This window comes from Amblyomma mixtum, chromosome 2, assembly GCF_055824585.1.
Source record: "Amblyomma mixtum isolate Tamu chromosome 2, ASM5582458v1, whole genome shotgun sequence".
Lineage (NCBI taxonomy): Eukaryota > Metazoa > Arthropoda > Arachnida > Ixodida > Ixodidae > Amblyomma > Amblyomma mixtum.
This window is the reverse complement of record NC_143013.1, coordinates 44,702,204-44,763,151: the sequence shown is the minus strand read 5'-3', so window position 1 is coordinate 44,763,151 and position 60,948 is coordinate 44,702,204. Positions and strand designations below refer to the sequence as shown.

Here is a 60,948-nt window from a genome sequence, read left to right as displayed (position 1 = left end):
CCTGAAACCATTATGCCCTTTCCAAATACCTCTCAGTACTTCATACCTGTTTTAACCCCATAATGTCCTATATGCTTTATTATCGCGGCATCTCTTCACCCTTTCGCCCTAACAGTCTGCTTGTGCTTTTCAATATATTTCTGTCCTTCGCTTACCCGTACCCTGAGATATTTATTTATTTATTTGAGAACGTACAAATCGCTCCACTGGGCATTAGTGTACAGGGGGTACACAAAGTGAAAGGCAAAAACGCTGTGAACAGATGTAGGTTCATTCAAAAGACCCGGCAACAATGCAGCTAAAAACAGTAACAAACACTTAGCAAATGCTCTATAAGTCATGAAAAGGTTTAAATGCATATAAAGGGAAATAGTAGCACGCAAAAGCTCTCTGTGATAAGGAGAGCAGTCAATAGCTTAAGGTGCATGGCACAATGATGCATCAATTAGTCCCCGTAAATGTGTTTTAAGAGCAGCTAGAAAGCTGTTGTCATCTATTGGAACTATTGCGTTTGGGAGGCTGTTCCATTCGCTTATTGTGCGTGGGAAAAAAGCTGATTGAAATACGCATGCCCGACAGGCAATTTCGCGTGTTTTACGGCTATGGTCTCTTCTACGGGAAATGTATGTGGGAGGTGCAAGGTAAGCGTCAATGGCAATGCCAATTTTTTTAATTCATAATGCCGTTTAAGAAGACTATAATCTGAAAAAGTTACGACGTAGCTGTAGGCAATCCCATCCTAAATGCTTTTTTAACGCGCTGACACTGCAGTGATGATCATAAGCGTTTAAAATGAAACATGCTGCGTGATTCTGTATCGCTTCTAGTTTCTCGATAAGGACTTTAGTAGCTGGATCCCACACTACCGTTGCGTATTCTAAAATTGAGCGCACGTTGGAGATCTACAGAACTTCGCTCACGTCACTTGGTACATTACAAAAATTTATTTTAATGAAGTTAAGTGCGCGACCAGCCTTCATTGCTATATAATCGGCATGCTTTTTCCAGGTTAAATTATGGGAAAAATAAACGCCTAGGTACTTAATATCCTGATATATGGCTATTTGATGACTATTTAAAGTTCACTGTTTTTACTGTCTCGTCAAGCCACGATTCGGTGCCTATTACAATGCGAGGCTTGGAAGAAAGGATGAGGCTGGCGAGTTCATTTTTGTTTGCAATGCTGCGACAGTTCATCAATAGAATGTTTAGGTAAATTTGCCGAGAGGTGGAGCGATAAGCGGCACGACGTGTGGTTTCATCTTTTCGGACCACCTTGCCACCATATAGTTATCGTCTAGCATCAATGACGATGTCTTTGTAAGCGTCGTAGACATAATGTCACGTTGTAGCGACGGCAGTCCAGCGGTCAGGAAGACACCAGAAAGACTTGCAAACGAAGCTCTTTATTTGGGCTGACTTGCGCCCGCAAAAGAAGTGAATCACTCGGTGGCGGCGTAAGCAACAAGCGTGCTCGTCAATCGTCGAACTACGAATGCCCGCTGCTCGCGGCATCGTTCAATTTAAAGCCGGCAAGGAAACTTCGAGATAACAGGTCGAGATCATCTAGAGTAATCTGGAAACACGTAGATGCAGCTCGGCATGGCTGTGATCAATCGAGATTAGTCCGGTCGCTTCTCGCGTCACGAACACAAATGATAACACCCCTTTCCCGCGGCCTTGCGCGAACGAACGGACACTACAATGATACGTGGCAATAACATAGGCCATCCATTATGAGCTTGTCGAAGCGTACTTTGAATGACAAATTTTGTTGTCTTGCAAATTCCCCCAAGTTTCCGGCGTGCATATCGTACCGCGGCCGAAAAGTCTTCCCGGACCGCATACTCATCCGCTTCCAGCTTAGATCGCGCTGCAAGAACAGCCTCCTTGTCCTTAAATCGCAGGAACTTGACTATGTTGGGGCGCTTCTTGTCAGCTTCGAAGCGACCAATTCTATGCGCTTGTTGTATGTTAGGCCCATCTATTTCCACGCCCATAGTTTCAGTACACAGGGAGACAACAGCCTCCTCTGTCTGTGTCCAGGTTTCAGTCTGAGAATGAGGTAGTCCAAATAACGAAAGATTATTTCTTCGTACTCTATCTCTGAGCGTAGCGATGTCTTTAGAAATACCAGTCATGCTAGTGCTCTAATTTCGCGCTTGCGCAGGCGATAAATCAGGCAAAGGAGATTGATTGTCCCCGAGGCATACAACTTTTCCTTCCAGGCTTTCTAGTTGAGGATCAACGTGTACTTGCCGCCAAGGGAGTCCGCAGAACTTTTTTCAGAGCGGGGGGGGGGGGGGCACCCGATGTCCGGGGATGGGGGCGGCGGTAGGTTAGCACCAAAAAGGCACTATAAGGCACCATTGTTATTTTCTTTTTTTTATAGTGCATAAATAATATCCGTAATTCCAGGGGGGGGGGGGGGGGGGGGGGGGGCAACCGTTCCCTTCCGGACGCCGATGCTTGCCACTCACTGCGGGTAGCTTCTCAAATTTACTCAGTATCTGCATTTGGTCTTCTTCTATGCGCTTTATCGTTTCAAGAAGAGCAGAGAAGAGTTTGGCGCGGATCGGTACGAGCTGGCAGGGGTCTGTTATTTTTGCTCTCTATAGAAAGTAAGCACACTAATCAGTGGAATCGTTGAAAATCATCAGACAAAATGTGAAGTCTAGAGCATCTCCTTCGTCCACAAATATTAACCAGAGCTTGTAAATCTTCCTGGCTGTCAGCTAGCAGTACAATATCGTCAGAAAACATTAACCCCTGCAGCTACTGCTCTACGACCATACCGCCTAATTTGTACGAGAGATTATATCATAATAACTCTAGATTACTCCATTTAAATCACGCGCGCCGTCTGCCAGGTCACGTGGCAACTTCTTCACCCCTTACATGACATTCCTGCGTGAAGTCAAAGCCGTTATTGGGCTCTATAAAGCCGCCCCTATCATAAAGTTAATTAATGTTGAGTTTTTTTTTATGTTGCGACAGTAAGCCTGCTGGCATGAAGTGTTATTTACAAATATAGATACACACTACTCTCGAAGGAAGTCCAGTAACGGCCTGGCCTGTGGTGCGGCCCATAGAGTTAATATAACCAACTCCGGCCCAAAGAATCAATTCGTTTACATCCGAAACCATGAACCCCATAGCAAATCGGGCTGTGTTAGCTGATCGCGAGGGTCCGAAACATAGCAAAAGCTATCGGAGTCCTGGCCTGGGGAGGACGAATTTCCCAAGTCAACCTTATTAAAACAAAGTTTTTCACCGCCACCGCCACCATATGTGCAAAGGGGGCATTGATCTGTGCGTGCCCCCTGATCCAAAACCAGAACCAAAAGATGGTGCCATCAGCATCGGTTTCGCATCAGCATAAGCATCAGTATTCACGTGGGCTACGGTCACTGGCGGAGTCCATTTTGTCTTCTGTTGCGTGGTTGCAGTGGTACACGCGTTGCTGTTTGACAACTGTCCAGTATTAACAAAAGTCGGCAACTTGAGAGTTTTGTTCACCCGGCATCTCACTTATCTTTTTTACCTTCCCTCTCGTACAGGCCCGTCATGACATCTTATCGCGTGCGTATGGCTTTGACAATTTATGGCACCACGCTTGTATGAGTGACAGCGCGTTGTTTTGGAAACTTCGATATTCTTCGTATCATGGCGCCTCGGATAGTGACTCATTGATAAGCAGGCCATGATACCGTGCACTTCTAATGATAATTAGTTTTCGCTAGCAGCACAGTTGTACATTTCAGTTGACATTTTTACTGAAACGAAGGAAAGCGGCTGTGTTCCTGTGAAGCAGGCATACGGACAGACTAAATGTGTTTCGCGTTGTTGATATGGGAACGCCTTATATGTTTCAGATAGCGTGTTTGCAGTAGCGCATGTTTGTGTCAGCAATGCATTTCATAACTTTTGTAATGAGGTGCCGCAGTTTCAAAAGCGTTTCGCTCACGGAATGAAAAGTTGTGCCACGAAGTTGGGTTAAGCCATTGGCGCTAAAAAATAGCGCCAGTGTGTTCCCAAGCGCTGCCGTAAGCGTCTTTCTTTATTATCGATTGCAGACCTTTGCAGCGGCAGTTGACTCCAAGAAAGAGGAATTCCGGAAATACTTGGAAAGAACCGGAGTGCTTGAAAAACTGACGAGAGGTGAGGAGCATATAAGGTATCTCGGCGGCTTTTCGCTCGGTTTGCTTGAGCTGCAGCGCTCACTTAGACCGCTATGACCATGCTTTGATTGTTTATTAGACTCCCGCTTTGCAAATAAGCGACCGGCGATGGCAGAAGTTCACGAAAAATTTGCGTGAGCAGTGACGCACTCTATCAGGTCTCTTTAAAGGTTGCGTGCGTGCGGCACAATTTGTCATTACACACTGAACCTTCGTACTCTGCGCCAGTGTAATAAGTAAGCCCATTGTGCCACATCAATCTTGTGCACTGCTTTTATTTACTGCTATAGTCAAATGCATTTTAGTTTATGCATTTCATGTGCCATGGTTGCCTTTCTTTTTTTATTGCAGCACTTGTGAGCCTCTACGAAGAGCAGGAGAGACCAGAAGATGCCGTTACGTATCCTTTGTCTGCACGCTTGTGTGAATGTTTTGGGGGTGGAAGGGTGCTTGTTCTTTGCCTTGGTCCTTAACTTTCTTTCAAAACAGCTATGTGAAAGCACATCTAGATCCTGACCATTCAGAATCCAGCAGTGAAAGTTTGAAGCAAGAACTTGAGCAAGCGCAGAAGCGAATTGCGGAACTGCTGCTAGAGAACAATGAGTTGAAGTCACAGCAGGTACAGTCCTTTTTCACTGTACGAACTGATGGGCGGGTTGGTTATGCATGGTAAGATTGAAACAGCGAAAGGCCCAAAGACAAAGCAAAAGACAAAGCATTGCAGGTCATATCTGGGTGGGAATTTGTTTTGCCAAAAAACCTTGAGGTGGCTGCTTAGCAGTGGAGAGCATTTTCCGTTAGGCAGTAGGCAACATAGATATCCATAACAGCGATATGCAAGCCAGCTGCTGCTGTAGCCCGGTTGTTAGAGCACTTCATGGGCAATAGGAGGTCCTGCATTCAGCTTTCGCCAGCAGCATGTGGTTGTCTCTTGCACCATCTGTGAAATTACCTTTGGCGTGATTATTCAAGTAGTTTCCTCCTTTAATCAGTGCCACCGGAATAGGATTCTGAACTCGTCTTGTTGCCGCGGGAACTCGATCTACACGTTCCGAGCATTCTTAGAAACTTCGACTTATTGCCCTGTGCGGCCGATTTCCCTAATTAAATTGGTTTAACATCCGGCTCCTGCCTTTTTTTTAAATTCTCCCCGTACGGTGGGCGGAGTTGACCAACGCGTGGCGTGCCTTTCAGCCAGCTCCGTGGAGGCTTTGCTTTCGCTTTATTTTGTTTTTTAGGTTTCTGTGAATAAATAGTTTCATTCGCAGATATTATAGCTGCAAAATAAGCCTGCAGAAGTAAAAATACGCGTGGACTATTTGCTACTATGGATTACTACATATTACTCCGCCGATGGCAGAGCGGCAAGCCTCCACGGAGCTGGCTGAAAGGCACTCCACGCATTGGTCGACTCCGCCCACCGTACAGGAGAATTAAAAAAAAAAAGGCGGGAGCCAGATATTAATCCGATTTAATTAGGGAAATCGGCCACACAGGGCAATAAATCGAAGTTTCTAAAAATGTTCGGAACGTGTAGATTGAGTTCCCGCGGCAAAAAGACGAGTTAAGATTACTCTTCACTGCACCTTTAAGAATTTTCATGGTTTCTTGGTCTGTTGGCTTCTTTTTTGATGGTAGATGGGTTTTGCACATCCAGTGTGAAGGTTTGAAAGGTGTGTGTGCTTGCCGCTTATGTAACACTGTAAAAGTTAACGGTGGCTAAGGCCTTTACTTTCTGCATTGGAAAATTCCAAATTCAGCGGATGCAGAATAAAGAATCCACGAAATTCCGCAGGAAATTCCCTGGGAGTCCTCGTACCACTCCTGTCTCAGTGGTGCAGTGGTTACATGATGCGCCACTGCCCTGCGATGGCAGGTGTTGCTACCAGTGGGGCTTATGCGACCCAGGTTGGTCTTCCCTAGCGACCAATCATTAATTTAACTGCCGCCTACTCTTCGGTGGGCAGCTTTCCCAAAGGTCATGTTGCACACAGGACGATACCCAGCTTTACCTAGCAGAGTGAAGCTATCACTGCAAAATAGAACGCCAAGATGAGAGTCATCGCCATTGTTACTACCTCCACTCCTTGATAGTCGGCATGAGCAGTCGATGGCTGCTGGAAAGCTATGACAACTGAGCATGTCACTGGTTCTGAGGCACTCGGGTGCAAGAGGCGCAAATGGTTGATGACCACCGCGCTACCAGCTGTTTTCGCTATTACGTCTTTCGTGCCGCTGTTGGCAAAAGGGAGATAAAACGTGAACAGTGGCACTGATGCTTGTCGCACCACCACCCTGCATTTGTGTAGTGAGGGAAAGCCTGCCACCTGCCACCCGAGCAGGCACAGCTTGGTGCTCGGCAGTTCAGTTTATCCGTTTTGTGGCAAACTGCGTTCGATATATAAAATAAGAAATTCACGTGTTTGTTGAAAATGTTTGGGAACACTTTGATATAGTCAATAAATCATGATATTCGTGTTTGTTATGAGGAGGATTGACTGTAAGGCTTTGATTTTACAAGAAACTAGTACCAGTTTGAAGACTTCCACAACTTTCACTAACAGCTTTGGGCTATTATGAAGCACTAATTAGAGGTCGGTACCCTTATTTCTAGCGGGCCTGGGTCTATTTTGTGGGGGGAGGCAAGTGGAAGTAAATGTTGCCCGTATGTACTCGAGACACTAAAGAAACCACACATATCATTCATTACATCAGTGCGATCTGTAAACCGGCTCCACGAGTGAAAAAACAGAAAAGCGGAAAACGAAGCCTATGAGCAGACAGGTGCCCGCGTTTCATGCTGAGGTTGCGCATTTTATTCGTCGGAGTCAAATTCAGACGATTTGATGTCATCAGAGTCACTGCTGCTTGAAGCACCAAAAAAATCTGCTGCAGATGGAAGAGAATCGCATGAAACGGGATTTTTCTGAGCGCGTGCTGTCTCTGTGCCTGGCGCCGTCCCACGAGCGCACTACGCCGGAATCTCAATTTCAAAGGCGTTTCAAAAATCAGCACCTTGTGGGAAAAAATACAAACTGGTCAAGAAACTAAAGTAGTGTGTCTAAACAACAAACTAGGTACTGCTAAAAATCCTCAGTGTCCCCGGCAGCGCTGCAATCGCGCTTGAAATCAGTTGATCACCTGGTGATCGATGCATAGTGGCGTGGTAACGAAAGAGTTAAAGTGTGCTGGCATCATACAGCTCGTGGGTATCTTATACACCTCCATTGAAACAACCGCTGCAGCTAGGATTTGTTCCCATGTTTTTGGGCTTGGCAGCTGAACTTCTGAGCCGCTACGGTGGGTTGCTACGGTGGTATCCATAGTGGAAGAATAGGAAAGGTGGAGGAGCGGTGCGCCTCGGGTATTGAGGGGGTGTGTTGCGCCGGGTATGCATGTCTCAGCCGCTCGCTGACAGATGGCATGGAAGTAGCAGAGGCCTAGGATGGTGCTGCTTGCAGTTGTCACAAAGTATGCTCTTCAGCTTTTTTCTCATAAAATATTACAACATCTCTGTTGGTGTGACTTGAAATGGTAAGGAAGTGCTCCATGCCACTGTGCATGACGGGGCGCAGCTTTTCTGCCACGGAGCTTTCAGTCTGTCGCGTCAACCAGTCAGAGGCCAGGATGATGGAAGCAATGGCTGATTTATTGGCAGTAGTGCTCGGGAACGATCTTGAGCTGGCCAGAGCAGACTAGCTTGAGGCACCAGTGTGAGGCTGGAGCCCAACCCGATTGCTCCTTGGTATTGTCAGCAGCGGCAGCATCTGCATGCGATCGGTGCTGCTGCTATAAGTCTTTTCAGCTCGAAATGTGGCAAGTGAGTGAGCTCTGCATAGAGCTATCTCAAGGAAAAACTGCAAGTAATATATTTGTGAAAGGCATTTAAAAAGCAACTTTTGGGTGTAGATCAAGGTTAATTTGTTTGGTGCTCTACTGCAAGGTAATTGAAATAAGTCCGTGTTGGATTATGACAAAAAAGAAAGTCTTTCTTTGTCAGTGGACTTGTCGAATATACAAAAATATAGTTTTATGTTGTGTGACAAAAATCACTGGTAAGTTTATTAGAGGAGGCTGCTGAAATCCTTCTCTTGACAATTTTTTGTATTACAACTATTAAGGTACCCTCAGTCTTCTGAAAGGTTGCGAATTGAAACGTTTTCAACATACAGCAACTGTCGTCAAGTTTGCAAGTTTTTGTTTTCTTCCGTTCATGAGCGTACTCAAAGTCACCACTCCCGTGTGCCCAATATCTACAGCACCACACAATGAGTGTTACCTGTTCACAGCTTATTCAAGCCCATGGGATGTATTGAATCTGGAAAAGGCGCACCTATTCCTATGTTCTAAGACTTGAAACTTTCTTTTGTGGGCAGCTGCAGCTTCACAAAAAAACTGGATGGGCGTATACTTTGCTGCTGAGCCGGAAACTTGAACGCGTACATGTCTTACAGCAGTTTTAGACTGCAGGCGTGGTTACTTAGAACGTCTATGCTGCAAATGCTTGGGGAGTACACCGTGCCTAAAGTGCCGTGAACGCCTATTAAAAGATATTGTAAGCTCATCATCACTCTCATTTTCTGCAAAAACAAATTTCACCCAAATTGTACACTTTTCAGTTGCTCCATGCTGCCGAGGAAAAAACTTAAACGAACCCAACTCGCAGAAATGCTTATTAGCACGTATTGGTCTCAGCCAAAGGCTGGAACGGCCTTCCACACGAAGTCACTGCAACCACCTGTCCATCCTCATTTTTGAATTGTATAACTGCCTTATTTAACGAATAACATCTTTGTACGTAAAGTTTGATTCTATCTATACCCACCCCTTATGTAATACCCCTGAACTGGTGGTCTTTAAGGTAATAAGGTGAAGTGAAGTGGATATGCATGCTTGACCAGCCGTAGTTTGGTTCAGTAAAACGGTGAGTTGAGCGAATTAGTACATAGTTGAAGAACAAAAGCAGCGCAGCAGTGGGGACAAGAGAGAAGCACCTGTCCCGCCTTCTCTCTTGTCCCCACTGCTGCGCTGTTTTTGTTCAAGTAGTTTGGTTCTTTGTGCTGCGAGCACAAAATAGTTATTGCCTCATAGTTATACAGGTCGTGAGGATGAAGCAACTCGGCAGGAAGCAAAAACTAGGACAAAAAATAAGGCAGCAGCTGCAGAAGTTACGAAGTGCTACCATCTCTAATCCTTCTGATAAGAATGTCTTCCTTTCCTGTCTGACATAAGCACTGTTTTTTTTTTCTCTGGATCGTGGCTTGCAGTCGTAAATCTGACTTTGCGACCTGTTTCCGCTACCTTTGTTCCCAAAGGTGTGACATACTTCTGGTAGTTAATTCTAAACAGTTTCAGGTGTACACACAGTTTTTGTCTGAAGTTCAATTACTGAAATAAGCTGACTTTGGAAAGGCACACTGCATAATATGCCATAAAATCATTTTCTGCATGATTATAAAGTGTACCACTACATTAGAACAAGTTTTAATGCTGGTTCTTGCGATCGTATTCAGCAGATCCCCAGGTCAACATTTGGCTTGATTGCGCAAGCTAGGGACAGATACGTATCGTGTGAACTGAACAGTATTCATCTAGTATATGCTTCATTCGAGAGGTACGGGCAGACAAAAATGTTCACTGCGCATACATACTCCCACAAACACACAAGCTTATTTCATGCATGAAGCTTAGTACCTAACATGTGCTTCTAGTGTGCGGAGGAGCCAAATTCACGTTTTATTGAGCATACATGCTTGGGAACCACAGTACCAGTAGTGCCATCTACCGAGGGTGGCATGAAACATGCACAAATATTTTGCTGCCTGCACAACCTTCACCCAGCAGCCTAGCTTATTCGTCCACTGTGGTGGTATCATTCACACGTGTCTCTCTTTTTTGTTTTTCAGGCCATCAAGGGAGAAGTGGAAGAAGCAGTAGTTGCAGAACCCGAGTTGTAGTCATCATTCGTTTGTGATATTCCCGAGGGCAGTGTTATGAGTTGGTTTTTGGAGCCATACACTGTTTTGTTACAGGTATGAGTTATTTGTCCTGGGGCATACCTGGAAGTGTGCCACTTTCTAAAGGGATGTGCTCATAACACGGCCCTGGGGTTTTCGTCCACCACACGTGCCTCCTCCTCTGTTCCCGTTGTGGCAACAGTCTAAGGATGTGTCACATAGTCAAACCAGCGAGAATTCTAGCTGCTGCTAGCTTGTGGAACGATGCTATGATTCCAGACTGGCTTGCGTGCATTTTCTTTTATGTAGCTAAGAAGTGACTAGTATTTCACACAGGAGTTTTTTGCATTTGCCCCTCATAATTTAGAAAGGCATGTCGTGTGGCTGTATTCAACTTAGCATGATCTGAAAGGGTAAGCAAAATGCTTTAAAAATTTGGCTTATGAGTTGAGAGGCACACTTAGTGTATGAAAACGCCTCTTTGGATGTCATTTAAGTTTGCATCATAAAAATAATTGAACAAGCCTGCTAAACATTGTTTCTTTGCTAGCCTATTCTTTGTAATTTATGATTTCAGGGTGTTATTTTATGTGCTTACTTTGAGCAAGCTTGCCTGTCAGGAAGAAAAACAAGTATGAGCCCCAAGCCATTTTTTTTGTCTTGCCTGTGATGTTTGATCGAAGAGGCTGGGAGAATTGCTGCAAGTTTTCATGAAAAACTTGTGCACTAGTTCTTGTGCTGACTTTTGTTACATAACGTGCATTGCCAATTGATGGCTTTGCATTTTCTTTTTAAGCCAGCTATGCTAGTAGTTGAACTTGGCTTGGCCAAGTCCACTGCTGAAGCCGGTGTTTGGTTGCATGGAAAAGCCTCTCGTTATATTAAGATCTGTTGTATTTTCCTTATTTTTCTGCAGTGCTGAAGAACTGCAAGAATGTGCCATTGAGGCAGTTCTGGTTATAAATGTCCTTTAGTGTTACGTTTTGAAAGTGACAAGTATTAAACTGTTCCTGTTTTTAAGATCACAATAAAATAATTGTGATGAAGTTGTGTTTAGTTTTCTTCACAGCTGTGTTACTATCGCCGATCTGAGGTACAATAAGGTGCTAAGTGTGCCAGGGATTAGTTTCACCGGAACTGTGGATTGGCGAAGTGAGCAGTGCTGTAAACTTTTAATTGCATAGATATCCCATCACTATGTGCTGAACGTTCATTTTGCACTGTATTTTTACTGGTGCAGAGCTTGCTGTGTGTCTGCATATTAAGTAGTGGAGTTTGAGAATGACAGCACAGACTTTCTGCTGGTGTTTGTCATTGCCCAAAGAGCATGCAGTTTGAATGTGCAAGCAATGACCACGCTATATAGGTTGTGGCCTTGTAAATTTATTGCCAAGCCACCGTGGTGGCTATGGTGCTCATCTGCTGACCCTAAAGATGCGGGTTAAATCCTGGCTGTGGTAGTCGCATTTTGGTGGAGGCGAAATACTAGAGGCCCGTATACTATGTGATGTTAGTACAGTTAAAGAGCCCCAGGTGGTTGAAATTAAGCAGTGCCGTCCACTACGGTGCCCCTCGTAGCGTGAGCCACTTTGGGATGTTAAACCCCATAAAACAAAAGCAAAACCAAACTCTACTGCCGGTGTCACCTATGCAGTGCGAGATATGCATGAGCTTGTAAACGTGTAAACTGTGCACCATGATTCATTGTATCCTGCCTTTTCCATGAGGTATTCAAGTGCACTTTTTGCGTGTACAAAATAACTGTAATCTACAGCAGCCACATACTACCTGTGTAGCTGGTGTTTCCTTTGGTAAACAGTCATAATGTTGCTGTGGAATAGATCGACTGTGACCAGTCATAACGGCAACTGTGCATAGCATTTAAACTTCGTGTCTAAGACAAGCTGAGAAGAATCTAAATACTGGTTACTGTTACCGTGGTGAAAAAAAACAGGTTAAATGTGCATTGTTACTAATGAAGTCTGATAGCAGCTTCAGCCTGTGCAAAAGGTCTGAATAGCCTGTGAAATTTTCTGAGGAAAAAGCAATTTGTAGGTGGCATGACTTGTACACTGGTGCAAATTCCAAACCAGAAAATGTGTGTAGTCTGGCATGCTGGATACACAGGTATGATCATTGAGCTGTGTAACTTGACTGCAGGCAAGTATTACTGATTGCAGAGAATTCTTGTGCAGGAATGTAGCCTCGTGAATAGTGACAGCACCAAGGGCAGGGGAGGGTTGGCAGGCGAGTCGCCAAAAATTGGCCATGCAAACTCTTAAGTCCAAGTTTTTATTTGCTGAAAAATGCTTTAAATGTCCGGGCCTCTAGAATTTCGAAATTCTAGAGGCCCGTGTACTGTGGAATGTCGGTGCACGTTAAAGAACCCCAGGTGGTCTAAATTTCCGGAGCCCTTCACTACGGCGTCTCTCATAGCCTGAGTCACTTTGGGATGTTAAACCCCAACAAACCAAACCAAACCTCCTTTTTTTTTTTCCATTCCTGCTCGTAAGTGGTGAATCGCAAAAGATTACGGCAAGTGCCACAGGCCATGGCATGTTTGCAGGTCTAACAAACATTCGGTATATATGTTAAAAATATACAAGGCTCAATTACAGTGCGATTTTCATCAGTGTGTCTGCTGAACTAGATTTGGATGAGGAAGCTTGGAGCAGAGGAACGCTGTGTGCAAGTATTTACCGAGATTGGACCAGGAAAGGTAAATGCTGTAGGGTCTTGCAACATGCACAATAACATGCCAAGGCACTAGATGAACTTTCATTAATAAGCTTCTTGAAGACAATTTTTAACTGTGTGTGTGAAATATTTGTACATGCTTAGCTGCAAAGAGAGTGCCATTCCACTAGGCATTCACTGTTGCTAGGTCCTGCCATGTAACGAAAGTGAGCATGATCAGATGGTTACTCAGAGGAGTAGGCAGTCAGTACCCAGGCATAGCCTCCCTCCCAGAGGAACCGCATGAAGAGGCCAAAGTGCTTTCCAAAAGTGCATAGTGAATGGAAAGAACGGAACAGCAGCAGTTCCATGAAAATTCCACGACTGCCTGCAAATCTGCAACTATGGGCGGAAACATGGCAAAGCCACAACTCCTGTTGCATTAACAGCACACGAAAATGTACAGGTGCACTGACTGAAGATTTGATGGAAGGTGGCACCTCTTTATCAGAACAATTGTGCCACTGCAGGGTAACGTTGAACGCAACTAGTCGGAACTGGGTTCTGAAACCGAGATGTTGACACAAGCTTATTACGGTTGACCCCACACCAGCAAATGCTGCAGATAACTTCGGAATCCAGCGACACCTCTCAACAACACTCGACACCAGGAAGAGTTTGCGGCAAGTGCAGTGAACTCTTTGTTGCCAAGGGCACCCATGCTTTGCAGAGTGCCAGCAGACGTCACATTGATAACCTTGCTGCCGATTCAAATTTAAGGCACTGAATAAAAGTGCGATTGCCCTTTCAGAATTGTGCTTTGTTCTGCATTGTTCTGTTTTGCATATTCAGCAGTGCCTTCTGTAAAAGCACGTCTCTCGTTGGTATTAGCTGGAAACAAATTTGGGGAGGTGCAACACAAAGGACATATATAGGAAATGATGTTTGATGCATTGTGGGCACCCTTAAGGCTTCCTTACAAGCAGTGGTGTAAATCATGGGGGGGAATAGGGGGATCTGAACCCCCCTTCGCTTAGGGTGGAGGGGACACAACATGCGAGCGTCCTCCCGAGATTCGTCTCGGTGCTTCTCGATCGGCATCGAATGATACGAGCAGCACACACAACACTAGGAAGCTGCTGGAGTGAGGAGGCCTCCTCCCTTCACAGAATGGCTCAGCAGAATCGGATATTCAAAAACAGCGCTGTCATAATTACAGTCTGCCGACAATCAAAGGACATCCCACGACTATGTGTGATTGTGTTTAACTTCAAGCCTCTGCTTTTCTGGCATCGAATCAATCTGTGATTGAGACAGAGATGTTAAAGGGTCCGAGGGTCGGCACCGTTCAAACCCTTGAAGCTTTCTTTGGAGTCTTTCTCTTGTTCGGGCAGGGCGAATGTTTTAATAGTGTGCGAGACAGGCACTTACAGATGACTCTCGCCTTGGTGGCATGCATAAAACTACGTCATATCAGCTGGTCATCTTTATTTAAAAAAAAGGAAGTAAGCAAAACACTTTGTGCAGTGTCTACCGCCGTCACTTTCAGTTTGTTAAAACTGCCGCTCTGATTACAAAACAGAATATCCCTTCCATCATCTCGGTCCCATGCCTCATATGACCCAAAAATAAAGAAACATGGAAGCTGTGATAATAGATCAAGAAAGTGATGCTGGTGAAATGCTATAGACAAGCAAAACAGCTGAAATGGAATGCTTAAATGGCACAAAGCAGCCTTCAGATTTCAGGAAAGCTACAAAACATAACTTCATACTCTGCGTTAGAGGTCTGCACTGGACAGCATTCATAGACAGGGCCGCTACTTCGGTCCGGACTCCGAACTCGATCATATTCACTAATGACCAGCCCGGCCCGGTGCTCATTCGGTCGTGTCCATACAGGCCCGTTTGCTTTTCGTGACGAAACTTCGCTCTAAAAAAAAATAGATATAAACAAGAAGTAGACAGACATCTGCGTACCAGCGGAAGAAGTTGAAGAAAGAAGCGCAACTCTGGGTTTGTACCAGTGACGAGTGCCTACTCAAGCTGGGCACTACTGAAAAAAAAATCGATTATAAAAAGCACTGCACGCCATACTTCTCTGTGGCTTGTGAGACAACACTTTAGGAGAGAGACATCTAAAAATAACGGCTTCAGCGCAAGCGTAACTTGTTCCCCTTGTCAGAGGACTGGGATGCTTTGCGTCCTGCCGCACCACGAGCGCATTATTGTGGACTTTGCTTTACTTACCGGGCAAGACTTCGTACTGCAGTGCAGAATAGGGAATCATATCGTTTTCAAGTAAGGAGAGAGCTCCCCTTCAAGTAGGGCTGGTAGCTTTCTAAACCACAACCCCTCTCCGGATCCCAGAGGGATTCGCAACCCCAAGGACCACATCCGCATAGGTTATGCAAGAGTTGCCCGGATCCCAGAGGGATTCGCAACCCCAAGGACCACATCCGCATAGGTTATGCAAGAGCTGCCCGAAAATACAGTGTCCTCAATTACTCAGCTTTTCGTACGTTGAGAACACAGGCAAAGATACTAATCTACTTAACTTTAAAGTATCTGTCGTTAAATTTGTCACATTTAGCTGGGCACATGGGGCACTATGCAGTGTTTGTAGCTGGACGGTAAGCGCCCTTCACTAGGGGATGTTTTCTAGCCTTCTCCTCTCATAAACTGTCCAATTTGCTCTTTTGTATTGACCCCGGTCAGCTATAGGCTTCTGCTGATGGCGGCGGCTTTGTCAGCACTTCGAGCTATACCCACATCTGGGACTTGTTACACTGGGGGAGAGGGGTGGGGTAGGTGGAGACCCATGTAGACCCCTGAAATTTGCTTCGATTTACGCTACTCCTTACAAGACTGATCATGAAGATTCTGCAGACAGCAGCAGACCCTTATAATGGTGGAGAAAGGCAAGAATGCATTGTTGGAGTCTGCCTGGTGCATGCCAGAGGTGTAATGAGCACGAAATAATATGCATCACAGCTTCTTAGGTTGGAGAAACAGTTCTTTTATTCATGTCTTTTTGAACCTGCAGCAAAGCCTTATCAATGTCAAAATAACTTAGTCAAACCCACTGTTGCAAGTGGCAGCTTGTCTTCATGAGAAACACTCGGCCAGCCTTACAACAGCTCTCGAGGAAGTTCATGGCTCTGGTAATGCCATCAAGCAAGCAGTGCCGAGCCACCTTTCAACAGCCGCCAGTTCCATGTCATCAGTGCAGCTCACGACGACGCCTGAGCAATCAGCTTTTCTGCTTGCACCTTCTTCACGTTCCAATTGTGGAGCCTGGCCATGTCTGAGGAGTTGCTCAGTCAAGCGCCAACAACAGTGTAGGTACATCTCCACACGGCATCACTGACCAAAAAGGACAGGCTACAGCAGAACACTATAGCAAACTGAAACGAATTCCTGTGTGTTACAATGTGTAATGTTTGATGTGGATTCAGCAATATGGTTGTGACTCCAAGTAAACCTTGGGCTGCTGCATGACATGTTGCTAGTTTCATGCTGTTCCCGTATGTTACTGTATAATCTCATATAAGGGCCGCACCAGCGTATGGGCCACACCCAATTTTGGACTAGATAATTGAGAAAAAAATTACGGTTACACTGTTTTTTTTAAGTGTACAGGCCGTGCCTTTAATATTCACACCCGAATTTAAAAAAAAAAGGTGCGGCCCTTATACGCTACATTCATTTCTAACGGGGTGAAACAACTGATCCCGGGCTTTGTTTTGTTGTTAATGTAGCGTATGCCTACAATCCTAAGCGTGAGCAGTGCGGAGGAAACTAACAGTGAGATGATTAAGTGTCACTTTATGAATGCTTGCCACAAATTTTGGAACAAAGGGGTTCAGTATGAAAGGCTGATCCTCGTAACGACTGAGCAAGCTTCATGTATAAAACAAGCTCTCCAGACTTTCAAATCAATGTTTCCTAACCTGCATTGCTCATGCTCTGTATCATATGGTAGAGAAGATTTACAATACACCCTACGGTTAATACATGTGCGACAGAAATAAGAGTGCTCTCCAAATCTTCCCTTACCTCCGAAACAGTAGTGACCCACATTTCTAAGCAGCGAAGTATATTATGCAGAAAACCATGGCAAGGTAGCAAACTTCATGTAGAAATCAAATGTGCCTATTATGCTACATGCTGCTGCTCCTGTGATTGTACTAAGCTGCCATCAATCGCTTTCTGGCAGATCATCCTGCAACGCCGCGGTGAGTGTGTTGCATGGTCAAGATGACGACGAAGCAGCAGCAAGCCCTGCCATTTTCTGCCGAAGTGGAGATTATCTGCCACACTGAGCAAGGCGAAAAGCAATGCGCTGTTCCAGCGCACTTCAAGATTGCCAGGAGCATGTTCAGTGCAATTTTGAAAAAAAAAAAAAAAAAATGTTGGCCATCAGAGATAGCGCATGAGAACGACTGAATGCTGGTGGGCGTCACATCTGCAAGCTGGCCTTTTCACTCGACTGTTCATAATCCTGTGTACAATGAACTTGGCAGTGAAATTCGTTATAAGCGAGTTTGGTTATATCGAACTACTCCATATGTCAAATTCCGGTGAACAATGCTCTTCGTTACAACCGCGCTTAACTGCAGTGTCTTGGCAGACTGCAGTTTGCTAGCGAAAATGCCCAGTGGTAGCGATATTTGTATTTCAACTAAAAAACTCAGTTTTCAGTGGAAGTACGGTCTTTGCAATTCAGCACGCTAATTTAACAAGAGGCCACCTTCAATTTGTGCTCAGTGTGCCTTTAAATGCAAAACAAGAAAAAAAACAAGCATGTGCAACTTTTCCATTTGTTACTGATTTATGGCAAACTACTTCAAGCTACGAGCTACTATTTGTGTGTGTAAATAGTGGTAACAGAAAAGAAAAAAAAAATGCTTTCGCTCTCTTTCGAGGGGCAAGCGACAACAGCAGTGCCTACTACAGCATCAACGGTGGTGCCATCTACCTCAAAGAAAGTGCCCTACTCAAGTTACTGAGGCAATAACACAGAAAGAAAGCGTACCCAGTCAGAACTTTCCATGAGCACTCATACACCGAGGCAAGGATACTGACTTCAGTGGTGGTGATCTGGTCTCTGAGAAAGTCCAGGTCACTGTTCAGCTCTGTGAAATTCCTGGTCGCAGTCTGCAAGTTCTTGCAAAGCAGCTCCTCTGCTCCCTCCAGCGTGTACTCCAGCATCACGTTTGCCTGCAATGGAGCAAGAGATGATCAGGGGTGGTATTCTGCCGGTGTCGCCTTTTGCGACATGTCGCATATGGGCGGGGCCTAAAAAAGTGCTTACAGATGCTCGAAGAAACGGAAAAAGCCGCCCGCACTTTCGTCTGCGGTGCATTCATTCACTCCGAGAAGCGACAATTTACCACTGCTGATCCACTAGCAGCAGTAGTTTCGTATCTTTTATAGCAAGAATATTTGCCATCACATAACGTCTAATGTTCAAAAAAACATTTGCAAATTTAATATAAGCTCGCTTTACTTCATTTAAGTCTATAAACACCGCGAAAAAGCTCCAAATCTATTTATCTTTCGTTCCGGACGGTTGTGCCAGGTTTCGGCCATTTTGGCTGCGTTTCGGGCAGTTGCAGACGGTAGCAGTGTTGCTGGAGGTCCCATTAGGCTTGCGCGCTCCAGAATTGAGAGCGTATCTAAAAAACTAGGCTGAATTGCAGCTTAAACTATCGTCGAAGCAAGGTAAGTCATAGCAAAAAGTAACAACACCAGTAGTTGCCGGTAAACATGCCGACCGGAATCGCAAGGACTGCTGAATTGGCTGAAGCGGGCGGCTCTCGCTTGAAAGGACGTTGCCATGTTTTCACGCCAAGGGCGCGAAAGCCGCAACTGCCGATTGCGTTCGTATGCTAACGGTAGCCCGTCGCCCGCGCGAATCGCTTCAGCGCATTCCGTTGTTCGACTAAGCGTAGTAAATTGGGGCGACGTCACGATGACGTAGCAGGAAGGCGGGTCCGTGTCGTCACGCCGCTGTCACCGCGGCTCGAGCCAATCAGCGAAGAGCGAATGCGACATGTCGCAAAAGGCGACACCGGGAGAATACCACCCCAGATCAGACAACCTCTTCATATTTGTTTGTATAATCATCCTCCTTTTTGAGCCCCGAGGCAATAAACATTGCTTAAAAAAAAAAACTGTCAAATACGAAGGCTGCAAATGTCCATGCCCATGGTGAGCTGCAAACTGGTACCTGCACTCATCCGACAGGCAGGCACTGCAAGAGTGGGAATGAAGGAGGGTAGCTGAATAGAAGAAAAATCGTGACAGGGGACATTGAGCTCGCCCGCTTCGAGATTTAGAGCCAGGCGAAACTGTGTGGGTAAGAGACCAAAAGAAGACTGGCACTGTTGTGACTTCTGCAAGGTTTCCGAGGTCAGACATTGTGTAAACTGACACCGACAACGTGAGAAGGAACAGAATTCGTCTGGCGCCGCTGCCCGACATGGAACAAGAATGTCGTCTGTTGCAAAGGCCCAAACAAACGGAAGTTAGACTAAGATCTTGTCAGGACACCAAAAGCAAAGCACCGGGAAAAGAAACCACACACAACGGTGCATTATCCCAAGAGCTGCACAAGACACATAGCAGTCAAACAGTTAAGCCAGTTGAAAGAATTCAGCTTTAGAAGGGGGCAATGCGCTGTAGATGGCGAGAGAGGAGGCGACCCTCTGGCGGTCGCTGGGATAAACATTGCCACAAAAGGATACCACCAGAAACGGGGAATGCGCCAGAAACTTGGGAATGCAACAGCAAGAATAAAGAGCTTTTCGTACCCAGACACCAAGAGTGTTGGTCGCTCCCTCTGTATGCTGCATGCACACTGACACTACAATGGACATTTGTAATGTTATCCACTCGGATACATGAAACAGTAGGCACAAGCCATCATTAAACATGACAAATAGGGGGAGATAACCCCGGACACAGTTGCCTCCTGTCGACTTCTGAAAGAATGAGGGTGTCAGGGGCAATGCTAAGGGTTCTACAACTATGCAAAAGTAGCCACTTAAATGTTTCACGGTATGTGTGAGCTTATTTTCTCATTTGCTGTTATTGTTAAGAGTGTGAAAAGAATTTTTTTTTTTGTCACAGTTCAAAAGCAGAACCAGAGCTCGCATCATTCCTCAAGCTGCTGTTAGCCTGGGATCTCATTGCTTTCTAGCTACAAAGTGATGTCAGATGATTTTCAATGTTGCTCCAGCTATTTCTTAACGATGACACTAAACATAACCCTTGGATGTCAGTTGTGAAAGCATGTCTGAACTGCTGAAAATTAAGCAACAAATATGGTTCTGCAGATCGGTAAGCATTTCCTAGTGTATCCAGATGTCAGTTCCAAACACGGCGGCAAGATCACTTTGAGCATCTCGGTGCCAAATGATATTTTAAAGAGGTGCGTGATTTTTCAAGTGTTCATTATAATGAGTACTGTATCTCAAAAGTGGGTGGACAATCTTTCACAGCTGGGCATGCACTTGGAACATTATGGTACTGACTAGCAAACAGAAGCATCAACTAGCTCAAATGCTCGCTCATAATTGTTAAGCTGGGTTCACATGAATTTTGTGTGCCCGTTTAATGCAGAATAGAAAACTTTTAAACAGAAAATAAAACACAGGACTTGGTATGGCATGTGGTGTTTAACGCCCAGAGACACATATGGGCTATGATGAAGGCTGTAGTAGAGAGCTCTGGCTCTGGTCTAGACACCCTGAGGTTCTTTAACATGCTCTGACATCACACAGCACACAGCCATTTTTGTACTTTGCCAAACACAGAACTTGACATGTCCTACATCAAGTCCTTGCAGAAGAACATAGGACTTTTTTTTTTTTTTACACAAACTGTTGTTTGGACCCATAGCCTTTACGGCTAGTGAGGGGTCCAAATACAAAACAAGTACAATATTACTGCAGACCGTGTAAAATAAAAAAACTTCAAGATTAACACGCACAATTGAATTCATTCCTACATTTCCATGGAAATTAAATAGTGTTTTAAAGATGCCGAAAAGTTATTTTTTTCTTTAACTTCATTCGGGATTTCATTCCACACATGGGCTCCGCTGTATTCTAGGAGTCTCCGGCCGTACATATTGTAACAAGGTGGTAAATTAAATAGATTGTTGGTTGCAGCTCTTGTTTGTTTCATTGGTAATCTAAATATACTAAGGGGCAGGGGGTTGTTAGATTTTATTACATTGTTTACTATTTCAGCTATCTTCAGTTTATATGCCATTGATAGGGGTAAGATACGAAGCTGCTGAAAGAGTGGCCTGCTGGGGTATGTATTATTTGAATAAGTTATCATACGAATAGCTCGTTTTTGAAGGCGAGAAACAGGATCTAGGTATGTTTTATATGTACCACCCCATGCTTCCAGGCAATAAGATAATTGACTGTGCACAAAGGCGAAATACAGAATGCGTAGAATTGGAAGATCAAAGCAGTCCCTGGCCTTTAGTAAAACATGACAACCATAGGCTAATTTGGAGCAAATATTATTAATTTGTTCTTTCCAGTGCATACCAGACGCGAAGTCATCTGCAAGTGGTGCTAGCGGCTAGGTGGCGTCCGCCATATTTGTGGTCACTTTTGCAGACACTGTAGCCAGCCATCACATTTTGCCTTCTATTAATATGCGACCCCAGTGGATGCGATGGTGCTTCACATCCTGCTGTCTGGGCCCTACATGCAACAGCACGTGACTCAGAGACCGTGTAACTCATGGCCCATGTGGAGCAGAAAAGGACGAATACAATGGAAAAGTACTACTCAATGGAAACATCAACCCACATGACAATGGAGGCACACACATAGCGCACAGCAGGGAACCGCAGCCGCATGTTGAATTCACGGATATCAAAAAGTATAACAGAGTACACTGTGGGGCCAGTTGGTCATATATAATCTGAACGAACAAACGTAGCGTTTAAAACAGGACACAGAAAGATGAGGACAGGACAGGACTACATGTAGCCCCGTCCTGTCCTCATCTTTCTGTGTCCTGTTTTAAACGCTACGTTTGTTCGTTCAGATCAAAAAGTACCTTAGGCACAGCACAAGCTTTGTGACAGTCAGCAAAAGTAAAGCTTACAAATATATGAAAGTGCGCAATTTTCTCATGAGTGGGTGGGTCTAGCGGTGTGTGAAGGTACTGATGGCCGCCTAATTGCTGTTGCAAAGGAGGACAAGTTATGCCATGTGTTTGTAGTTGGCTTGAAGATATTACTTTCACCTGCTTGCAAAATACGTTGCAACTATATCTAGCGGAACTGCTGCGCACTGCTGTGTCACCTGCATTCACAGCAACACTTGCAGCAATGACACTGGCCTTCCTGGTAGAACATATATTTCATTCAAACTGTGAGATGCAGGCAAAGAAAATGCTGAAAACAGTGCAAAGCTAACCCCCCGGCCCTTAAAGGGACTAGGAAATGATATTTACTCTTAAGTAAAGCGGACGAGCGATAGTTATTCCATTACTCGTCACTCCGCCGCAAGCATTTTTACGCTAGCTTCAGTTACACCAAAGTTATCCATGATTAAAAATAATGTCCCCCCCCCCGAACTCATACACTCTGGTGCCCTCGAAAAAATTAAGAAAACGGGCTATTATGAGCCCCGCCCGTGAAAACATCACCCATCGCCACCTGGTTTGTTTACTTCTGGTGGCGGCACCTGCCCATCGATGTAAGCGCTTGTGTATGTTTATTGGGGGCATTGTGTTAAGCAAGCACTATTCCTCATGTGAACACAAGTTTATCACAAGCTGCCGACCAGATTATAATAAACCGTGTCCTTCATTCCTTGCATCTTTGGTGCGAAAAATGGGGTATGGAAATTAATTGCACATAATCAACTTTTATGCATATAATTAATAAGAAGATTGTGCGATTATTTTCTTACAATGTAGGAAAAAATAATCAAAAAAGTGCTGATACCTTCAAGTATTTAGGCGTCACAATTACACATAACCTGCAGTGGCATAAACATATTAATAATGTGTAAGAAAAACTTTACTTTCTGAGGAAGAAATTGGAACATGCAACAAAAGATGTCAAATTAACAGCTTACAAAACATTCATCTGCCCTCCTCCTCAAAAAATTATACTGGGCACATGAAAAAAATTTCCTCGCTATGTGCCTAGTACAGCACTACATGGGCCTACTTTCTGAGGCCCAGTCCAGATTGGGCCTGCCAATTTTTTTTGTCTAACTGAAACAAAACTTGTTGCTGGGCTAGTTGGTGGTTTATTCTCTTGGGAAACAAGCTAGCACAACAAAAAAAAAACATTTATGTTGAGCTTACCTGTCATAATCGACCGTGGGCCAACATTACAGGTCTATCTACAGACTTTCTTTCTCAACATGGCTAACCCACACATCTGAGTTAAGCAACGATAAAGACGTAACTCACAACAACCTGTCAACTTAAGGGTGAATGGAATACAAAAATCTGAAGGAGTTCTCATGCAGAGAGAGCATGCGAACAGGAGGTTTCCACATTGCAGTGAAACACTTGCATGAACATGACAACACAGCTCTTATCAGGCCACCAGTATATATATATATATAAAAAAGATGTTTGGCTCGACTAGAAGGGCTTATGTAAATGTAAACCAATGGGCACATTTCAAGCACCAAGTTTTGTGCCTTATTACGGCATGCATGCATGATGGCATGGTGCTTTCTTATCCACAGAGGAGGTGACATAATGATATCATTTGAGAACGATATCGCCCAATGCATTTGCTGTCGCCGGAATCAGTCATACAGATGACCAGATGAAAGAATCAAACAGAACTGAACAAAAATAGCTGTATCACAACAGCTCTACAGTAATTATGTGCCTTCCATCCACTGAACGGAAAAAACTGAGGGCACAAGACCGACAGTGCACGAAAAAAGGCAACCGTAATTATTGGTCCCGGTTTCCACCTGTACATAAGAAATCTATGCTCATTTAATGTAGCATGTGGTTAATAAAACTTATGGGCATAAAAAAACACAAAAGGGTGCACCTCTCTCAGGTAAAACCGAAGCGACAGTGACATTGATACGTCATTGATATTAAATTCCCTCTAAAGTGCTTGTCGACGTTCTGCCACCTCAACTTCACGCTGGATATTTTCAAATGCCAGGCAGTGATTTCTTCGTTGTATCTTGTTTCTTCCTTTAAACCCTCGAGAAAAGATTGTGCAACTCACACAAGGCTTCTTCTATTGGTGAACACTGCGGGTTATTCATGAAATTTTAAAACAAGCGCTATTCCACAAAGGCTGGCTCCGAGAGGAATCCTCCCCAGCATCACCATATACTACAGCAATTGAGGTGCTATCTCAAAGTCATGAAAATCACCAACAGCAACCAAAAAAAAAAAGTGATAGGGGACAGGAAGAAAGGCAGCCCGAACGGAAGGTGCATCAAGGCTCTTTTACAAACCACCATTCACAAACTGCACAAGCCAAAGAAACTCTTACACCAAGCCAGAGGCAGACTCGTTCAGTAGGAGGTATGACAGCCTTGGAGTAGACCTGGTCCGAAAGCACGAACCTTGTTTCCATGTCTTCAGAAGAGTCCTTAAAAAAAGAAAAAAGAAAAGCAATGAAAGACATTTTGGACTGCTCTCTGATGCGGTGCTTCCATACGAAGACATCGTTAGGGAATATGAACTGCATTTTGTAGTAATTCAACCTCTTTAGAGACAGCATTTGAATACACGGTTTTGGTGTATACAAACAAAAATGGGGGCTGATGATGATACTAGCTCCAAAGAACTTCCAGTATCAATGCAGTGAGATTTGGAAAGGTTTGTGTAGGCGCAAACTGGTGATAAAGAACAGTGTTTGATAAGGCACTGGTGCAGGCGACGCGCCAGCTTTTGATGGTTCTCTTGTTCTCTAGGATAATTGTTTGCTCGAAAATCATGCTATACTCAAACAGGAAGTGTTCTGGGGCCAAATTGCAGTGTTAGAAGAACAAAAAATGTTCAACAGAACTGTATACAGTCATTCACTGCAGAACAGTAGATCTCATGTGTACCTTAAATCCTTTATTTTTTCAGGCATGTCGCCTGAAATGGCTCAGCAAATGTGCCAAGCATCCAAGAAATGAGAAATCTGAACATGAAATCTTGAAACAAGGTGATACTTAAGTTTCTCAGAACTTGTGAAGGCATCATTACAACATCCACAGCACTGACACCCTGAAATGTGCGATTTTCATTACATCCAAGAAAGAAGGAGCTCTAAAAAAGCCTGGGCGTTTGTGAAAACAACAAAACACCTTGCATTAAACTCAGCAGTGCGGCTTCAGATACAAACAACAATCTTTATACAATGAAACTGAGTACCATAACGGCTATGCAAAGAAAGTTGTGCTTGGGAATGCCTATTTTAGCACATCCGTCCACGCATACTTTTATAAGGCAGCGATAAAAATGAACATTTCCAACATTATTGAACTCAGGGTGCAAAATAAATATGTCACGCCAGGCAGACATGCGTTAGAGTGCTAATTCAGCAAGCAACTGTATCACAAATGAAAAAAAAAAAAAGCAGAAAGAAAAAGCCGAAAGAAAATGAAGTGCCTACTCTTTTCGACTTCAGCAGTTTGACGATCTCCAACGAAGTTTTGATTTCAGGAATCTGGCTCTTTAACCTGAAAAAGTGCATGCAAAGGAATTGTTTAGCGTGTTTACCAACGCCATCAGTTCGCAATGCAAAGAAATATTACAGAAAATCTCAAACCTTTGTTTCTTCTGAAGCAAGTTGAGCTCCATGAACTTGTATTTACTGTGCTGCTCGTCAAGGCTTCTGAGTGCCACTTCTATTGTTGGATTCTCTTCTCTCGACATAAACTCGTCCACATCGTCCTGGGAAAAACATTCACGAGACCTCAACTCATCGGGATCGCTTCTCACGGCGGACGGGCGGTTTGGGAACGAGTGGGATGCCGGCGCAAATCACGTGTAAGCGACTTACCAAGCATTCTGCTTGAGGAATCCCAGCATGGATTAACTTTTTCGTTGCCTTTTCAGCGTCTGCAGAGTCTGTCATTTTGGATATCGAGTCTCGACAGCGATTTAAGAACGGATAAGTGTAATCAAACCCAGCTTGACGTAAGGCGTGGTGACCGCAGATCACAAGAACTAATAAAGGAACGCTAAAGTAAAGGCAAGAGCCGTCGCCAGCGCCACCTGGCTGCTTCGAAACCCTTCGAACGGCTCCGAACTAAATAAACGATAATAATGCGCAGCAATAAAGAAGTTCCCAAAAAGTGTAGAAACTGAAAATATTGCCCTAAATGTGGACCTCTCCAGATCCAATTTTCAACGTCGAACCCGTTTGCCGAACCTACTCAAACCTCACCCCATCACCGAAACCCGAAACGCGCTCGAATGATCCAATCGACATCAGCTGGCTGCACCGAGCGCGAAAGCCGAGATATCGCGGCGGGCCACGGTTCTCAGCATATTTAATGTAGGTAAGCAACCGTTCGCAACAAATCCGGAAAACGGCTTTTATTCATTGGCGATTTCTGCGCCAAAATCAGCTACAGCACACAGATACCAAGCCACTTAGGCGCATGGTGATCTGACACTGTAATAACACAAAACAGACACGTCTGCAGACAAAAATAAAAGCGTCCGGCTTCTGGCGCTACCACATCAACGAGCTGCGCACTTGCATATGTCAATCACTGCACTGTCAGCAAAACAAATGAAACATTATATATTGCACAATGTTTCAACATGGAACTCAAAACCGAACGCGCGGACCAGCAGCTAGTCCTTTGCTGCCCCATACGCCACGTTGAAGCGTCCCAGCAACTCCTCAAGCTTCAAGTTTTCCTTGATTTGTTGCTCAGACAGCAACCGCGGGTCGCTGTCCTGCAGGCCAGCGTAGAAGGCGTCGAAGCGTCGCACCTCGTCTCTGACGTTGAGCAGCTTGTTCGCTCTAGCCGAATACGCGCTGTTTATGCTCTCCGCGCTGGCCATGAACTCTTCGTGTATCCTTCTCTCCTGCATCTGATAGTAGCGGAAGTCCCAAGGCGCCGTGTGTGCTCTCCTGTGGTGAGGCCGGCCTTTGTAGCGCGAGGACTGTGCCTCGTTTCTTCTGTAGTCCTTCTGGAGCATATCCATGTCGTATCTGAACATTTCGTGAGCCCTCGTGACGTCTTTCTCCTTCTTTCTTTCGAGTTCCTTTAGTTTCAGGTCTATGATATCTGTGTCGAAGCGCTGGCGCTTGGCCGGCTTCGCGTATTCGGATGAGGACTCGTGCGATGCTTTACGCTTGCCGCGCTTCCGAGCAGGCGTGTTGGAGTGTTTCAAGCCCAACAAATGTCGCCTGTAGTGGAACGTTGTCAGTTCCTGGTGAGGGTCTGGGATCCTGCTATTGTGCCACACCTTCTTCACTGCGTGGTATCGCTCTTCCTCCGTGGTGAGTCGACGAACAGCTTCCCATTCTGGGTTCTCATTGTCCATGTTTTCTTCAGGATTCTCACTCATAAATGGAGCACGGCGCTTTGTCCCTGGAGCCTCACTACTTGGCCCCGGGTGTTCTACACCTCGATCATCAACAGTTCTACTGCAGCTTGCTTGTGCATGGGTGTCTTCGTGGCTGTGTGGCAGCCGATGTTCTGACTGCTGTCCTCGCTGCCGTCTAATACTGTCTATTTTCTTGCGCATGTCCTCATTTCTAGAACTGCCTGCTTCAACTCTGCTTGTTGCTTGCTTCGAAAAGGGTGGTGCAAGCATAGCACTGCCAGAGCTGCATGGCTGCACATGGACATCTGGAGGTTCCTGTGTGCGCACATCTTTTATCAAGACTTTGCAAACTGGAACTGATGACTCGGCTTTCGGTTCCACAATCTGCACATGTGGACTTTGGTGTTCCTTGGCTTTCTTTGTTGAAGCAACAGGAGACTCTACTTCGGCAACAAATGTGTCATCCTCATCGATCCCAACACTAATGTCCAGGACATCCTCAGACATGACTGATCTTGATGGAGATGACAGATCATGGTTTGATGTACTTGATGCTGTGTTCCCATCATTGGCTGCAACCAGTGTAAGATTGTGCGACTCTGTGTCATTGCAGAGAATGTCAGAGAACTCACATGTGTTTGAAGCAGGTGCAGGGTCCAAATTGGTGCTACATACTACTTCTTTTTCTGCATTATCTTCAACAGTGACTACCTCCGACTTAAGTATGTCTTCTGAAACAGCAAGGGCTCCTCTGTTTTCATCCACAGAATCACTTGAATGCCCAGGTTCTCCATCATGCAAAGGATCAGCACTGTCATTTACAACACCTGGCGAAGGAGATCCAGGTTCATCATCAGCTTTGTGGGAAACGGGCGCTGTCTGCACATCCTTGACACATGTTGGGCTTCTGGCGCACTCATCAGAGGCTGCCTGTACAATACCTGTAAAGTAAGCAGGGCTATCCATATTAGCCTCTTGGAGCCATGGATGCGATCTGCTGTCTGTATTTTTACCTTTATCTGGTGCTGTAAGGTCAGAGATTATGCTACAAACTTTGCTTTGCATAACACTGGCTTTACTATCTGCTGAACCTTCACTGTCATCACCTTTCTTTTCTGACGGGGAAAGGTTGCAGCAGCCTTCTGACATACCCTTTTCAAGTGAGTTGTTAGCGTCACTGCTGCGCAGTTTATCATGAGATGCAGTACACACTGAACTTCTCTCTTCAACTGCAACTGAACTACAACTGAAAATTTGTGTATGGTGCCCAGATGAACACACTAGATTATAGGAACTGCATACACTGCCAACAGAAGATGGAATGCGAGCACTGAAGTTTGATTTATGAGCACTGCTGGGGAGAAAATTGCGTTCTAAATTTTCTTGTTCAGGGGACTGGTTCGATTCCTTCTCATGAAGTTCCTTCCAACACCTGTCAGAAACATGGCCATCACCTCTGTGGGAGCCATGGCTTGGCACACAGAGTTCTTTTCTTGTTTCCTGTTCTGGCTTATCCTGATGTTGCTTAACTATAGATGCATCTTTCATAACGCAACTACTGTTAAAGCCTGCTGCACAGAGCTCAATTCTTTTCACATGTTCTGGCTCCTCCTGATGCTGCTTAAATATAAATGCATCTTCCATAACACAACTACTGTTAAAGCTTGATGCACACAGCTCATTTCTCGCTTCCTGTTCTGGCTTTTCCTGATGATACTTAACTGTAAATGCATCTTCCATAACACAACTACTGTTAAAGCTTGATGCACACAGCTCATTTCTCGCTTCCTGTTCTGGCTTTTCCTGATGATACTTAACTGTAAATGCATCTTCCATAACACAACTACTGTTAAAGCTTGATGCACACAGCTCATTTCTCGCTTCCTGTTCTGGCTTTTCCTGATGATACTTAACTGTAAATGCATCTTCCATAACACAACTGCTGTTAAAGCTTGATGCACACAGCTCATTTCTCGCTTCCTGTTCTGGCTTTTCCTGATGATACTTAACTGTAAATGCATCTTCCATAACACAACTACTGTTAAAGCTTGACAAACAGCGCTCATTTTTTGCCTCCATTTTTTCCTGATGCTTTAAGCTTCCAGCAGTGCTGGTACAAGAGGCCCATCTTACACTCTTGTCATTCGTGCCCCATGCAAAAGCCTTCCGAGCTGCAGAACTCCTGTTATAGTTGTTAGGATACAGGTCCGAATCATTCCTGTAATGCCTCTCCAAATAAATTTCAGGGGTGCAGCTATCCTTTCTCTGGCAACCAGAAGTGAAGCTGGACAGATAGTGCTCATTTCCTTTGCCTGATTCCTCCCCATGTCTATTACATGCAAATTCATCATTAATATAATGAATGCCCTTAAAGCTTGTCCCACATGGCTTACTTCTTTTCTCGAGTTCCTGATGGCTGAAGCTTTGCGCAAGGGTTGGTTCTGAGCTGGTACAAGTTGGTCTTGCATGCTCTTGGTTCTCACCAGATGTAAAAGCCTCCTGAAGTGTCAAACTGTTGCTACAATGGTCAGGATACTGGCACAATCCCTTGCTGTAAATTCTTTCCTGATACCTTTCATAGTGATGGCCACTATTGCCCTGACAACCAGAACTGAAGCTCCCTTGATACCGCTTGAGATGAGCCTTTTCTGGTTCTTCTTCACGTTCTCTGAACTCAAAACTGCTATTAAAGCTCTTCGTAAATTGTTGCACCTGTGCCTCTTGCAGTTCTTGATGGTTTGAATTAAAAGTATTGCTGGCATAAGACACATGGCTAGCTTTTTCCCTTTTTTTATCAACACCAAAGCTACCCTGCACTTGATAGCTTTTGATCAAGTGGCCATCATATTGCTCGAATTCATTTCTTCCAGGTGCACCTTCTGCATTTTCTGGGCTTTTATGAGCTGTAAAATCAACCTGTCCTCGGTGCCCACTGTTGAAATAGCTGTGTTTCTCCCAGTTGTCCCTGCGATGGGCCTTGGCACACTCTTCAGAATAAAGGGTATCATTCCCTTCATAGTTTCCTTGGCTTTGGTAGTTGAATTCTTCTATTCCTGCCATTTCTGGCTCCTCACGATATTCAGGGCTTTCATCAAAGCACCCGGCATGTTGCTCGTACTGCTCAACTTCTTTCTTTCCATGTGTTTTATAGCCATATGCATCCTCCTGACAAAATGAAAGAGGAATATGCGTGCACTTTTCTTCTGTTTCATTTGAGAAATTTTGAAACTTCCTTTGCTCCAGATTTGTAGAACTAGGACCTGGTTCTTGGTACACAACTCCACATGTGTCACAGCCTTGTTCATATTCCAAGTTCTGATAGTAGTCATCACTATCCACGTGGTCAGCATAATCTTGATCACTGCAGGAGACCTGTCCTGAACAATAAACGGCATTTTGTGGGTATGAGCCACATGGTTCAGGGCTGCATGCCTCTGCGCATTCACAGCCACCACCAAAGACTGTGTCATCCTCAGATTCATCCAGACACTCACCACAGTCCACATTATGTTCCTCCACAAAGCAATCACACTGAATAGAACATGAATTTTCTTGTAAGTTCACCTCTGCATCAGTTGCAGAGTCCCTCCTCCCTGGCACCACGACTTGAGCATGCACGACTGTAGCATCATGCTCTGATGAGGTTGATCGGTTCGGAACTAGGAAGCTGTCACAACGCTCCACAAATTCATCTAAGGTAGACAGAAATGTGGAAACATCGCTTTCACCGGTCGCTCCGTCATCTTGCGCGCAGTTTGATCGTATGGGCGTGCTGCAGTACTGCGGACCAGCTATCCTCTTGTCCGGACTCTCAAGATGGGGAAAGTTCATGCTTGTGGCCTCAGACCAGGCTCCTGCGTCTGTCATTTCATGAGACTACAGTCCATGCACCTGTTGTAGTGAAAAAAAAAAAAAACATGCACAGGTCGGACAGTATACAGCATGTAAGAAACTGGAAGCAATACCAGTCAGTTTGTACAAAAGACGCTGCTCGCACCATTTCGGCACAGGCTTTTCTCGAACCCTCAGTTTCAAAACTATTGCAATTATATATGCGGACGTAAACAAAGAAACGCACTAAAGAAAGCACATAGCTAGATGAAACCTATGCACTCGCAAAGAAGTGCAAGATACAGAGCTCGTTTAATGATGAGCTCGGTCGCGACGGCTTGCAAAGATAATAACAAATAACAGCCGGTTTAGCGTATCAAACCCTCAACGAACACAAGCGTGGATTTTAGTGAAGGTAGAGCTCTGATAGTTATTATTGGCTATTCAGTTATCACATGCAGCAAAACTATAATTTGCCCGATCTGCGGCCGCGTTGACACAAGACCTATCTGTTACAGCTATTATTGCGCACTAAGTATATCACGGGTGTCCAAAATTGCAAAACAATGCTTGAAATATGAGCATTTAATCATAGCAAGTTGTCTAACAACGGCGTTCAATAGCCTATGGCGCGAAAGTGTTCGCGCAGTTCGCAGGCGCTACCACTGAAACCAAGCACAAGGAACCAACGTTCTTGCTTACGTGAAGCTGTCAGGCGTTAGCACTTCAATGAATTCTCAGCTGTCAGGCTCGCTGGTTCCATTACACAGTCGTAGTCAACACCAAGGTCTTGGTCAATGCAGCCGGAGGAACGACAAGTGACTACACGCACACCACGTTGTTGACGTGCGCAACAGCCAATCTCGCCAACGGTCCAACCAACCGCGCGTGCTTGACTGCAATGAGCAAATGAACGTTGATATTATCGCCGTGGTTTCGTTTTCTCAAGTTAGGCGCCCCCTGCCGTGGCAGCGCTGCTGACGCTGCGTTCGCACGTCACGAAGCGCGCATAAATTTAAAATCGCTTCCATCTAAAATTTTCACGGTCTTGTGCTTCATCAAAAATCCCTGGTTGCACGGGTCCCTGATTGCACGGCTAGATAATGCAGACAGAGTGGAAAAAAAAAAAATGCCGCAGGTGCTTCTGTCAACCGCCGAGCTATTTTTTCAGCGCCCTTGGTGTCTTCCCGGGAGGTTTAAAACTACTGGCCTTCATCCCGACATCTGACAAAGTAGGGAAGTAACGAAGAGAACGCGATGTCCAGGTCGGCTCAACGGCCTATCTTTTGGTACTTTGAGTCCCGGTGTGAATTCGTTTCTGTATTGAAGTTTCTGCACGTTTAACCGTAAAATAAGGACCGCAGAGGAAAGGTTCGTAGCTCGAAAAATATGTTGCTTATCGACAGGCTCTTCACTTGCGTGCGTGTTCTGTCTTGACGTGCGAAGAAAACAATGTCAGAGTTCTTGATGCCATTCGAAGACTCACCGCGATATCGGCGACCGACATAGGAGCCTGCGGACGCCACGTGTTGATCGGGAGAACAAGGTCGCGACGAGGTCACTTGGCAGCGTCCTAGCTGTCTGTGGCCATTGCGTGCACGCCTGCACTGTTCCTGGGACGCTGTCAACTCCGTTCCCGCCTCCTCACTGCACCAGGCGGTACCTAGCGTGGCTGGCGGCGTACTATGACCCGTGTAGCGATTCTCGGAAGGCGTCTGCGGCTGCCGAAACCAATCGCGTTTACCCTTTTGTCTGCGCGGAGAGGGAGCGGCGCCAATGCTGTCTGGGCGGTCGGAGCCTCGGGCGCCTTCGGTCGGGGTGGATGTAAAGGGCTTTAGTGGGAAGCAGTAAGGCGCGGAGTGAGAAAGGGAAACGTAAGGGTGGGGGGGTTGTAGGGTGTTGGGGATTTTTCTGTCAATAATGGTAAATGGCCTCACGAGTGTCGTGCCACGGCCGCTCAATGGAGTGCGCACTGGCGCCTCCATTGAGCGGCCGTGGTCGTGCGGTCGTACCAGTCGTACCTCTGATCTGGGTGGCTTACTGCATCTGCGCGTAAAGGCAAGTTTATATAGGGCTTTTTACGCATGGTTGTGTTTCCTTTTTTATTGTTGTCTTTTTTTTATTGTTTTTTGTTGTCTTTTTCACCATCTTTTCTTTATCTTTTTACTGGAGTTACGAAAATGCCTCAGCAATTTTTCTTCACTAGGGTGCCCTCTCCACAACCTGTTCCTCACTCAGCTACAGTGTTCTAGAATGCTTCTAGAACACAGCTTACCAACGGGTCTAAGGGAGGCGGCGGCCTTTTATGAAGTGCGCAGCGGCAGGGGCCTCTCACCCCTGCGCGTGGACAAAATCTGGGTGCACGTTCTGAAGAAGGAAAATCAAGCTGCCGCGGTGGCCTCAGTGGCTATGGTGCTCGCCTGCTGACACGAAAGACGCCGATTCCCACCGCGGCGGTCGCATTTCGATGGCGACGAAATGCTACAGGCCCGAGTACTGTGCCATGTCAGTGCACGTTAGAGAACGGGTGTAGCATGATTGGCCCGAATGCAAAATGCCAGTCTCAAAAGCCTCGCGATCTATGAATCTGTGCAAGAGAAGAAGTACTTGCGGAGAAAGGAATCTCTAAAGCAGCCCCACCTCGATGGGCACCTCCGAGGCGCACGGGCGTAGGCTGGAGCCTGTCTGCGGATGCGCGAGGCGCGAGCGGGGCGCAGGTATCTGTGCATGTCAGATATCGGCGCCTGCGCAGGGGCGCTAGCGCGCGCGTCGGAAGCGGGATCCGGTTTACAGCAATCGGAGGACCTCTTGAGGACTCTTTGCTTCATGGCTGGAAGCTCTTTCACGTTCCCACAAATTTTCTTGGAATCCTTGCAGCTCCCAAGCTATCTTCTGTTCACGGCTTGACATTTTTTTCAGTCGGCTCGCGAGGGGGAGCGAGCCAGCACAAAGAGCATGGAAGTGCATGCCAATTTTCGACACCCTTCTCGGCGAGCGTCTACGCCTGGAAGTATCCATCCTCTTGCTGAGCTAAGCGACGCCACATACGCTTGCAGACTGGCTCGCGCGGCCGTCGCAACCACCGTCGGCATATCGGCCTGCCGGAGCAACGACGTCGTCGCGCCTTGCCAGCAGCTGATTTCGTTCACTCAAGCCAGGATTGAGAGCAGCACAATTGTGGCGCGTGAATGCTCTAGTCACGTGATTTTTTTTATATATTTCGCGGGCTTTCTTTGGAGCTCGGAAAAACGATACACGTGAGGCTTTCTTTATCGCAAATAAATAGAATGGGGGTTTCTGAAGGTACTCTCCGACTTTGCTATTCACATCTGCCGTCTAAAGTCAATATTTACGCATTTAGGAAATTTATCTTAATTACTCTTTAATTAATAGGAATGCAAAAAAATTGCCTAGATGCGCAAGCCGGCTGGTAGCTGTATGTATATTGGTTTCCCTGGCCTACCTCAAATATTCTCTTTTTTAACCCTTGGATAAATTTTGGCCTGGACACCCTGTATACATTTCTGTCTCCGCCGCTTGCATGCAGCCTGGTGCGAGTGACGGCCTTGGCTTCAAGGTAGGTGGGACACGTGACTAGCCGCATGACTAGCCACAAAGGCGAAGGCGCCGCTCTCGCGTGCGCGCCTGCCAGTTTATCGCTATGGACGAAGCGAGTCGGTTGGACCCGACGACTTCTCGCAGGCGGCGGGTCGAGTCTGGTCATCCGGCTGACACTGACAACCATGCGAGGGATTTCGCGATATAGAAGGGAGCGGAAACGTGCCAAGCTGGCGGCAGAGATCGACGAAGAGCGGGGGCATCGCCTTTCTCAGCGACGATTGAAAGGCGCCAGAAGACGACATTGAAGAGCCGTTAACAGCACTGAACGACAGTTAAACAGCAGTTAATCAAGCATAACTACGGCATGAGAAAGCTTTCGCTTGTATATCCAGGCATAGCTGAGCTAAGCCTTAGTCATTTCTTTCCGCTGTTCTCCGAGTGTAGAGCGCGCTGGGCGCCCATGTCTTTTCAAGCCATGGACCAAGCAATGTCGATCTCGCCAGGCTGGAGGGAGGCTGATGTGCTTGAAGGATCTGGATCGTGGGCTTCGGGATCTGGACCAAGGTCTTCACCTCATGGCGACCAAGTGGGCAGACTACGGTGGAAAGCCCTCAGGAGAATTAGCAATGAACTTGAATATTTATTTACATATTTATAACATAAACAGGAAGACCAAAAGTAAGGAAAGAAGCTCTCGACACACAACAGTTTGCGGCTTAAATGCAGTTCATATTCCCCAGGCACCTAGCTAGGGAATTCGGTAGATGGTCGAGTGTCCAATGGGGCTTTAGCCTCTTCATAGGCTCCGCCCTCCCCACGTGACCACGCACAGACCACAGAAACACGTGCTGGCAAGGAGGAACTTTGGTGCCATGCAGTCGCGAACTTTTTTTTTTTTTTCCGCGGGCCGACCGGGCCCCAAGGGTCGTTGGCTGCTATGCGACGATCCTGCCGTTTTGAAACACGAGATCTGACGGCGCGCACCGGTGGACTCGTCAGGAGGGAGGGACAAATCAGCCGTGTCCACCACCGCTTTGTCGGGCTGCTCAGGGGCACGCGGGCAATGGGTTGGCGCCGCCATCGCCTCTGCCGTCGCCGCCACTCGGATCTCTTCCCTCGGTCCACGGGAATGCGCAGTCCGGGGGAAACGCCGCATTCAGCATCACCGGCGAAGGGGATTAGACGCCTTGGTTCATGGTGGCTCCGTCGCCAGAAGCCGCCCCACGCCAGCGTTTCTTGCGTTTTCTCCGAACCACAACGCTTTTGGTCACGGTAGCTCGAATGCGCCTGCCTGGCTCGCCTGTCACCGCTGGCTGGGCCTCCGATCATAACAAGGCCCAGACGGCGCGCTGCGGCAAGAGCAGGCAGAAATGCTCGGCGACCGTCGGCCCGCAAGTCCGCATTCAGATCGGAGCCGAACAACGGTGCGCGCCGGAGACCGGACGCATCCCGAGTCCTTGGGCACGGAAATATCTTGCGCGTGGGAGCGTGTGGCCATGATCAGTTCGCTTCATCCATTCATTATTTCGCTTTATTTGTCCTCAATAGCACGCTTTACAGAGGGTAGTAATATGAAGCCCAAAGCACAGAACTCAAAGCAAATAACAGGTAAAAGACGAAAAGTAACGATGACACAATAGTATACAAACGAAAAATAAAGAGCCAAGTGAGCAATTTTTTCCTAATTCAAAGATTCAAAGCATACTAGCGAACAATAGATGCTGCATGCCAGAGGTGGTTTTCAGTGACAGTCATGATGACAGAAGCGTAATCGAAGGTCACAGCGCCGGCTAAAGGGCAACGCAGTTCGCGCATATCGGGGGTCCCAAACATGTGACCCACCGGCCCTTTTTTTGTTCCGAAAGCTCGTGCCAGATTCACCATCAGACTTGTTTTCCAACGGATTTAGGCCGAAAAGTTACGTCCGCAGACGGCACTCATTATCTGAGGAAAGGAAAAGAGGCAGGGGCATCTTATTCTGTGTTACCATCAGACGTACGTCAGCTGCCTTCAAGAGCCCACAAGGAACGAGCCAACCCTCGCTCTCTTCGCCATAGAAAAATTTATGGCCCTGGCGCGGACGGCTTGCGGGAGGCGCGTCTGGACGCCTCGATTAACCATGCGCAGACTTTGGAAACACTTAATGCAGAACTAGAGGCTATAACTGAAGCCGATTAATGCCCTCAGTCATGTGCAAACAAAAGGGTGTGCTTTTTGCTGTACCATGTTTCGGAACAAACAGCACACGTGCGCTTGCGCCATCCTTACTTTGCTTCTTCGTTCTCATTGATTATGTCCGCGTACAAGAGTTTGTATTTCTTTGCACTGTCAATATAATTACTCGCCTTATCATCTCTGCGTGCATTTTTCATCCTTGCGTTGAGTGCATATTTCCTCTCTCCACCATGTTCTGACCGTTTCTTGTTTATAACTCGGCTCTGGTCATGTGTTGCTGACGCCATGTGAATTGTGTTTTTCGCTTGTTGCCTAGATGTCGCGTTAGATCGAGCCTACACATTCCGTATGCCCACCTGCTGGGGCCTCGCCTTGTAAAGGGAACACCAGTATTGAAAATAAATAAATAAATAAATAAATAAATAAATAAACGCAGCTCTCGCGACTCGTAACATTTCAGAATCGGCGCTAAATATGTCTTTGTCCGAGGTCGAGGCTGGACTGAAACGAGGACGTCCTGAAGGGGTTCGTTTTATTTGGAGCGTCCCTGGGCACCCTTTCGGAACCTTCCAAGAAAAAAGACCGAGCCGGACATTGGGCGTGATTAATGGATCACCAGAGCAGACAGCGCAGGACGGGTGGATCCTAAAAGGACCGAAAGAAAGAAAGAAAAAAAAAGACAGGAAAGAGCAGGATCAAGGAGCACGAAGTAGACCCTGGAGTGTTCGCCCGGTGGCGGCCGTTTCTCAGACTGACGCGGCGGCGGTTAAATTGTCGATGACTCGGGAGACATTTGGAGAGCAGGGTCGCGGGTGGCAAATAAATGACTTTCGCGATCGGTTCGGAGTTTCGCCTCCAATCGAAAAAACGCGCGAGAGTTACGTGCGAGCGCGCGCTTCGCGGCAGACGAGCTCTTGGCGTGCGCACGAAAGACGACTTTGGGTGCGCGGTTTGACAGGCTGCTTGGAAGCATTTGGCCGTTCTCAGATCTGCACTGTGCTAGACTTTTGCTACGTGCTACTGTTCGCATAGGACCATATGCGTGCATTTGAACCCTTTCAAAGCGATGTGGCCGTTAAATGAGACCTCTATGTCTAGTCTGTAACATGCAGGATCGAACTGTTAGCAACCCTTGCAGACAACGATAATTACTATGACCCTATGCCCCCCCTCCTGTAATTGAAAGAAATGCGACTGTTCAATTCTAAGTAGCGGTACATTGTTTTCCACTTTTGTTTGTGATGCTTGAGTGGCAGGAGAATAAAGCTAACTGAATGAAGGATAATTGGTTGGTTGGTTTCTGGGGTTTAACGTCCCAAAGCGACTCGGGCTATGAGAGACGCTGTAGTGAAGGACTCCGGAAATTTCGACCACCTGGGGTTCTTTAACTTGCACTGACATCGCACAATACACGGGCCTCCAGAATTTCGCCTCCAAAGAAATTCGACCGCCGCGGCCGGGATCGAACCCGCGTCTTTCGGGCCAGCAGCCGAGTGCCGTAACCGCTGAGCCACCGCGGCGGCGGAAAAGGATAATTGCATAGATCTTTAATCCTTCTTCGTATAAATGGGAGGTCGTGACTAATTTATTTGTTTATTTATTATACTCATCAGGTCCAGATACATTACCAAGGGGGAAGTGGTTACAGACACACAAATATTGAAGAAACTGCAGTAGATTACTGGTACAATATTAACGACTAGCTATTGCTACGCAGAACTCTTCGTAATCATTCGAACGGGTCTTCACATAGGCGAAGTTTTGCTCACCACAGCTTGGTAGAGCTCGTGCATTACGGAAGTACCGCTCGTGACGACACTCGTGACGTCACAAGCAACGACAACGTCTTGGGACCAATCAATGTAGAGCGTTGCCATGACGTCTTATGACGACGACGTCGCAGAAACGCGAAATGTGGCCTTAACAACTGCTGCCGGAAAAGAATAAAACAACAGAATAAAAAAAAGTGCTGGCGCTTTAGCATTGCTAACCACAAAGTATTGGGCGAAAGCAGGAGGTGGACAACAACGCCACGTAGCTGAAAGCGCGATTGAAAGCGCGTTTCCTCTCGTGACTTGCGCACAGATGGAAGTAGAAGAACATGACGACGCGCAGCGTTCGTGTTCCTCGTGTCTTCCTCCTGTGGTCGTCTCTTTTTTTTGCGCCACCTTTTTATTCAAGTCTGTGTCACCAACTAGCCCAGCAACAAGTTTTATTGAGCAATGTACAGAGCTCGAGAGTGTGCTGCAGCTTAACACGATGCGTGAGCGGCTGCGGTGATAGCACAGTGCCCTCGTGCAGTGGCCAGCGAAGCTGATCTGCTGGCACCGCTGCGGGTTCGAAACCCAGTGTCTGCAGTGTTTACTTTATTTCTTCAAGTTGGCCAAGGTAACCCCCGTTCATCATCATCAGCCTGACTACGTCCACTGCAGGGCAAAGGCCTCTCCCAAGTCTCTCCAATTAACCCTGTCCTTTGCAAGCTGCGGACACCGTATCACCGCAAACTTCTTACCTCATACGCTGATCTAACTTTCTGCCGCCCCGTGCTACGCATGCCTTCGCTTGCAATCCGCCGCGGTGGTTCAGTGGTTATGGCGCTCGGCTGCTGACCCGAAATACGCGGATTCGATACCAGCCACGGTGGTCGAATTTCGATGGAGGCGAAGTTCTAGAGGCCCGTGTACTATGTGATGTCAGTGCACATTAAAGAAACCCGGCTGTTCGAAATTTCTTAAGCCTTTCACTACGGCGTCCCTCATAGCGGCTTCGGGACGTTAAACCTCCATAAACAATCAACTAATCCGTCACCCTTAAGGACCAGTGGTTAACTTGACTTCGCATTACATGCCTTGCTCAAACCCATTTCTTCTTCCTGACTTCGACTAGGATGTCCTAAACCCGCGTTTGTTCCCTCACCCATTCCGACCACTTCCTTTCTCTTAACGTTACACTTATCATTTTTCTTCCAATAGCTCGCAGCGTTGTCCTTAACTTATGCTGAACCCTTTTCGTTATGGTCCATGTTTCTGTCCCATAGGTGAGTGCTGGTAAGGTACAGCTGTTGTATATTCAAAGACTCGTTTATTTCCCGCCATTTTCCGCATCACGTGGCTTCATCACACACGGGCATTTTCCAGGTTTTGAGGCCAGTGATGCTTTCACACTAAAACGAAACCAAAAGCGAAATAAAACAGTCAATAACAGGACAACCGCATAGCAGGTTAGTATGCGAGTCAGTGGTTTTCGATTTGGTAACTATAGGTGGCGCTGTTACCACTACCGGGTATGGCTTCGTGGCTTTCAGTGCGCCGTGCCATTTCAAGCTTTAGGATTAAGACCATAAAAAATTGTTCCACTGCATTTGAAGTAACAGTTTGCTCGTTCCAGCAAAGCAGTTGTATGGTATGTGTGGTTTAACGTCCCAAAGGTTCACGTCGGCTGTGAGAGGGGCTGTTGTAGAGAATGGCGGATTAACTTTGACCCCCGGGGGGTTCTTTAGCGAGTACTGAAATCACACAGCCGACGGGTGTTTTTCCATTTCTTTTTCATCAAAATGCGTCAGCCGCGGCAGGGATTCGATGCTGCGTCCCTGACCGCAGCAGCCGAACACCATCACCACTAAGCCACCGCGGCGGGCTACAACAGAGGAGATAGCCAGCCATGCAATTTTTGCGGCTCGCAGTTGCAGTTTTGTCGTTTCTAACTGCTAACGTTCGCTCGCCAAGGGAAGAATGTATTGAACTAGAGAAAAGATTCTGTCGTGTACCATTGCACACGAAATCGAGCCTACAGTTTCGCGAAGTGGATTTCGTGGGACCTGGCCTGCTTTATGCCTTACAATGGCTCGCGTTGCTTTCCCCTACCTTTACGCCATTGTTGCCTCTCCGTTGCTCAGATTGTAGCACGCATCCGGTAAACATGCAGGTACTCTTTCGGAACAGAGCCACGGGCTCGGCTCAGCATTAACGCGATTACTTTCCTTCTCTTGTCTTGGAAGGTTCAATCTCCGTAAGTGTTGTGGCGCTGGTCGTGTCTTTACGTGAGACTACCTGGCCATGCAAAGTCGCGTGACATGAATATTTTATGCATGACCGACGGAGGTAAAGTTCCTCCGATTCTTTCTCGGCCTTTTCGCAGAATTGCCCCACCAGACTCGTACCATCAGTACGCGCAAAGCGGTCAGAAATATTGTGGGTAGAAATTTTTGGTTTGCCTTGCTTCTAAATTTGCTTGCCTTTGAGAAGTTTTTGATACCTGGAAACTAGTGGCACTTGTGTTACGGCAGAGCTGCCAGAAACAGTGTTAACGTTCTCTGCGCAGCCTTCAGAAAACGTTAAAGAATATTCTTGAAGAACAAAGAAGACGATTTCAGTGGCCAACTTGACACCAGAGAAAGTTTTGCTGGAGGCAGTCGTTTTCTTTAACAAAATCTTCATTCAACTTAAATTTGTAATTTTTTGTTGAGTGCGTCAAGACAGCTTTTCAGACGGGGAGGTTTGCTGACGTCGGCTGCAAGCGGCTAGCAGCTCTAAATGTGGCGATGTTGGTTGAAGGTCAACTCCATTTCCATATACATTTCTCTTTCGGCGAATTTCTGAGCCGTTGTCCCTGCGTCATCGTGCACACTCTCCTCAAGTGGCTCCTGTAACTTTTCGTTCAGCAAGACGACAAGCATAGGTTTAACTGAAAAGCAAGTAAAATACAAAGGAGTCATTCATTCATTGATACTGTCAGCCTTTCTCAGGCTATTACAGGAGTGGAAAACCTAATAAATTCACATTCAAAACAAGGTACATTTCACAACTGCGATATCGACACAAAAAACAAAGGAAAAATCAAACAGTAGATAAGAATAACGCATGCAAGTGCTGAGGCAAAACTATTACATTGGTGTACTACGGTCCAGGTAAGATTTTAGGCATCCTAGAAAGGCGTCGAGGGAGTTAATATTTACAATGGACTCTGGCAGCATGTTCCATTCTTTAATAACACGAGGAAAAAAACTGTACTTAAAACAATCGCTATAAGAACGCGGCACAGGAATATACATGGAATGGCGATGTCTTGATGTTTCATTAGGGTGTATTGTAAAATATGGTGATGTGCGGTATTCTAAACTTTTAAGGTTTGCTAATTTACATAATTCGGTCGGTGAATCAGTTCGGCGATATTTATTGAAAATAAAACGGGAAGCAAGTTTCTGAACTTTCTCAATTTTTAATTTGTTAGACGCAGTGTAAGGATCCCAAACAATTTTACCATATTCAATTACAGGTTTTACAAGGGTGTTATAAGTGAGTGTTTTTACATCGGGAGCTGCGTTACGGATTCTGCGTCTTAGTGCCCAAATTGTTTTGCGTGCCTTAGAGCATATATTATTTATGTGAGTATTCCAGTAAAGGTCAGAAGTGAAGGTTAAGCCGAGATACTTATGCTGATGTACTCTATTAACTGGTTTACCTGCAATGGAGTAAAGGTATATCATTATATTTTTCTTTCTAGTAACAGACATAATTACGGATTTGTCAGAGTTAAGCACCATCTGCCACTTAGCGCACCAATGTTCTATTGCATGCAGATTAGCGTTCAGTTCTTGATCAGTTGGGGTCCTAATTGTTTTGTATACGACACAGTCATCAGCGAAAAGTCTGATTGGGACTGTGATAGCTTTTGGGAGGTCATTTATGAAGACTAAAAATAAAAGGGGGCCCAAGACACTTCCCTGTGGAACACCTGAAACCACAGGGGAAGAAGACGATTGAAAACCTTCGAGGTGTACAAACTGTTCACGGGAGGTGAGGTAGGAAGAAAACCAGTGTGTTATTTTGGAGTTCCTGAATATAGCATTAATCTTTAGCAGCAACTTTGGATGGGATACCTTATCGAATGCTTTTGAAAAGTCCAAGAATAATATGTCAGTTTGACCACGGCTGTTTATTCCCTCGGAAAGATCGTGAACGGTTTCTATGAGCTGGGTAATTGTAGAAAGGCCTTTTCGGAACCCATGTTGAGAAGGATGAAGTATGTTATTATTTTCAAGATATTCCACAAGGTGTTTAAATACAATATGCTCAAGCAACTTAGAACATGTACAAAGGAGAGAAATTGGTCGGAAATTTTTGACAACCCGATGAAGAGCCACTCTTATGGACCGGAATAACTTTGGCATATTTCCAAGCGGACGGAAAAGAACACGAGGTAATAGATATTTGAAAAATTTTTGTTAGGTATTTTGCAACCCACTCTGCATATCTAAGCAGGAATTCATTGGGGATTACATCAGGGCCAGGGCTTTTCTTTACAGGCAATCTGAGACTTCTAAGTCTTGAACTGGAGGGCAGCCAGGCGCGTCTGCTACTTCTGGTGACAACCCGTCGTCAGAAGTGAAGACGGATGAAAAGAACGAATTCAGGTTTTCAGCTCTTTCTGCATTAATTTTGTCTCCATTTTTTTTAGGCTTTGCAGGAATAACATAGCGCCAAAATTTAGTAGGTGCCTCTATTAAAAATTTTTTTAGTGTTACATTATAGAACTTGTCCTTAGCCACCTTGACAAGATGCTTGAGTTGCTTACTCATTTGGCTAATTGCACTGCTATCGCCAGGAACAGACTTAATCCTGTTTGCCCTCCGTTTTCTTGAAGGAATGTGTTACGATATGCAAAATATCTCCGCGAAGTTTCTTTGAAACAAATGCGGAAGTAAGGAAAACAGGCCAAGTGACTCCGATGATGCAAGGAACGCCGGTTTGAAAGGAGGAAAAACGAAAAAGCTTAAAGGTGCACTGAAGAGGAATCTGAACTCGTCTTTTTGCCGCGGGAACTCAATCTTCACGTTCCGAGCATTCTTAAAAAAAAAACTCCGATTTATTGCCCTGTGTGGCTGATTTTCCTAATTAAATCGAATTAACGGTCGGCTCCCGCCTGTTTTTTGAATTCTCCCTCGTACGGTGGGCGGAGTCGACCAACGCGTGGAGTGCCTTTCAGCCAGTCCCGCGGCGGCTTGCCGCTCTGCCATCGGCGGAGTAATACGTAGTAGTCCGTAGAAGCAAATAGTCCGGGCGTATTTTTATTTCTGCGGGCTTATTTTGCGGCTATATTATCTGCGAGTGAAACTGTTTATTCACGGAAACCTAAAAAACAAAATAAAGCGAAAGCAAAGCCTCCACGGAGCTGGCTGCAAGGTACTCCACGCGTTGGTCGACTCCGCCCACCGTACGATGGAGAATTCAAAAAAAAAAAAAAAGGCGGGAGCCGGACGTTAGTTCGATTTAATTAGGAAAATCAGCCACACAGGGCAATACATCGAAGTTTCTAAGAAACCTCAGAACGTGTAGATCGAGTTCCCGCGGCAAAAAGACGAGTTCAGATTCCTCTTCAGTGCACCTTTAACTTGAAAGGCAGAACTAATTGCGGGGCCTGAGAAAGCTTACTCACTGGATCATTCTGGCACACATACCCAGCAATTCTGGACAAAAGCATTTTCGAACTGGAACCAGTTTTGAACGCAATTCTTACATATATTGCGATTAATTTTCACAGTAAAAATGAAAAATGGAGAATGGAGAAAGCCTGGATAATGCGAAGCATCATCGTGTCGCGTAATTTGGAGGCGCACAACCACAGCGACGGCGCGAGGTGGGCCCCCGTTTCTCCACTGTCGTGACGTCATTAGGTCACGTGGTGTGACGTCATGTATCACGTGATTTGGAGGCGCACAACCACAGCGACGGCGCGAGGTGGGCCCCCGTTTCTCCACTGTCGTGACGTCATCGTGTCACGTGGTGTGACGTCATGTATCACGTGATTTGGAGGCGCACAACAGCAGCGACGGCGCCAGGTGGGCCCCCGTTTCTCTACTGTCGTGACGTCATCGTGTCACGTGGTGTGACGTCATGTATCACGTGATTTGGAGGCGCACAACCACAGCCACGGCGTGAGGTGGGCCCCCGTTTCTCCACTGCCGTGACGTCATCGTGTCACGTGGTGTGACGTCATGTATCACGTGATTTGGAGGCGCACAACAATAGCGACGGCGCCAGGTGGGCCCCCGTTTCTCTACTGTCGTGACGTCATCGTGTCACGTGGTGTGACGTCATGTATCACGTGATTTGGAGGCGCATAACCACGGTGAAGGGCTGAAGTGGTAGCTAAAGTAGTATGCTTCACATAATATATCCACAGATATCCCGTCGGCAGGCTTGATTTCTTTTGCTATTAACGTTTTTGTTGCCGCCAGAAGCGTTCCCCATTGGTTTTCTATGAACAAGGGAGGGGAAAACCTCAGTTTGCTTGAGCCAACGTTTCGACAAGGGGACTTGTCTTCGTCTGGGCCCAGACGAAGACAAGTCCCCTTGTCGAAACGTTGGCTCTAGCAAACTGAGGTTTTCCCCTCCCTTGTTCATTTTGTGATCGCCAAGGACCATCTACCGCACCCTCTCTCTACCATTGGTTTTCTATGACAGTCTTAACTGAACAAGGCGGAACTTGACTGCTCGATGCGAGTGACGGAAATGCTCTAAAAGAAAGACGTCGATACACATCGTAAGAATGGACCAGTACGTTTAACATTTGCATAACAATACCTTTCAATATTTTAATATTCAATATTTTTGTCGAAGAATGTTGGACATGTATTGTCATCCGTGACAGGCCAGTTCTTTGAATTATTTTTCACTGGAAGGAAAACTATAAATTATTCCGTTTAATCGCTTTTATTCTAATTATAAGCTTTTTCCAAGCAGCGTGCGTCTCAGCTTCATTGTAACTTGGCTGAGCGGATAATGAGAACGTTAGAAGAAGAAACCCTCTCCTCTAAGCTTAATCAAATTGCCGTTTCCCAAAATGCGTTGTTGAGGCGAATCTGAAACTTTTCTACGTGCATAAAACATGGGCGTAATGTGGTTTTCACTTAAAACTTCGCTCAATTACTGCAGCTTGCAAAGAGAAGTTTCTGGAAAGAAAAGCTCAGTACAGGCATTTTGTTTTTGTTCAGTTTTGTTTGTCATTCACTCTGATCCTTTGTGTGGTTGCTTAACATATGGTTTTAATTAGTGGCTTCACAACCATCGTATTTTATCTTGTCCTATAGTTTAAATGCGCTTGTGAACCAAGCTTTTAGTCGCTCGGTGGAGACTCTGTCCGCACCACAGAGAGTGCGCCGTACAGCTTGAAGCGGCGTACGCGCCTTAAAGCGGAAGAACACAATTGTCGTATCAAGGCGTTCAGTACCCCGCCTTCTAAATTCTGCGCATTTCAGAGGCCCTAGCTGCCGTCAGCTAAACAAGCTCACAAGACTAAATGCCGCGTCGGCCCTGTTATCATTGGTCACCGCGACTACGATGAACGCAGGCCTGGCCAATCACGAACCGTTGCGCGAACAGCTTCATAATTATGCGTCTCCTAATTATAGCTGACACAGGCTGTAACTCACAGAGCGCTGCACCGTATTTTCGTGCATAGCGGCAGCCGCGTTTTTTGTTCAGTGGTAGTAGTTGTAGTGGTTTTAATAAAAGATAATAAATGGAAGGAAAAGATTTTTGCTAGCCCCGGCATCTGCTATCGCTGCTGGAAGCACCTGAGCTGGGGCAGCGGAAATGAAGGATAGCAGGCAGTGTGTACAAGTGGAATGAAAGAGGTGAGGGGATAGTAGAAAGGACAGTGGAAGAGGTACACTGGGGAATAAATCTATTTACATATAAACACAGTAAAATATGTACATGTCGCACGCGCGTGAAGGTCTTGTTGGGCCGAGGAAGGAAAAATTTTGGAACACGTGGAAAGTGGGCTTCATCCTCCGCAATTCTCTCCTCCCTTAAATTTTTTTTTCTGGGTGATTCTTAACGAGGCACAGGAGCTTCCATGCATTCGATACTGTTTGTGGATCATTTTAAGGCTCATCGCCCCAGGTTACAGCCGGGGCCACATGACACGCCGAGACTCCTCTGCTAGCCAATATTTGAACACAATTACGCCCATGGGACCGCTGCACACAGGCGCGCAGTCTTCTGCCGCGTAATTTCTCTACGAGCACTAAGTAACTTCCTTGCATATGAAAAAGATGGCGTGGAGTGTGAAGTGCCAGGCTTGCAGGCTCTGGATTTACACATTTGCAGCAGGGGCGGACAGGCATAACCGGCTAGTGCGCGTGTAAAGATTCTCGCATGATAGCTCTCGATATTCGTGTGCAGTAGGTTTTCTTTGTCCCGATGTTGTTATGCATTGACTGGGGTAGCTAGGGTCTAACCTTATTATTCGTCGTAGTTCTGAACTGACCCTGCATAGTAATTTTCGCATGGACTTACAGAACGTGCGATATCTCATCCCTGTTCTAAACGAGCGCATTTGATGTATTGCAGTTGCCACAGACCAAGCTTTGACTTTTTCTGCTCTTTGAAAGTATTCCTTATTTCTGCCTTCCTTTTTTTTTTTTGGTCCGAGCAATCCAGTTTCCGCCCTTTGTCCGGTCGCTAAGGAACTGAATTCAGCCCAGCGAAATTCTGCAAACGGGGTTCCGCTTCGTTTTTGATACACGTTTAAAATTTAGAGCCTTCCAATTTTGACCGCTCGACGAGGCGACGATCTGCCGCCCCCAAAACCATGCAGCACTATGGAGGCTAGACAGCCAATCGGGGCCCGAGTTCACAATGCTGTCGTGCGTTTGGACTCTATGGGATTGGTTGGTAAAGTGTGCTGGCCAGCTCAGATTTCAGATCGCCCTTATGGGGGAACTCGTTTAAGAATTTGGCTTCTGAATTGCTGGCTTACACCTCAGCCTCTATGGTATCTGATGTTTCTAAAAAAAAGAAGAAAAGAAAACAGTGCAGTGTATTGCCGACAAGCTTGGTGGTCATTACAGACGAGGTCTAGAACGGGCAGCATATATTTGCGGTACCGAAAAAGCAGTCGCGTTTCTCACTTGAGACTTCATTGCCGGTGATAATATTAGAAGCACATGATATGAGACTGAATTCATTGGGAGCCTTCTACAACCACTTATTTCTCTTTGCTGCAGCAGTAGAGAAATACGAAGTGCTAGCAGCTGCGTAGCTGTGTGGTCTCGAAACCACAGAGAGCTGGTGTTGTGTGTCATCAATTTCCGTTGCGGTACGGCCATTAACTGGCCTTCAGCTGCCTACGTCTGCACCTGTCTTAGTGTGGAAATGATACAGGGACAGAAAAAATTGATGACGGTTTAGCATTGCTGAGTACGAAATATTGTGCGAAAGCTGGTTTCTGCAGGTGGACACCACCGCCATCTGTTGTTTCTGCCAAGGCCAGGCGTGCTATCCATCTCAGAGTCGCCCCGGACTTGTCCCGCTGGTTTTAAAATCTCAACCGTGTTACTCGTCTCCTCCAAATGAACTGAGCGTGTAACTTTTTAATAGTCGTTGCCAGTTCACCCAAAGGACGCCGACAGACCACTGCTCAAGTGCCACGTTTCTGCAACAATGTCGTCTCTCTCTCTTTCTCTCGTAAACGCTAACGCGTTTTGCTCCGGTGCCGCGTTTCTGCCAACGCATGCAGCGCACGTCTCTCCAGCTCAAAGCACGCGCGCGCGAGAGAGAAACAACTTTATTGCCACAGAATCTCGAGATTTAGGGCAGGTGGGCCTGGCGTGGCCCCCCAGGTGGGGGCGACTTCCTCAGCCCACGAAGCGAGTGCCAGTCGGGTGGTCTTGTCTGGTCTTTGAGGAGTTGCTTCCGTCCTTCCTCGGAGGGAGCTGGCAGTAAGGTTCGTGGCGCAGACAGAGAGGACATGCGCCTTGGTGGCGATTTCTTCCTGGTTACAATTTTGGTAGACGGGGTCGTATTCTCTGTCTGTGATGAGTGATAGCCTAGAATGGCTAAGGATTTAGTGTGTCTGCAACCTGCGTAGCGTGATGGCTTGCGCTCGGATGAGGTGTCCACTAACCAAGGGAGTGACTTATGCTCGTTTCCTTTCCTTTTGTGACTCTCTCAAGGGCTTGACGTCCACCTGCGGATTTTGTGGGGCAGGAGGCTAATAGTGCTTTTGTAGCGAAAGCAACATTGGCCACGAACTTGCGATTTTGCTGGGGCGGTGCTCCGGGGAGGCACAGAGACCGATCTTGAGCCGTTGCCTAGCAACCGCTGCAGCTGGCGGACGCCGCTAAAAGACGCCGCGCGCTCGCCGCGCCATCTGTCATGACGTCACACCGCTTGCCTCGCCGCGGAGCCGCCGCCGCCGCCGTTTGGTATGACGTCACACCGCTTGCCTCGTCGTTGCGCTCGCCTCCGCTCGCTTCGCCAGCTGTGTCGCATGAGTGATAACGTGCCGGAGGATTGAAAAGGAGAGTTCGCGTGCGCCGCAACCCCAGTTGAGGCGGCAGTATGGACGGCGACAAGTCTGCTAAGCAGAAGGGGGCCTGGAATCTACATCGGAACGAGCTGAAGAGGAAACGAATCACCCAGGAAGCAGAGGAGCAGCGCGCCGAACGACTGGCTAAACGCCGTGAATATGCCGCTGCGAGACGGCCACGTTTAACGTCCGATGTCTCGACCGCTAGCAGCAGCGACAGCAGCCGGAGGAGAGCCCTGAGTCCTGCTTTCGCTACGTATATCCTGGCATAGCCGAGCTAAGCCACTGCCAATTTTTTGCGCACGGATGAAAATTGATGATGACTACGACGAGCAATGCCCAGCGCGAAAGTGTGTCAGTGTAACAGGAGGTCGTTCTGAACGGCTGTGTCTCGAAATGCTTCTAGCTGCAAAGAGCGCATCGGTCGTTGGCCGATATCTTCTGACACAAACAGTTACTACGGACTCGTACAAAGTTTTCCTCCCTCGACTTCCTACCGGTGATGTCGTCAACACCGTCTTTCTGCATGCTGACCTCAACGGTCGCCCGGACCGTGCTCCTGACTTCCCAGCGACGCGCTCGCGCAAGTTTCGGACTTCCTTTGTCTCCTGTGTATTGGCCAGTACCAAATAATTTATGAAGGTGCATATGTCGCCAGTTCGAAGCTCTTTCGCAAGCTAGCCTAACTCGCACATATAAGCTGTATGCAACGAGAAATCGTGTGACACTACTGGAACGCTGTACGACAAACGGTTGCATCACAATGTTGGTGCGAATGTCAGAAAACTGGCGCCACACAGTGGTCGGCTAGTGGCGAGTATAAATAGACGAAGTTGTGTACGTCTTTACACACGCGCACGCACACACGCACGTACACGCCGCCGGCTTTGCTCCTAATGGGAGTACTTTTGCATTAATAAAGAAAATCTCGCTCACATCAACGGTGCCAACGCGAAATTTTAAGGGACGGAAATCTGCCTATGTAGGCAAGAAATGCTTCGCCCTGTTTAGGTGGGCGTAGTTTGTGTAGCCGGGAGTGTGGCCGGGCAAGAGGTAACTTTTGCTTATCTTTATTTTCCCCCGGTGCACAGCTAATGGCTTCTGGGACTGATCCTGCGCTGGTTGAATCTTGTTAGGAATCGGCTGCCGCAGACCGTGTGTAGTGACTCCTTCCGTCCGAGGAAAGCTGCAAATTAAGAGTGGCGACAGGCAGCGCTTTACTTCCTTTTCTTTTTTCTTGAAGTATATGTCACTACTTTAAAGGTGACTGCCTGTGCGTTAGCCATCTTGAGGAGCATCTCTGACAATCTCGGTGCAAGATGAACCGCGTGATGCTTTTCCCCACATTCGAACGCCATTTATGGCTTCGAAATGCCTCTGCTGCGCGGAGCGGCTCTTCAGGCAGGCTCAGTGCATAATTAGGTCAGGTGCCAGCAGTAGAAGCCTGCTAGATAGCGGCAGCTGGTCAAATACCCAGCAGTGCGCGAACACCACACAAGTAACAATGCACACAGTCCTCGTATTTTGCGTTTTGCACATTTCATTACTCCATGATGTTGTGTTTATTCGTCCTGACTTCTTTTAACGGTGCAGAAAAATTTCGAATAAAATTGCAAATGTGTTTTTTAAGCTCAAAGAGTAAGGAGTGCTACTCGGAGCCGTAGCAGAGCTTACATCTTGGAGATTATAAACACCACTATTTTACAAGAAGTTTGATAGCTTGTCGAAATCGTTAAAATCCTCGAGCACAGATATATGATGCCCAGTTGAAAAATAAAATAAAAGTAAAGCGTAGAACAATAAAACACAAATGCATGCTTTGTGTTTCTAAGCTCTTCGAGCTACATGTTGGGTTCGAAAACAACAAAACTATTTATATGCGACTGCGCACTAAAACGCTTGCTGCTTTCATATTTCGCCGACGTTAAAGCGGTGTTCTGGAAAGTCCACTGTCAATGGAATTAAAATGCAACGAGGCATAAGGACAATGAGGAGAATATAGCGGAACGTGGCGCGCATGCAAAAACGTTTCATTTTTCCTGCTTTGGCTATTCTTTCGACCACGACTTGATCAGTCGGAAGCACAAAAGAAAAACAGTGCCGATTCACTGGCTGTGACACGCATTATTTGCGCAGCATTACAACGCAGGTGAAGAGCAAGCGAGTGAGCAAAAATACCCAGCAGTGGAGGATCAAACGATTGCTCATTCTGCTCATGGTGTGAAACATGGCAAATGCAAATAAACTTTCGTAAATCTGTATACATGTCATTCTGTAATCGCACAATACCATCTTCTTACACCTACTCATTCAAAGATAACTCTCTGAATCAAGTGTCCGAGTACAAATATTTAGTTCTTCTTCTTTCTTCTAACTTGTCCTGGTCAAAGCATATTAACACAATATCCAATAATGCAATTCGGAGGCTCGGTTATCTAAAACGTACACTAAGTGTTGCCCCACAAGAAACTAAACTGGTAACATACAAAGCTTTAATTCGTCCACTTTTGGAGTATGGGTCAATAATCTGGAATCCTCATAAACAGTCCGATATCAGTAAGCTGGAATCCGTCCAAAGGAAAGCAGTACGGTTTATTTGCCGACGGTATGACAGACATTTTTCACCTTCATCCACTCTTCCTGCCATAGGCCTTTCCCTCCTTTGTACCCGCCGCGACAATGAGTGTTTAAAATATTTTCATGGTATTGTTAATTCATCCCGCTTTGCTTCACTGTCTGAGTATTTGCATTTTTCAGCATCTTCATCTACAAGGAGCTACCACCCATTGAATGTAACACCCATTCACGCGCGCACTGATATGTTCAAATTTAGTTTTTTTCCTCGTGTTATCGAACGATGGAATTCTTTACCCGGTGATATACGCTCCATGGAACCAAACCTATTTTTCAATATTGTTGCAAATCTGTGATTAGTCTGTTGCATTTCTGTTCTGTATTTTAATGGTGTTCACTTCTGAATATGTTGTCCCTCTCTGCCTTTTTTTTTCTTCCCCCCACTCCTGCAATAGCCCCATCGGGGCTGCAGTATATGTAAATAAAAAATAAATAAATAAAATAAATAAATAGGAAGGGAAGGGACCGTATTCTCGGCTCAAGGCATCTTCGTTCTCCATTCGTCGGCCGGGCTGTCTTCCGCTTCCAAGCAGACGAACGCCCGGATGTACACGGTGCCGTCTGTGCTCTTCTTCCGAGGATGGTCGCACGACAGTAGGCCATACTTCTTTATTTCGGCAGCATAAAGAGGCTTTCGCAAAAGTCCTTGAAAGATGGCTTCAGCGAGTGCGTTCTTCGATGAGGTAGTTTTAGTGGTTTTCAAACGACGATTCCCCAAATGCGCTTTCTTTTTTATTTCGCTTTCAACACAGGCTTCCGTCCTACGTTCTTCTCAACAACTGTCGTCACACTATACGGCACTGCTTTCTTTTCGGCGGGCTTTGCTCTCAGAGGACCGCATTTAAGTCGCTGTGGCGAGCTTACGTGTTTGGGAAGTTCAATATCGGCTTGACAAAAGGCCGTTGATGCTTAAGATTGAAAAATTACGGACTGAGCCACTGGACCAAGTTTGAGCCCATGTTGCAACTCTAAAACGTTCGGGAATGAATGGACGGAATCGCGTGAGCCAGTTTGTTTTAAGGCCGCTTTTTTGGGCGTTGTGAATAACACATCTAGACTCCTACCCGCCGCGAACACCAAAGCCGAATGACTTTCGTTACGAGGTCGCGGGTTCGATCCCGGCCATCGCGGCCATATTTGAATGGAGGCGAAATACAAAAACATCCCGTGCGCTGTGCGATTTAAGCGCACGTTAAGGAATCTCAGGTGGTTGAAATTATCCCGGAGCTTTCCCGGAATCTATACAGCTTCTCTCCTTGCCCATGTGCCGCTTTGGGACGTTAAACTCCACATACTACAGTTTTTATCTCGAGCTAGTTGGTCGCTCATCGATGATCGAACTCAGCGCAAAAAACACAGTGGACAAAGGAAGGGAAGTCAAGACACAGGCGCTGACCTGTTAACTGAAGTTTGTCGCTATTCTGTATATCTACCTTTCGGTGGATATATAGAAAGCGTCAACAGCAGTAAGAAGAACTGACACAGAAAGCCAGACTTCGGCAATTATAAGCAAGCAGGTGAAGGATCAACCAGCTCCTGAAAACAAGCTCAGTTCATCATCTAGAGGGGCTATGGAACTAGCGTACTAATGTAGCGGTTTTTAGGCTGGCGATTTTTTCTGCTTCTGTGATCTCACGAGAGGTTTTGTTTCCGCATCTGCCCAGCACGCTTCTTTTTGGAACTCAGGTTTGTGCCGGCAATCACGGCAACGAACGTACAGATGTCATGAAGGCTCCACTTCCACTCATTTATTGTAAGCAGGAAGAATGAATGGCCAGAAGCATTTCAGAGCTAACAAATCTCTCAATTTTTTTTGATGATTGGTTCTGGGAGAAATATAGTGCGGGGCCTTCAAGTACATGGTTTTGTCGACACCCGTGTCGCTTATATATACGGTAAAAAAAAAAACAAAAAAAATCTCTACCTAAGAAATTTCCGCCTTTGGTAAAAGGGTTGCTATCGAAGCCGGGTTTCATTGTTTGTTATGTTGGAGCCCAAATTGAAATTGTTGGTGATGAGCTCATGCTGTCTTCGAGCGGTAATTCTACGCTTGCTACAAAGCGCACGTACTTTTCGTTCACATTGTTTCCGAATTTCTGGTGCGCTGTATCGCGTGGTTTTAATTTCCCCACAGTTTCCTCTCACCCTTTCTTCTCCTTATTTTTATTTCCCCGATGAATTTCACTCCGCTGTCTTCACGACGGCTTTCTGTCCCGTATTTCGTCGTTCTTTTTACCTCGTCGATGGATGCTGTTAGCCTGATAATAGTCGTTGCCTTACATTGTAAACTGAAGCAATTATTTTCGATTTTTCATGATTTATAAAATGAACGCTGAAATACTGAGTGTCCCATTCTTATCAGGTCTTCCATTAATGGCTGCCTCTTCCATTTCTTTCACCGTTTTCTTCGCCTTTATCGCGGACCCTGTTTTTTTAATGAACGCCTTTTTCTCCATCCTTACAGTTCTCCGTCCCGTTTACTCCCCATAATTTTGTCTCTAAGGTTAGTGTGAAGGCGCTGCTTAACGCGGTCCCAGCCAAGAAAATTGTGTGAAGCCTCGGAGCAACTCGGGGAAGCTCGGGCTAGCTCGAAGGAGTGTCGCGCCAGCTGTAGCAAATGGGAAGAGAGAGAGAGAGAGAGAAACAACTTTATTGCCATAGATTGGCGGGATTTACGGCAGGTGGGCTTGGTGTGGCCCCCAGGTGGGGGCGACTTCCTGGGCCCACGAAATGGGAAGAGGGCGTCGTGCCACCTATACTCCGTTTCACACATAGCAGGCAACGCTGCCAAAGCTAGCGCGCCTGTTCACGCAAGCTAAGTCCGCGCGCAGAAAGTAGTTCGCCACACAACCATAGCTAATACAAGCATATTTCGTTGCGACATATCTTAAGTGCCGTGACTGATACCTCCTGGACTTTGTTCTGCCGCTTGCCGCATTTTCGACCCGCGACTCGTCGAGACTTCGAGAAGCAAAGAGTACACGTGGCGGTATGATACGCAGTTGGTAGGTCGAATCGCCCCTACTCAATCCGCGCCCAAAAAGTAGTTCACACTCCGTGAAAATTATGGTCAGAGAGCCCGAACACTGAGCGCCTCACAGCTTCGACTGTGATTTTCAATGCTACCAGATCGTTTTCTACCACTCTTTGTATTCGTCCAAACAATGACCGGATTTTTTAGAAGAACGAATGATACGTGGCGGGGTAATATGATATCGCAGACGCACTACTTCAGCAACCTCCGCAGCGTTGCCTGCTACGTATGAAACTGAGTATAGGTCACGTAACCCTGTGGCGTCATCAAAACCTGGCCACCGGATTGTGAGCGGACTGACCACCGTGGCAGGTGTCAGTTAAGTTAAAAGCCGGGCCGCGAGAGGTTGCTCGGGATGAGCACAGCATGGGTCGCACAGTCCCCACCGGTGGCAGCACCTCCCATCGCAACGCTTAACTGCTGCATCACTGCGCCAGGAGTGCTATGAGAAGTGCATATATGGGCACTAACCCACTAAAATTATCGCGTCATATCCTTAAGGCGCAGCTTGATTGTCGCTTCCAATCGAAGAAGGAACAGACACTTTCTCAAGCCTATGGTTTAGCTACGTTAAACCTCTGTCACTTTTTTCCCATTTTTGAGGAACACTTCTTTTGTAAAAGATCTGCTGCTTTCTGCTGGCCTGCACAGTGCAAGGGGAGAAGAAATTCCCGCTGTCGTGTCTTCACATCGCTGGTTTATTTTCTCACCTTTACGGCAATACCTTCGCTAGGATGCGATCGCGGCACCTGTTTGTCTCGATCTCGTCTGTGTATTTCTTTTTTTGAAATTGGACCTTATCCTGCGAAGGAATTTCGTTATTTTGAGAACCTGGTGACGGCAGCATTTCCGGAGTTCCTTCCTGCCGCCATCGGCTAACTTTTTTTCTTCGTTAGTAGCTCCCTTCTTTTCTTGCCCGCGGGTGTGACCAGACAGTGTACTGCACCCTTCGTTTGCGATGGATTCGGCGTGGAAAGCCAACCGCCGTGTTCTGCAAGAGTCCGCCTTCCCTTCATGGAGCGCAGAATCTTTGGACAATGGCGCCAGTGGCACTGAACACGGAAAGCTCCTCATTCGCTGCTGCGCAAGTGCCATGGGTCTCCTCTTGCGCGCCGCTCATTTGCTTACTCTTGTCATCTTCCTTGCCCTCTGTTCTCCATTTTTTTTTTGTCTTTTGTCATCTAACAGTGGCCAACTGCGACCATGGGCGTCCGGAGGGGGGGGCAAGGGGGGGCGGCTGCACCCCCCTGGAAAATCACTCACTCGAACCGTGAGTGATGGCCGCACGTCAGGGGCGGCGGTGCGCTCAGCCAAAAGAGTAAAAGCGGCTCCGCTTCCACGCTTTGGGTCACATCTGCGAAGTGCCGCGTCCGGGGACGCGTCGTTGCAGACATACAGCGGCACCGGCGAGCATGTGTTTCGAGCTGTCTTGAGATGTGTGCCTGTTTCTTTGATCTCTAGAGAGATAGCGACACGGAGGCAGACAGTGCAAACCCGGCCACCGATGAATTCTTCAGGAGGGAGGGACAAATCAGCCGTGTCCATCCCCGCTTTGTCGGGCTGCTCAAGGGCAAGCGGGCGATGAGTTGGCGCCGCCGCCGCTCGCTGTCTCCTCCGATCCACGGGAGAGCGCAGTTCGGTACAAGCGCCGCTTTCAGAATCTTCGGCAAAGGGGATTAGCTGCTTTTGTTCACGGCGACGCAGTCTCCAGAGGCGCCCCCACACCAGCGTTCCTTGCGTCTTCTCCGGAAACCAGCGCCTTTGGTCAAGGCAGCCCGATGGCGCCTGCCTGGCTCGCCTGTCACCTCTGGCTGGGCCTCAAATCCCAACAGCGCCCATGTACTGTGCGATGTCAGTGCATGGTAAAGAGATCCAGGTGGTCGACATCATCCGGAACTCTGTACTAATCCGTCCCTCATAGCCTGAGTCGTTTTGGGGCTCTGAACCCCATAAAAACACACAAAAAAAATTTTCCGACCGGAGTGGCGAGTGTCCCTTCCCCTCGGAAGTCGCGCGGCGTTCCTTGCGTGTGCGCGCCTCTGTGTTTGTGCTTCGGTGTTTTTAGTGGCCGGTTGTCAACGAAGCTGAGAACAACCAAGACAGCGGACGAGAAAACGACGAGCGGCGAGTAGTGTGTGTGCAAATACTCGACTGTGCGGTTGCGCGAGCAAGATGGAGCGAGGTGTATGAAGCTGCGAGCGTGCATTTATCTTGTAAATAAGTTTTCGTTGTATATATAGTCATTTTTTGTTTTCAACGTACGCATTCAACCGTTTTTCCAATCAATGTGTATATATTTTTAATACTACCAACCCCGAGGAACTCCATAGCCAGCTTTGTCTCGCGCGGTCCCGAATGATGGACATTCGACGCTTCTTCAAGCGTCAGCGGTTGTCTGACGAAGCATTATCCAAATGCGCCCCTCCAGATTCTGGTGTGACATGTGACAACGGTGTAGCATTTGAACAGAGTGATGCAAGCTTTTATCACCGGACAGTAGCTGATGTCGTCGACTCCATGGAAGGGACTCTGTCAACAGTGAGTTCAGGTGGTGCAGCAGGCCGAGATGATTCCATTTCTCCTTTCTTGGGATTTAAGTCCGGATTTGACCAGAGCGATGCAACCTTTCATCACCGGACAGTAGCCGACGTCGTCGTGTCCATGGAAGTAACTCCACCAGCAAGCTCCGGTCACGCAGTAAGCCGAGACGATTCCCTTTCTCCTTGCTTGGGATTGAAGTCCGGATACAACATCAAGAAAACAAATAACTTGCCTCAAGAATATGACTTAGGAGAGTTTCTAGGCAAAGCTAAACTCACTGGCATGCCGTACTTTTTGAAGTTACGTCTTCTTACTAAGCCATGGTCGCCAAATGTCACATATGATTTTAAGAAGGATGTAACACCTGGAAAGAGGCCTTTTCGACATCAGTGGCTGGGAGATTACGCCCCCTGGCTTGCGTACTCAGCGACAGCGAAAGGCGCCTTTTGTCGTTTTTGCGTCATTTTTCCTCCGCGTGTTCACCGGGGTACTCAAGGTAGTTTTATCGTGCGCGCTTTCAGTAACTACAGAAAAATGCACGAGGCGTGCAGGGATCACGTAAAATCCCAATGGCACCAGGAGGCAATGACGGCCTCACAGAACTTTATGGATGTGATGAGAACCCGTATGCAGCAAGACTGAGCACTCTTCTCCACGAAGTGATAGTATCTTTTTGCATTTTTATTAATTTTAATTGTTTCTTCGTTGATAAACTCCAATGTATCTCTCCTAGCCTTGCTTTAATTTGCTGTTTGTATTTTTTCTTTCATGTGTGTATTTTACTTATTTATTTTATTTATATATAAATAAATAAATTTTCTTCGCAAATAGTGCCTTTTTGCTACGAACATACCCCCCCCCTCCGGCGCCAGAACCAATGGGGCCCCCCCCTGCAAAAAATTCTGCGGACGCCCTTGACTGCGACCTCTTCTGGGCTTATCTCTTGTCCGTCTCTCTCCGTCACTCCCCTTTTCGCATTCCTCATTAAGCGGCTAGAAAAAGATAACATTCCAAAACACCCAAATCTGGTGCCGCATGCTGCAAGTCGTGAAACTGATAGGAAATTGGGCTGAAGGACGAAAAGGACGAGAGGTGATGACAGGTCAAGCGGAGATTTTTGATTGAGCTTTATTTATTTATTTTGTCGAATTATTATTATGTCTAATTATGTTTATTTATTTATTTATTTATTTATTTATTTATTTATTTATTTATTTATTTATTTATACAAATGCCTTACAGGTTCCACACTTGGAACATTGTGTGAGGGGAGGGGTTACAATATTTTGCAGACAAAAGATGGTGGAATGTGGAAAACCACAAAAGTAAACAATATTAAATACAGTGGACTGCAAACAATTCTAAAAACGTTCTTGAAAGAAAAACGCATTATATCGATACAGAAGAAAAAACAATAAACGAATAGCGGCACTGCATGGATTAAACTTACACGTTACGAACACAATTTATGTACTTTATCATGGATGCATAAAGGTGGTAAATTTGTTTTTGAACATTGATGGGTCACGTATGGTAGCAATGCAATCCGGAAGACCATTCCTACACTTGATAGCACGTGGCAAAGCAGAAGAATTAAACGCGATTGTTCGGCCGAATAGACATTGGAAGCTAAGATTATTATGTAGGCGACGTGAAGTGCGCATTGGGCGTGTAAGTGGCAGTGTTGACGCGTGAGGACTGTATATTAGTTTCTGTAGTAAGCGAAGAAGTGCGATATTCCTACGTGTCTCTAAACTTGTTAGCGATAAAGATAACTTGATGCTTGTTACGCTGTAATGACGGTTGTAGTCGTGAGAAATAAAACGCGCTGAACGGTTCTGAACTGCTTCGAGGGAATTAATTAAGCTTGATGTGGTGACCAGATAGCTGAAGCATAATCTAGTTGGGGACGGACAAATGTTATTATCAAGTTATTATATATTATTATTATGTCTAATTATTTACTTATATATGGTTTTCAGCGAGCAACAATGAGCACGAACAATTTTTCTGGAGAGCACAAGAAAAGTTACAAGAACAGCAGGCGTTAAACTGCACGAAGCGCCCTCAAATCTGATTGAAAGGATGAGCAGACGGTCTATCGCAGCCAGTTTGTTACAGTCTGCGCCGGTTCAACAATTTTTCTCTTTCAGTGCTTGTCTCGCGTTCGCTTCTTAGTTCGTAGCATTCTTGAGCGCAGTGGCCTGTCTTATCCCAATCCACTAACTGGTACCTCAGTGTAAGCGTTTACACTCTTAGTCTTTGCTAAAGAAGCCAGCAAACACATGTTTAAAAAAAATTTCAGAGTTTAGACAGCCGTGTGAAAAGAGTGCTGCTTTCTTGAATCGATCCGCCAGCTACATTGCGAATTGCTCGAGGAAAGCGGAAATGCAAAAAGAACAAGATGAAAGCTCCTTTCTCATGCGAGTGTCAGCTTTTCTCGTGCTTTATAACGCAATGCGCGAAGCGGCAATAGATATAAAACGGTCGCTTAGAAAACACACATCTGACGGAAAGCGGTCAGGATCAACGTATTCCCGATGGTAAATTATATACCCGCTGCCTGACTCACTGTTTACATAGCGCGGCTGAAGTGGCGCCTAACGCTGCGGAGTTTATCTCGAGCACCCAGGTGTGCTGCAGCCTAGGCGAGTTCATGAGACCATAGTACCTCGCCTCTCGGCCAAACGCACTGCCTTCTGGAGGGCACAGGGTGTCGCCTTCTGGCCGCCGTGTTGACCCAAGAGCTCGTGGCCGGGCGTCTGATCCCACTCCTTGCAGGGGAAAGAAGGAAGCTACTCGCCAGAGTAACGTGTCTTGAAGTGTCATCAGTAACATTTTGAGAAGTTCATTCCGTCAGTAGAGAATAAGGCTGCCTTTTTTTTTGTGCTTAAAGAAGCAATCACGACTACTGTCCAGGTTGCCGCTACAGAGTAACACAGAATGTCGGTGTTGGTGTATTGGGGTTTAACGTCCCAAAGCAACTCAGGCTATGAGGGACGCCGTAGTGAAGGGCTCCTGTAATTTCGACCACCTGGGGCTCTTTAACGTGCTCTGACGTCGCACAGCACACGGGCCTCTAGAATTTCGCCTTCATCGAAATTTGGCCGCCGCGGCCGGGATCGAACCCGCGTCTTTCGGGCCAGCAGCCAAGTGCCGTAACCACTGAGCCACCGCGGCGGGACACAGAATGTCAATAGATAAGGATAAAACGTCAGTATCCTTAGGCTGTGCGGATTTGGATGGTGGCATTACACAACTCAGCTCTCTTGGTTGCAGTGTGTCTGCCTGCTTTGTGCTTTTATGCGTTACACTTCCTCCTCCAGCTCCTTAGTTTCCTTGGCACCTGAACAGGAGCATCTAGGCCTAGGAATAGAATCCCCAGTAAGCTTTCTCTTTTTCGTCGTTTTCTATTCGCACTTTTCAGTGCCCCTAGGTGGCGCGGCGGCATCGTCGTCATGGAGAACGGAGCGGTGATGGAGGTGCCACGGAAGCGGGCTCGTATGAAC

At 46.5% G+C, this 60,948-nt stretch overlaps 3 protein-coding genes across 5 annotated transcripts; 1 reads left to right on the top strand and 2 right to left on the bottom strand.

Moving 5' to 3' along the window:
• Positions 1–3,397: 3,397 nt before the first annotated feature.
• Positions 3,398–11,184, top strand: LOC149359176 (c-Myc-binding protein). Its single transcript, XM_089571421.1, has 5 exons — positions 3,398–3,582; positions 4,077–4,161; positions 4,533–4,581; positions 4,671–4,800; positions 10,088–11,184. The coding sequence occupies exons 1-5, from the start codon at positions 3,568–3,570 to the stop codon at positions 10,136–10,138; spliced, it is 330 nt and encodes a 109-aa protein (XP_089427547.1). The 5' UTR covers positions 3,398–3,567; the 3' UTR covers positions 10,139–11,184.
• Positions 11,185–15,816: 4,632 nt separating this feature from the next.
• On the bottom strand, positions 15,817–26,027 carry LOC149359175 (prefoldin subunit 3-like). The gene is made up of 6 exons (XM_089571422.1): positions 25,844–26,027; positions 25,610–25,734; positions 25,454–25,520; positions 24,341–24,439; positions 17,898–18,036; positions 15,817–16,120 (listed from the first exon to the last, which is right to left on the bottom strand). The coding sequence occupies exons 1-6, from the start codon at positions 25,916–25,918 to the stop codon at positions 16,047–16,049; spliced, it is 579 nt and encodes a 192-aa protein (XP_089427548.1). The 5' UTR covers positions 25,919–26,027; the 3' UTR covers positions 15,817–16,046.
• Positions 26,028–26,356: 329 nt separating this feature from the next.
• On the bottom strand, positions 26,357–32,977 carry LOC149359174 (uncharacterized). 3 transcript variants are annotated; one of them, XM_089571419.1, is made up of 3 exons: positions 32,924–32,977; positions 31,882–32,075; positions 26,357–31,239 (listed from the first exon to the last, which is right to left on the bottom strand). In XM_089571419.1, exon 3 carries the CDS (start codon positions 31,213–31,215, stop codon positions 26,647–26,649), a length of 4,569 nt encoding a protein of 1,522 aa, XP_089427545.1. In that variant the 5' UTR covers positions 31,216–31,239; positions 31,882–32,075; positions 32,924–32,977; the 3' UTR covers positions 26,357–26,646. The 3 variants fall into 3 exon arrangements, with proteins under 3 accessions (XP_089427545.1, XP_089427546.1, XP_089427544.1); XM_089571420.1 differs by lacking the exon at positions 32,924–32,977 and having other exon boundaries at positions 26,357–28,289; positions 29,742–31,239; positions 31,882–32,106; XM_089571418.1 differs by lacking the exon at positions 32,924–32,977 and having other exon boundaries at positions 31,882–32,106.
• Between the last annotated feature and the right edge of the window lie 27,971 nt (positions 32,978–60,948).

Excerpts from the sequence above, each read along its gene's own strand:
- LOC149359175 (XM_089571422.1), bottom strand. The coding sequence starts at position 25,918 with ATGACAGACTCTGCAGACGCTGAAAAGGCAACGAAAAAGTTAATCCAT. Across the intron at positions 24,440-25,453 it reads AACTGCTGAAGTCGAAAAGA|GACTCTTCTGAAGACATGGA; the intron begins GTAGGCACTTCA and ends TCTTTTTTTAAG. Across the intron at positions 16,121-17,897 it reads GATCACCACCACTGAAGTCA|ACATGGCCAGGCTCCACAAT; the intron begins GTATCCTTGCCT and ends GCAACTCCTCAG.
- LOC149359176 (XM_089571421.1), top strand. Across the intron at positions 4,582-4,670 it reads AGACCAGAAGATGCCGTTAC|CTATGTGAAAGCACATCTAG; the intron begins GTATCCTTTGTC and ends CTTTCAAAACAG. Across the intron at positions 4,801-10,087 it reads ATGAGTTGAAGTCACAGCAG|GCCATCAAGGGAGAAGTGGA; the intron begins GTACAGTCCTTT and ends TTTGTTTTTCAG.
- LOC149359174 (XM_089571419.1), bottom strand. The coding sequence starts at position 31,215 with ATGACAGACGCAGGAGCCTGGTCTGAGGCCACAAGCATGAACTTTCCC.